The following is a 71,438-nucleotide window of genomic DNA, read 5'->3' as shown; positions in this document are numbered from 1 at the left end:
CCACTCAAGCCCTCACTGGTTCTCTCCATACTATTATTAATATTTGCTAAGGATATTATTCCTCTTGGCCCACCACTCACAGTCAGCCAGAGTTATTTTCTGGTTTTATTTATACCATTTCCCTGTTTAAGCCAGTCTATCATTCCCAAATGATGACACATCAGTGACCACACTTCTTACCCAAGGATTCAATGGTGCTTATAACCAAGTTTCTTTGTCTCTCCAGACTCCTTTCCCACCACATCCTTTTACATACCCCACCCTTGAATCACGGGGCTCACTTCCCCATTTTATAAGCATATTTAGGCTTCTGCCCTTGTATGATACTGATAAGGCTCTCCCTTTAATATGAAATACCCTGCCATCATGTTCCTCTATTGCTTCTCTACTTATCTTTCAAGGACAACCTCATAATTGGATTGGATTTCACTTTACTTTTCTTGAACACATTTTATCTGTATTTCAACTTTTCTTTTATTACAATCTACTACTTATGAATCAGTCTCACCCACTAGCTGCAACCTCTTTGAGAGCGGATACTGTTATTGTATTCATCTTTATTCCTTCATAGTACTGACCACAGTGTCTGGTACATGACGTAGTTTATGCACTGAATATGCTAAAGGCAATCATCTTTTTTATGTAGCCAGATAAAATGTTCTCATTGACCCTGAAAACTTCTATTTTATTTCATGCTTAGCTACAGTTTGCTAACAAAAAAAGCAGAATAAAGCTAAGCAAGTCATAGAGAAGTTATAAAGGTCACATATTTACAGATCTCACTATCCTTCATACCTATCCTATACTTCTTGACTTCTTGCTGAATTAGAAAATGGCAGTCCTACTCCATCTTCTCTTTATCATAAGTCTGTGCTCATGAAGTTCCCTTGTGACTGCGCAATTAGATGACACCAAAGATAATAGTAGAAAAACTGTGAAAAGAAATATTGTCTATGTGCTTATTTTTGAGAGAACCTAGAAAGATGGGATTTGTGGAAATTCTATCTGATGCAAAGCTAGTTTGGGGCAGGAGAGAGAACTCAAGGAAATTTGGAGCTGTGGAACACAAAGAGGAAATGATACACGGAGCAATTCTGGATTTGGGAAGGAGCCTAGGCCTTCTAGTAGATGAGCTCATATTAGCACCCTTAACGCATGCTCTTGTTACTCTGCAGCCTCAGGAAGGCCCAGGCCAGACCAGGTGGTCCTGCAAGATCATTGTTGAAGTATTGCAATCTAGTCACAATAGTATGGTCTTATCCAAGGACCTAGAGAGGCAACCCCATTCCTTTTGCTGGGCAAGCTGACCCTCAGTTTCTAGAGTGCAAAGAGCAGGACAAGTCAGGACCATATGCTGGCCTGAGCTGAAAGATAGGCGTGGACCAAAAAGCAGTGATTTTCAAAACTGTTTGCATGTGTTGCATGCTCTGAGAAGCTCTTCAATCTCCACACATTTCCTTTTGGTCCCTGCTCTACTTTCCCCACTTTCATGACATAAAAGCAAATGGTCCCATTATCTTGTAAACACAAAATAGCTAATTTTTTCTCAGAAGTTTCAGTGTCTATGCCTTCCTACTTGAGAACGCTTACTTATCTCTAAGACATACTGTGAGAGCAGAGTAGGGAGGAGGTGTGGTGAGGAAGATGCTCACCTTTCCTCTCCTCACCTTCTCTTACATCCACCCCAACCTCAGGCATGGATTGGGCTTCAAGTCTGGAGAATGTATATCTTCCTTAGTAGATTTCCAACTGTGGGCCAGTCTGAGGCAGATCCTGACTCTCGCAGTCCTACCTAGGGAGGGAGTGGTCTGGCTGGGCTCCAAAGCCTTGCCACATCCATTGTGGCATCTATGAAGTGGCAGGTTCAAGGGAGGCTTCTAGATAAATGGGCCTGAGGGAGGGCACATCAAAAATGCAGGACTTCCAGGGCTGCTGCAGGTGCCCAGAAACGATGAAAAGACCCTGGCAGAGGCCTGGGGCTTGGATGAAAAGGCTGCAGATTATGAAAAAGAGATAGTAATAATTTAAAAGATATGGAGAATGTCACAGACATGGGCAGTAGGTGCCAGCAAAATACCTCAGAAAGGCTGGACAGAATTAGCCACACCTCAGCAGACCGCAGTCCAGGGTGTCCCAAACACCAAAGACACCAATGAGGAAACTCACTGCTCATAGGCCTGGCTCCATTACCTTCAGGAGAATAAGTGCCTTCTATGCCTCCTCCCCTACTCCCAGCCTGTGCCTCCCTCCTCTACTTTCACCTGCCATCTTCAGAAGGAAAACAAAGGAGTCTTTTTGTGAAAGGAACAAAACAACTATTTGGGGAGTTTAAATTTGAAATTCACTGACTACGTATCCAAAAGAGGTTGAATTAGGAAAGAAGCCACTTAAAATTAGCCAAGTCTGAGATATATTTAATTAGCATAAGTTTTTAAATATATGAATTTAATTGGCATACATTTTCTTATGAGCAAGGGTGAGAACTCAAAAATAAGATGTGGTTGGCTATAGATAAAAATGAAAGTTTAATATTTTTGCACATCTGCACTGCAGTATGTAAGATTTTACTCTCTCTTTCACATATGTCTGACATTAAGACTATCTTTGTACTATATCCCATATCAGACCATAGGCGTTTACAAAACACATGTTTATTAGCCTAGAGTTTTTATCTTGAATGGGAGTCACATTATCACCACCATGTCCTTTGCTCCTCTGTAACCTGGATGGTGGCTGTTCCCACACAGCCAAGCTTGATGGAACACTCATCTCTTTTTCTCATTCCCAAAAGAAGCTTCCTCCCCACAGAGCATTGCTGACTAAACAGGCAAAGTTCAGTCCATTACATTATTTGGTAGGGTGCAAACACAAAGTAATTTTATTATCAGTCAGTAACTTACCTGTGAACTTACTTTGTTGAGTGTTTTTAAATTTTCCACTACCAGAGGAAATCTCAAGCAAACCTTGTAAGATTTCCAATCACTTTCAGTTATTAATTAAGTAGTCTTCTCTTCAGATAGGAATGAAAGCAAGAAAGAGAGGAATGAGAGAGACAAAAAGAGAAAGAGAGAAGGAGGGAGGGAGGAAGAGAAAGAGAAATCAAGCAAGCAAAAAGCAAATCTGGTTCTTTTTATAGGGCGACTTCCTCATAAGACAGCCTCTTTCTTGCTTCTGTCTCAGCACAGGGCTGACTTCTGCTTGGAAGCTTGCAGCAGAGAAAGAGGAGATCCTATTAGTTTTCTCTCTCTTTTGCTTCACTTCCTTCCCAACCCATTAGCTGCTATTTTGGGTCCCTAAAGAAGGAGCAGGGGCAGAACAAGAGGGTTAACCATGAAGGATAAAGTCTTTTTAAGAAGACAGCTACAGTGGGGCTGGTATCCCTTGAGTGAGTGCCCTGTCACCTGCTGCCTCTCTAGCAATCCTTCTGTAGTTTTTTCAGAGACTCATCCACCTGCTGTTCCCTGATGCTATGATGCCTATGGCCAACTACTTATAATGCCCCTACTGCTCCTGGATCTTCCTCACACAATTCCTCTTGGGGGGGTCACCTCACTCTCCCAGCCATGCTCTGTGTAGCGTCACCTTCAAGATGATCCTGTCTGGTCCACATAAAATCCTAGAAAACATGTTTCTTTCTTGCATGAAATTTGACCAGCCTGGGCAACATGGCAAAACCTCACCTCTACAAAAATATACAGAAAATTTAGCCAGTTGTGGTGGCGTTCACCCGTGGTCCCAGCTACTCAAGAGGCTGAGGTAGGAAAATCACTTGAGCCTGGGAGATCAAGCCTGAAGTGAGCTGTGATTGCACCACAGCACTCCAGCCTGGGTGACAGAGACAGACACTGTCTCAAATTTAAAAAAATAATAATAAAATAAATAAATAAATAAATAAATAAATTCATTCGAGTGCACAGGAGATTCCTGACACAGCTCCAGCCAGCTGGTCACCTTCAGATGCTTACAGATATGAGCCAGCTACCAGACCAGGTCCCTCTAAACTTCAGTGGACCTGAGCAGAAATTTCTCATGGATTTTCCAAGTCCCTCTCTTGGTTCGTTTAGGGGAAGGCAGAAGAAAGTACACAGTACACTGAAAACTTTATTTAAGAAAATTCCTTGTTATACATATTTCTTATTAATGAATGAATTCTTGGCATTGTTGAATAAAGCCCAGATGGGCAAGATGGGCTAATGATGGCAGTGACCAGTTTTATAAAATTTGAACATGTCTTGAACAAATGATCTAGCACTTATTTTTCCAGGCCTTGGGGCTTCTGCCAGAACTGAGACCATTATTTTTGATGTTTAATTTTTAATATTATAATTAATTATTAAATATGGATTGATTAGAATATTTATTTATTATTATACTTTAAGTTCTAGGGTACATGTGCACAACGTGCAGGCTTGTTGCATATGTATACATGTGCCGTGTTGGTGTGCTGCACCCATTAACTCATCATTTACATTAGGTATATCTCCTAATGCTATCCCTCCCCCCAACCCCCTCCTCACAATAGGCCCCGGTGTGTGATGTTCCCCTTCCAGAGTCCAAGTGATCTCATTGTTCAATTCCTACCTATGAGTGAGAACATGCAGTGCTTGGTTTTCTGTTCTTGTGATAGTTTGCCGGGAACGATGGTTTCCAGCTGCATCCATGTCCCTACAAAGGACATGAACTCATCCCTTTTTATGGCTGCATAGTATTCCAAGGTGTATATGTGCCACATTTTCTTAATCCAGTCTGTCACTGATGGACATTTGGGTTGATTCCAAGTCTTTGCTACTGTGAATAGTGCAGCAATAAACATACGTGTGCATGTGTCTTTATAGCAGCATGATTTATAATCCCTTGGGTAGGTACCTAGTAATGGGATGGCTGGGTCAAATGGTATTTCTAGTTCTAAATCCTTGAGGAGTTGCCACACTGTTTTCCACAATGGTTGAACCAGTTTACAGTCCCACCAACAGTGTAAGACTGTTCCTATTTCTCCACATCCTCTCCAGCACCTGTTGTTTCCTGACTTTTTAATGATTGCCATTCTAACTGGTGTGAGATGCTATCTCATTGTGGTTTTGATTTGCATTTCTCTGATGGCAAGTGATGATGAGCATTTTTTCATGTGTCTGTTGGCTGTATGAATGTCTTCTTTTGAGAAGTGTCTGCTCATAACCTTTGCCCACTTTTTTATGGGGTTGTTTGCTTTTTTCTCATAAATTTGTTTGAGTTCTTTGTAGGTTCTGGATATTAGCCCTTTGTCAGATGAGTAGATTGCAAAAATTTTCTCCCATTCTGTAAGTTGCCTGTTCACTCTGATGGTAGTTTCTTTTGCTGTGCAGAAACTCTTTAGTTCAATTAGATCCCATTTGTCAATTTTGGCTTTTGTTGCCATTGCTTTTGGTGTTTTAGACATGAAGTCTTTGCCCATGCCTATGTCCTGAATGGTATTCCCTAGGTTTTCTTCTAGGGTTTTTATGGTTTTAGGTCTAACATTTAAGTCTCTAATCCATCTTGAATTAATTTTCGTATAAGGAGTAAGGAAAGGATCCAGTTTCAGCTTTCTACTTATGGCTAGCCAATTTTCCCAGCACCATTTATTAAATAGTGAATCTTTCCCCATTTCTTGTTTTTGTCAGGTTTGTCAAAGATCAGATGGCTGTAGATGTGTGGTATTATTTCTGAGGGCTCTGTTCTTTCCATTGGTCTATATCTCTGTTTTGGTACCCATACCATGCTGTTTTGGTTACTGTAGCTTTGTAGTATAGTTTGAAGTCAGGTAGCGTGATGCCTCCAGCTTTGTTCTTTTGGCTTAGGATTGTCTTGGCAATGTGGGCTCTTTTTTGGTTCCATATGAACTTTAAAGCAGTTTTTCCCAATTCTGTGAAGAAAGTCATTGGTAGCTTGATGGAAATGGCATTGAATCTATGAATTACCTTGGGCAGTATGGCCATTTTCATGATGTTGATTATTCCTATCCATGAGCATGGTATGTTCTTCCATTTGCTTGTGTCCTCTTTTATTTCACTGAGCAGTGATTTGTAGTTCTCCTTGAAGAGGTCCTTTACATCCCTTGTAAGTTGGATTCCAAGGTATTTTATTCTCTTTGAAGCTATTGTGAATGGAAGTTCATTCATGATTCGACTCTCTGTTTGTCTGTTACTGGTGTATAAGAATGTTTGTGATTTTTGCACATTAATTTTGTATCCTGAGACTTTGCTGAAGTTGCTTATCAGCTTAAAGAGATTTTGGGCTGAGACGATGGGGTTTTCTAAATACACAATCATGTCATCTGCAAACAGGGACAATTTGACGACTTCTTTTCCTAACTGAATACCCTTTCTTTCTTTCTCTTGCCTGATTGTCCTAGCCAGAACTTCCAACAGTATGTTGAATAGGAGTGGTGAGAGAGGGCATCCCTGTCTTGTGCCAGTTTTCAAAGGGAATGCTTCCAGGTTTTGCCCATTCAGTGTGATATTGGCTGTGGGTTTGTCATAAATAACTCTTTTTATTTTGAGATACATTCCATCAATACCGAATTTATTGAGAGTTTTTAGCATGAAGGGCTGTTGAATTTTGTCAAAGGCCTTTTCTGCATCTATTGAGATAATCATGTGGTTTTTGTCTTTGGTTCTGTTTATATGCTGGATTACGTTAATTGATTTGCATAAGTTGAACCAGTCTTGCATCCCAGGGATGAAGCCCACTTGATCATGGTGGATAAGCTTTTTGATGTGCTGCTGGATTCGGTTTGCCAGTATTTTATTGAGGATTTTTACATCGATGTTCATCAGGGATGTTGGTCTAAAATTCTCTTTTTTTATTGTGTCTCTGTCAGGCTTTGGTATCAGGATGATGTTGGCCTCATAAAATGAGTTTGGAGGGATTCCCTCTGTTTCTATTGATTGGAATAGTTTCAGAAGGAATGGTACCTACCTCTGGTAGAATTTGGCTGTGAATCCGTCTGGTCCTGGACTTTATTTAGTTGGTAGGCTATTAATTATTGCCTCAATTTCAGAGGCTGCTATTGGTCTATTCAGGGATTCAGCTTCTTCCTTGTTTAGTCTGGGGGGAGTGTAAATGTCCAGGAAATTATCCGTTTCTTCTAGGTTTTCTAGATTATTTGCGTAGAGGTGATTATAGTATTCTCTGATGGTAGTTCGTATTTCTGTGGGGTCGGTGGTGACATCCCCTTTATCATTTTTTATTGCGTCTATTTGATTCTTCTCTCTTTTCTTCTTTATTAGTCTTGCTAGCAGTCTATCAATTTTGTTGATCTTTTCAAAAAAGCAGCTTCTGGATTCATTGATTTTTTTGGAGGGTTTTTTGTGTCTCTATCTCCTTCAGTTCTGCTCTGATCTTATTTATTTCTTGCCTTCTGCTAGGTTTTGAATGTGTTTGCTCTTGCTTCTCTAGTTCTTTTTTTTTTTTTTTTTTTTTTTTTTGTGACGGAGTCTCGCTCTATCGCCCAGGCTGGAGTGCATTGGCCGAATCTCGGCTCACTGCGAGCTCCGCCTCTTGGGTTTATGCCATTCTCCTGCCTCAGCCTCCCGAGTAGCTGGGACTACAGGTGCCCGCCACCTCGCCCGGCTAGTTTTTTGTATTTTTTAGTAGAGATGGGGTTTCACCTGGTTAGTCAGGATGGTCTCGATCTCCTGACCTCGTGATCCGCCCATCTCAGCCTCCCAAAGTGCTGGGATTACAGGTTTGAACCACCGCACCTGGCCCTCTAGTTCTTTTAATTTTGATGTTAGGGTGTCAGTTTTAGATCTTTCCAGCATTCTCTTGTGGGCATTTAGTGCTATAAATTTCCCTCTACACACTGCTTTAAATGTGTCCCAGAGATTCTGGTGTGTTGTATCTTGGTTCTCATTGGTTTCAAAGAACATCTTTATTTCTGCCTTCATTTTGTTATGTACCCAGTAGTCATTCAGGAGCAGGTTGTTCAGTTTCCATGTAGTTGAGTGGTTTTTACTGATTTTCTTAGTCCTGAGTTCTAGTTTGATTGCACTGTGGTCTGAGAGACAGTTTGTTATAATTTCTGTTCTTTTACATTTGCTGAGGAGTGCTTTATTTCCAACTATGTGGTCAATTTTGGAATAAGTACAATGTGGTGCTGAGAAGAATGTATATTCTGTTGAATTGGGGTGGAGAATTCTGTAGATGTCTATTAGGTCTGCTTGGTGCAGAGTTGAGTTAAATTCCTGGATATCCTTGTTAACTTTCTGCCTCGTTGATCTGTCTAATGTTGACAGTGGGGTGCTGAAGTCTCCCATTATTATTGTATGGGAATCTAAGTCTCTTTGTAAGTCTCTAAGGACTTGCTTTATGAATCTGGGTGCTCCTGTATTGGGTGCATATATATTTAGGATAGTTAGCTCTTCCGGTTGAATTGATCCCTTTACCATTATGTAATGGCCTTCTTTGTCTCTTTTGATCTTTGATGGTTTAAAGTCGGTTTTATCAGAGACTAGGATTGCATCCCCTGCTTTTTTTTGTTTTCCAATTACTTGTTAGATCTTCCTCCATCCCTTTATTTTGAGCCTATGTGTGTCTCTGCATGTGAGATGGGTCTCCTGAATACAGAAAACTGATGGGTCTTGACTCTTTATCCAATTTGCCAGTCTGTGTCTTTTAATTGGACCATTTAGTTCATTTACATTTAAAATTAATATTGTTATGTGTGAACTTGATCCTGTCATTGTGATATTAGTAGGTTATTTTGCTCATTAGTTGATGCAGTTTCTTCCTAGCATTAATGGTCTTTACATTTTGGCATGTTTTTGCAATGGCTGGTACCGGTTGTTCCTTTCCATGTTTAGTGCTTCCTTCAGGATGTCTCGTAAGGCAGGTCTGGTGGTGACAAAATCTCTAAGCATTTGCTTGTCTGTAAAGGATTTTATTTCTCCTTCACTGATGAAACTTAGTTTGGCTGGATATGAAATTCTGGGTTGAAAATTCTTTTTTTCAAGAATGTTGAATATTGGCCCGCACTCTTTTCTGGCTTATAGAGTTTCTGCTGAGAGATCTGCTGTTAGTCTGATGGGCTTCCCTTTGTGGTAACCCGACCTTTCTCCCTGGCTGCCTTTAACATTTTTTCGTTCATTTCAACTTTGGCAAATGTGACAATTGTATGTCTTGGAGTTGCTCTTCTCAAGGAGTATCTTTGTGGCGTTCTTTGTATTTCCTGAATTTGAATGTTGGCCTGCCTTACTAGGTTGGGGAAGTTCTCCTGGATGATATCCTGAAGAGTGTTTTCCAACCTGGTTCCATTTTCCCCCTGACTTTCAGGCACACCAATGAGATGTAGATTTCATCTTTTCACATAACCTCATATTTCTTGGAGGCTTTGTTCATGTCTTTTTACTCTTTTTTCTCTACACTTCTCTTCTCGCTTCATTTCATTCATTTGATCTTCAATCATTGATACTCTTTCTTCCAGTTGATCGAGTCGGTTACTGAAGCTTGTGCATTTGTCATGTATTTCTCATGTCATGGTTTTTATCTCTGTCAGTTCGTTTATGGTCTTCTCTGCATTGATTATTCTTGCGATCCATTCTTCCATGCTTTTTTCTAGATTTTTAGTTTCTTTGTGCTGGGTATGTAGTTCCTCCTTTAGCTCTGAGAAGTTTGATTGACTGAAGCCTTCTCCTCTCAACTCATCAAAGTCATTCTCCGTCCAGCTTTGATCTGTTGCTGGCGATGAGCTGCGTTCCTTTGGAGGGCGAAATGCCCTCTGACTTTTTAAATTTCCAGCTTTTCTGCCCTGCTTTTTCCCCATCTTTGTGGTTTTATCTGCCTTTGGTTTTTGATGCTGGTGATGTACTGATGGGGTTTTGGTGTGGGTGTCCTTTCTGTTTGTTAGTTTTCCTTCCAACAGTTGTAGGTCTGTTGGAGATTGCTTGAGGTCCACTCCAGACCCTGTTTGCCTGGGTGTCAGCAGCAGAGGCTGCAGAAGATAGAATATTGCTGAACAGCGAGTGTTGCTGTCTGATTCTTGCTCTGGAAGCTTCGTTTCTGGGGTGTACCCAGCCGTGTGAGGTGTGAGGTGTGGGTCTGCACCTAGTGGGGGATGTCTCCCAGTTAGGCTACTCAGGGGTCAGGGACCCACTTGAGCCGGCAGTCTGTCCATTCTCAGATCTTGACCTCCATGCTGGGAGATCCACTGCTCTCTTCAAAGCTGTCAGATAGCTGTCACACTCCACCCAGAGGTGGAGTCTACAGAGTCAGGCAGGCCTCCTTTAGCTGTGGTGGGTTCCACTCAGTTCGAGCCACCTGGTGGCTTTGTTTACCTATTTAAGCCACAGCAATAGTGGGCGCCCCTCCCCCAGCCTCCCTGCTCCCTTGCAGTTAGATCTCAGAGTGCTGTGCTAGCAATGAGGGAGGCTTCGTGGGTGTGGGACCCTCTGGATCAGGTGTGGGATATAATCTCCTGGTGTGCCCTTTGCTAAGACCCTTGGTAAGTGCAGTAGTAGGGTGGGAGTGACCTGATTTTCCAGGTGTTGTGTGTCTCAGTTTCCCTTGGCTAGGAAAAGGGATTCCCTTCCCCTCTGTGCTTCCCAGGAGAGATGATGCCTCACCCGGCTTCAGCTCTCGGTGGTCAGGCTGCACCAGCTGACCAGCACCGATTGTCCGGCACTCCCCGGTGAGATGAACCCGTACCTCAGTTGAAAATGCAGAGATCACCCGTCTTCTGTGTTGCTCGTGCTGGGAGCTGGAGGCTGGAGCTGTTCCTATTCGGCCATCTTGCTCCCAACCTCCTTGATTGAGTTTCTTAGTCCTGAGTTCTAGTTTGATTGCACTGTGGTCTGAGAGACAGTTTGTTAAAATTTCTGTTCTTTTACATTTGCTGAGGAGTGCTTTACTTCCAATTATGCGGGCAATTTTGGAATAAGTGCAATGTGGTGCTGAGAAGAATGTATATTCTGTTGATTTGGGGTGGAGAATTCTGTAGATGTCTATTAGGTCTGCTTGGTGCAGAGTTGAGTTCAATTCCTGGATATCCTTTTAACTTTCTCCCTCGTTGATCTGTCTAATGTTGACAGTGGGGTGTTAAAGTCTCCCATTATTATTGTATGGAAGTCTAAGTCTCTTTGTAAGTCTCTAAGGACTTGCTTTATGAATCTGGGGGCTCCTGTATTGGATGTGTATATATTTAAAATAGTTAGCTCTTCTGATGAATTGATCCCTTAACCATTATGTAGTGGCCTTCTTTGTCTCTTTTGATCTTTGATGGTTTAAAGTCGGTTTTATCAGAGACTAGGATTGTAACCCCTGCTTTTTTTTTGTTTTCCATTTGCTTGTTAGATCTTCCTCCATCCCTTTATTTTGAGCCTATGTGTGTCTCTGCATGTGAGATGGGTCTCCTGAATACAGAAAACTGATGGGTCTTGACTCTTTATCCAATTTGCCAGTCTGTGTCTTTTAATTGGGCCATTTAGTTCATTTACATTTAAAGTTACTATTGTTATATGTGAACTTGATCCTGTCATTGTGATATTAGTAGGTTATTTTGCTCATTAGTTGATGCAGTTTCTTCCTAGCATTGATGGTCTTTACATTTTGGCATATTTTTGTAATGGCTGGTACTGGTTGTTCCTTTCCATGTTTAGTGTTTCCTTCAGGATCTCTCGTAGGGCAGGTCTGGTGGTGACAAAATCTCTAAGCATTTGCTTGTCTGTAAAGGATTTTATTTCTCCTTCACTGATGAAACTTAGTTTGGCTGGATATGAAATGCTGGGTTGAAAATTCTTTTCTTTAAGAATGTTGAATATTGGCCTCCACTCTTTTCTGGCTTGTAGAGTTTCTGCCAAGAGATCTGCTGTTAGTCTGCTGGGCTTCCCTTTGTGGGTAATCCGACCTTTCTCTCTGGCTGCCCTTAACATTTTTCCCTTCATTTCAACTTTGGTGAATCTGACAATTATGTGTCTTGGAGTTGCTCTTCTCAAGGAGTATCTTTGTGGTGTTCTCTGTATTTCCTTAATTTGAATGTTGGCCTACCTTACCAGGTTGGGGAAATTCTCCTGGATGATATCCTGCAGAGTGTTTTCCAACTTGGTTCCATTTTCCCCGTCACTTTCAGGCATGCCAATCAGATGTAGATTTGGTCTTTTCACATAATCCCATATTTCTTGGAGGCTTTGTTCATTTTCTTTTACTCTTTTTTCTCTACACTTCTCTTCTTGCCTTTCATTCATTTGATCTTCAATCACTGATACTCTTTCTTCTAGTTGATCGAGTCGGTTACTGAAGCTTGTGCATTTGTCATGTATTTCTCGTGTCATGGTTTTTATCTCTGTCAGTTCGTTTATGGTCTTCTCTGCATTGATTATTCTTGCGATCCATTCTTTTTTCAAGATTTTTAGTTTCTTTGTGCTGGGTATGTAGTTCCTCCTTTAGCTTTGAGAAGTTTGATGGACTGAAGCCTTCTTCTCTCAACTCATCAATGTCATTCTCAGCCCAGTTTTGTTCCATTGCTGGCGATGAGCTGTGTTCCTTTGGAGGAGGAGATGCACTCTGATTTTTTTAATTTCCAGCTTTTCTGCCCTGCTTTTTCCCCATCTTTGTGGTTTTATCTGCCTTTGGTTTTTGATGCTGGTGATGTACTGATGGGGTTTTGGTGTGGGTGTCCTTTCTGTTTGTTAGTTTTCCTTCCAACAGTTGTAGGTCTGTTGGAGATTGCTTGAGGTCCACTCCAGACCCTGTTTGCCTGGGTGTCAGCAGCAGAGGCTGCAGAAGATAGAATATTGCTGAACAGCGAGTGCTGCTGTCTGATTCTTGCTCTGGAAGCTTCGTCTCAGGGGTGTACCCAGCCGTGTGAGGTGTGGGTCTGCACCTAGTGGGGGATGTCTCCCAGTTAGGCTACTCAGGGGTCAGGGACCCACTTGAGCCGGCAGTCTGTCCATTCTCAGATCTCGACCTCCATACTGGGAGAACCACTGCTCTCTTCAAAGCTGTCAGACAGGGACATTTACATCTGCAGATATTTCTTCTACTTTTTGTTTAGCTATGCCCTGTCCCCAGAGGTGGAATCTACAGAGGCAGGCAGGCCTCCTTGAGCTGTGGTGGGTTCCACCCAGTTCAAGCTACCTGGTGGCTTTGTTTACCTACTTAAGCCTCAGCAATGGCGGGCGCCCCTCCCCCAGCCTTGCTGCCACCTTGCGGTTAGATATCAGACTGCTGTGCTAGCAATGAGGGAGCCTCCGTGGGCGTGGGACCCTCTGGGCCAGGTGTGGGATATAATCTCCTGGTGTGCCATTTGCTAAGACCCTTGTTAGAGCACAGTATTAGGGTGGGAGTTACCCGATTTTCCAGGTGTTGTGTTTCTCAATTTTCTTTGGCTAGGAAAAGGAATTCTCTTCCCCCTTGCACTTCCCATGGAGGTGATGCCTCACCCTGCTTCAGCTCTCACTGGTCAGGCTGCACCTGCTGACCAGCACCGACTGTCCGACACAACCCAGTGAGATAAGCCCAGTACCTCAGTTGAAAATGCAGAAATCACCCATCTTCTGTGTCGCTCATGCTGGGAGCTGGAGGCTGGAGCTGTTCCTATTTGGCCATCTTGGGTGCGCCCTGATTAGAATATTTATTAATCATATATTAAGGATAGATACTGTACTAATAGTTGCAAGAATACAATAGGGACTATGAATAAATAATTATCCCAAGTTTCTTTTTTTTTTTTTTTTTTTAGATTGAGTCTTGCTCTGTCACCCAGGCTGGAGTGCAGTGGTGCTATCTCCGTTCACTGCAGCCTCCGCCTCCTGGGTTCAATCAATTCTCCTGCCTCAGCCTCCTGAGTAGCTGGGACTATAGGCGCTGCTGCCACACCCAACTAATTTTTGTATTTTTAGTAGAGATAGTGTTTCACCATGCTGGTCAGAATGGTCTTGATCTCTTGACCTTGTGATCTGCCCACCTCGGCCTCTCAAAATGCTGGAATTACAGGTGTGAGCCACCGCACCCATCCCATCCCACGTTTCTTACCTTTATATTGAAGCATTCAAAATTACTGCCTTTTAATTCAATTAATTACTGCCTTTTAATTTAATTACTGCTTGTGTGTTAAAGACTATGTTTAAACCAACTCTAGTTCTTGTCCTCCTCTTTTCCAGAGCCTAGGACAGTGCTTGGTTCACAAGAGATAATCACTAAATATTTGTGGTTAAATTAGTAATATTCAATAAAAATTGTATTACCATCTTTGAGAGGACTGAAATAAGGGGTGATGGAGGATAACCCCCATCTGCTCTTCCTTTCCCCCCTCCTCCTAAATGCATTTAGCCATTTCCTATATCATTATTATCTCTTTATTCCATTTCCAACTTGTTTTCAAGAGTAGGTGGTGAACACCAGTTAATAAAAGAGGAGTCAGGAGCTTAAAATAGGAAACTACACCCCCACCCCCGGTTCCCGAGAGCACATGTGACAGAAATGATGTGGACACACAGAGAGGATTGGCAGACCCTCAAGAAGAGAAATTGGTGTGGGGGATCTAGGTAGAACAGATGGTTCTCTCAATCACATGGATTAAGGAAAATCATGATCTGCTTGGTAAAGAAGGATTGGAATTTCACAGTACAATATTATCAAGGCTAAGTAGGGAATGCTCATGAGAAAACTGTTCATGTAACTCTTTTACAAAACTCAAATTTTGCACTGGTGTAATGTTCTCCATGCAGGGGCAGCAAAGTGCAGTGATGTCTAGTGACCCTCATGATACTTCCCATGCCAGACCAGTTCCTTGGATAGCTCCTCTTTCCTCTTTCTTCATGAGTCCTGTACTGAACCATTTATTCTGACATGAGAATGTGGGCTTTCAGCATGAATATGTGTCCAGTGAACCGACTTTGGGGCACAATGGTGCCTGGACAAGGCTAATTAGCCTTTGGAAGTGAGCTGACCTCTTTGCAGGGTGCTTTCACAGTGCTTCTGAGGTGTGACCCTGTAAGTTATTTGCTTTCCTGTCACTTATGATTTCCCATTTAAAAGAGGAACATGAATGTGGATTAAGCAAGATTAAATTAATTAAACGTTCAGTTTTTAAAAGGAAGAAATGAAAACTGATCATCCTAGCAAAAAAATGAAAACTGATCATCCTAGCAAAAAAAAAAAAAAAAAAAAAAAAAAAAAAAAGCATAGATCTTGTCAACAAAGCTACCAAGAAAGGACCCATCTATCTTGTACAGGGTCCCACAGCTAGTAAGTTACTGAGTGAGAACTGGAAGCCAAGTCTGCCTGCACCCAAAACCCATGCTCATAGCCTCTGCACTGTAATGTTGCTTTTTGAAGATGGTTCCAGGAAAGTCCAGAAAAGCACAGGTAGAAGTTCCAGGGCAGAGCACACCCAGGACACAAGGACAGATAGGGCCGATTTTGCTGCTAGCAGGATGTGGGCAGGCAGTCTAGGTTCAACCAGGGCACCCAGGACAGGGAGGCTCCCTGAGTTCCCTCCCTGTGGACTCCAGCTTTTGGGCTGCTATCATCTGTTCTCTGTCCTCTTGGATCCCTCATTGCAGATACCTGAAGAATGAAAAGCCATTGCAATTTTGTCATGACCCTGAGGGAGGCCACAGTGCAGGTGTCCTGTCTGCCTTGCAGCATCCACAAGGGCCCAAGCTGACAGGGTTGGTGCTGGAGTTTTAACTCCTAAGTCCTTAGGGCCTCTTTTCTGTGAGTGATTGGATTTTTCTTTGCCATAAACAATCTTAAGATTAGTGATATAAAAAAAGTATTAATAATAACCAACCATAAATAATGGATCTATTAACAGGCAATGTGACTCAATGTGTATAATTATAGAGAGCTTATGGTCTCTAGGGAAACCTATTCTGTCTTTTTTTTTTTCTTATGATGGGTTTTAAATTTTTTTATATATAGTTGTTCCTTATTATGCACAGATACTCAGTTCTTGCATGTGTGAAAAATCTGCCCTCTGTATTTTGTTGAAAAAAATCTGTGTATTAGTGGATGGACCAGCCACGTTCAAACCTGTGTCAACTGTAGTTTCCATACGTACATGGTGTTTACTCCTCACAAATCCCACAGAACAATTTTATTTTAAGTGCCTGAAGACAGTGCTTATGTTCCCTGAACCCCAAGTCCTAGATCTATTTCTCATGTGACATAATGTTGAGCTTCTCCTCCATTTTGGTCACTGCTGGGGAGGGAGAAGGGACACAGTGAGAACAACAGAAGAGAATCAAAGCGATTATTTAGAGGTGTTTGCAGATGTACACAGGAAAGAGCGACCAAACCCATCAGAACCCTGTGTTCTAGATCAATTGCCTATAAAACATTGGCCTGGGAGAGTCTCAGAATGTCAGTCCCAGCCACCAGAAAGCACAATGTGGACAAGGAATAGAGCCAAGAGATGGCATTTCTGGTGAGTCTAAAGGCTCGGTGATGTTCCGTCTCACAATACAATCATTCCTGCATGCATTTGTTGATTCAGCAATCATTTATTGCATGTTAAGCACTTGATGTGTAAGGGGGAGCAATTTGGATGGTTTTCTACTCTCACGGAGCCACAATTGACATACTCAACTATTTATCCGAGGGGTTTCACCTTGATGCCAAACCTGCAGGACAGGAAGCTTGCCCTCCCTGAGAGGGCCCCTCAGAGTGTCTTCTAGCTTTTGTTGTGTGTCATGTATTGATGTCCTCCAGATAGGTATCTACTTCCGCATAGCTTTGGGCTTCCCCAACCTGTGCCTCCCATTCCACCTCCCTCTTCTTGGCGGTCCTCTTCTTGATAACCACTTCTCAATTCCCTAAACCCCTCAGCTTCTGAAACTTCTTCCTTCACTCTCTTCTCATACACTGGCTTGTGCCTGGTCTTGCCCAGAACAGCTTCTCTGAAACTTCAAGCACTTCTCTCCAAATCTCTGAACAACTTCCTATACTTTGAACTTTCTAACACTCTCCTTTTCCCCAGCACTTCCCTCACTTAGGTTCCCTTTCCCAGAACTTATTTCTGTTTTCACTTTTCATCAGCCCATGTCCTGGTCTTCTTTAAGCCTCATGCACCAGTTGGGCGGGTCCCTCAGCTTGAACTCTGGCTTTATGGGCTTCTCACATCAGCCTTCTGACTGCAGCCTGAGAAGATCCCACAACTGGGCACATGGATGTTGCTTACAAACGCAAGTTTTTCTACCCAATGCTGAAAACAGATAGTTTAGTTGTCTTTTTTCAGACTCCCTTTCCTTTTAGTGATTATTTCAGACCTTTACCACTTTTTAGAAGCTTCCAGCCAATACACCCTCCTTGCTCATATTAAGTAACTTTTATCTTCCAAACACAGTAGGTTTCAGGTACGTTCTTCTACCTCCTACTGAAGTCCTCCTCTGCTCTCTCTGGCACAGTAATCTCTTAATGGATCTTAATGTTCCATTACTGGTCTCCTCCATCCCATATCCTCCTCAGTGCTGCAGCCAAAATACATACCTCAAATGTGTAACACCCTTTGGTGACTTCCTGTGTCCTGTGGGATAATGTCCTTCCTGGCTAAAAAGCTTCCTTTTCCTTTCTTCATGTTCTCATGCCTCTTCATAAAATACTATATTGGGAGGAAAAGTTTTCTTTTTCTTTTCTCCTCTTCCTTCACTCAATTTTCCACATGGAATGGGGAAAATATATTTTTGAATTATGAAACCTGTGTTTGCTAATAGGTTTGTCTTCCCTCAAGCTACACAAAGTCTTTTTTTTTTTTCCAAGGGTAAACTCAGTTGTGCACATCTGGCTCCTGAAGAATGAAGGTAAATGCATAGAACCTTAGATCCCAGTGGCAGTCTAATGTAGCTTCATCAACAGTAAATATGATATTTTGAAGCTTCTCTGAATTCTGTCCCTATTACTGTGTCACTTCAGAATCTAGAGAGGGAAGGATATGAATAGTTAGCATTTATAAACCCATTCATAATAGACCCTTAATTATCTGGCTCTTATTGCTGCTTGCATATCATCTAGTGTCTTTACTTTCAACATCAGTAACCCCTGGCCCCTGATCACTAAGCAGGCTATAATCCAGGCTTTCCAAATTACCTGTGATTCCTTAAATAAGTAATGTTATTTCACTTGTCTGCGTATGCATGGCAAAATATTTTCCTATTCAGATTCTCCACTTAACTCATCCTAAACCCCTGCTCAAGTATCATCATTACTGTGAAGTCTTCTCCACTTAACTCATCCTAAACCCCTGCTCAAGTATCATCATTACTGTGAAGTCTTCTCTGATTAGCTCCAAACAGAGTAACCATTTCCTCCAAAGTTTCATTTCATTTCTTTCTTTCTTTCTTTTTTTTTTTTTTTCCGGAGATGGGGTCTCATTCTATCACTCAGGCTGAAGTGCAGTGGCCTGATCATAGCTCACTGCAGCCTCAAACTCCTGGGCTCAAGCAATCCTCCCACTTCTGCCTCCCAAAGTGCTGGGATTACAAATATGAACCACCTTGCCTGGCCTCCAAAGTTTCTTATACTTTTCTCTCTTAACAGCAGTTTCCACATGCTATCACAACTACTAGACCATATACTTTTACAGTGCAAAACTATCCCTTGTTCCTTCACGTACTGCCTGGCATTCATGAGTGCTAAAAACGTTTCCTTGAATACAACATTAAGTAAGTGAAGAAACACAGGAATAAAAATGAATGCTACAATGAACCAAGATTTCCGCTGAGTGACCTGAATGTTACAAAGAAGCAAAAATGTCTCACTGTAGAGGAACAATTACCCTGCTTGGAATGTAGGGATTATGTTAGCATACAAAATTGATTGCTTGATCAATCTGGAGTAGAATAGCTCATGAAGCATAGTTATACTTAATAATATAAAAGGCAGAGGGGCCTGAGGGGGTCTTACTGCTTAATCTCTGTCCGTAATGTCTTCGACTTACAGACAACTTGAGTTCAATGATTATGATGCCCCTCGCCTCAGGGATCTGTTTCCATCCAGCTTCCAAAGATGGGCATACACCAGCACAAGCATAGAAAAATAACAAATCTGTATATTGGACCCTCTGCTTAGTACTGAGACAGCTGGTTTGAAGCCAATAAAGTCAGGCCTATATGTGGAAATTGGCACCATGGATTATGGTTTATGGGGTATGCCTCCAAGGGCAACTCTGCACTTATCCTGTGGCTTCTGGCTTCCAAATTTTCTAGACACTTCCCTCTTGGGTAAAGGAATAACAATTGGCTTACTTCCCTTGCAAACCATCCTTGGAGACTAAGTACTGCCTTGTCTTCTACTGAGAGATGACCATATTTTTGGTACCTGCCTTTCCTTGTGGGAGATGTTTCCTCTGTTTACATAACAAAGGGGCTGTAGCAGAGATGGATGGAGCTGGACTTACAGCAGAACCAAGTCATGACAGCCTGTTTCTGCTTTGTTTTCAGCAATTTTCTGCCAGTTCTGGCCACCTCCCTTCCTCTGGAACATGCTGATTTCAGCAAGTCCAGCTCTGTCAGTTCTCCCTCCCGAGTCTATTGGTTTCTGATCATCTGATAATGCTTTGACCACGCTCAGGACCCGTCTTTGTCCCTCCTCTTAACATACTTGCAGCTCAAACTAAATATTGCTGCCTGGGGGCCTCCTTCCAGCCTTAAATTTCAGCTCATCATCTTCAGCTGCCTTGGTCATGGCTCTGCTATTCTCCTTGATCCTTGGTGAGTATCTCTGCACCTGCTGGTTTAGGCTTCAGAGTTTTCTGGAACTTTGATTAGGAGAACTTTCTCCCTGCAAACCTGGAACAGATTTGGATGTTTTTCAAGGGTGAGCTTCTCCTTCCTTTCTACATTTGGTAACTAGTCTAATCCTTAAAAGCCACTTAATCCATACACATTTGTAATTCACTTTATCAGATTTTTTTCTATTTTCCTATATTTGTAATGACAAAGTAATGATAGTTTATCCCATTTCTCTTTTTACATAAATGTTCCTAAATGTACTATTAGTAAGAAGACAAATGAATGGGCACTGGGTAGCAGCAAGTAGAGCCAGGAAAGGAAGTAGAACTGCAAGACAATCACCTTTCATTGATCATATTGTCTGGTTTCCTCTGAAAAGTGTTCCATATAATGTTTTTTTTAAATATAATTTTCTGCAGTTTCTCATTGCTTAGAGTAATCTAGAGATCAACCTAGTTAATCTGGTGATTGTGGAGCCAAGGACACCTGGTTTTCAATCCTGCCTTTTTGATTTCTTAGCTTTATGAATTCGTAGGTTACCACACCTCTCTGAAGTCTTGCTCTCTCATCTATGAAGTGAGGATAAGATTACATTCCTCAGAGGTTTTTAGCAGTATTTTTTATAAGATAACTAATATAAAGCATCTAACAAGGCCTGGTAAGTCCCTACACTAATCAATCACATCCACTTTTATGTCTTGACCTAGTGCATCACCAAAGCCCACGCAAGCCTCTCAACTGGACACTTTTGTGTTCAATGTAAGGGACTGACCACATCTTAAACATCCATACAGCCGCCACACCACTCAACGGCTAGTCCTGCCCCTCATGGATATACTACTGGGTCTTCCAGGCTCATCTGCACTTCCACCTGCTTCATGAAGCCTTTCTGGTCCATGCCTTCTGCAGTTACCCACCCTACTGCAGAGCTTCCAAGTCACTTACTGGCGATATCACGTTTGCACCTGCATATCAGGCTTGCCATGCTCACGTTCCTTCACATGTACACATGCTGGGGTGGGGGTTATGCAATTTTTCCCATTATGTATAATATAACCTTGAGTTTTGGACAGTTGCAGAGAAGGCCTCCTTGAGTCTGAGAGTGGCCACATTCTGAAGATTAAGGGAATGAGGGTCATGAGAAGTTACTTGGAAACCAAAAAAAGAAAATATTCCAGGGTAAACCACTGAACTACTTGAATCTTCCTGAAAAACTGTAGGCTGGAGGTCCAAAGATATTTGCTCCTTCCGAAAAATCCTATAAGATGGGGGAGGTGGGTGTTTTGCAGTTGAAAATGCATAGGCCTCAGGGACTCCTGAAGGTTACAGGGTTCAGGACTCTCTGCAGCATTAGGAGGGCCCTTATGGAGAAAGGAGTCCAAATATACAGAGATCCTGTAGGAAGAAACTCCCATGTGTTAAAGATAGGCTGGTGCTGGAATCTGGAGGTTTGGAACTACATATAGAGCTACTTTCTGAGCTATTCATCTAAATCAACTAAAACAGCCTGCAAACTGATAATGAGGTTTATAATTTTAAATGGTAGGAAAAAAACAAAAGAAAAATAATATTTTATGGTGCATGAAAATGACAAGAAATTTAAATTTCAGTGTCTAATAAATAAAGGTTTAATGTAGCATAGCCATCCTTATTTGCATACATATATGTGACTGTCCTCAGGCTACAATGGCAGAGCTGACTGGTTGCAACAGACACTATATGGCCCACAAAACTGAAAATATTACTGTCTGGCCTTTTACAGTAAGAGTTTGCTTACCTGGTCTAAATGCTGTGCCAACGAACACAGGCATATCCTGCCCCTTTGCCCTACTTTCTGCACTGCGCACCGTGGCATCTTTATCTTCCCCAGCCAGTGCATCTTCCCACTGGCCTCCAGCACTCTTTCTTATTGAGTCAAGAGGCTGCATCACCACACTTTTACTTCAGGCAGTAATAACCAATCAATCTAATTGACTAGAATAGGAAACCAATCTATCCACCACTGTGTGTGAAGGAAACAGGCCGAACCAGTTAGCTGTGGTAGAATTGGTCTCTGTGATTTCTAGCCAGTGTCCCTGTGTCCTTGGAGGATGGTCATCCCAGAAGAAGGTCCCAACAGGACTGACATTGGAGGTGCTGCATCCACCACTCTTGTCTCACACGGTTCTGTGAAGGCTTTCTAGAGAGTCGTGTTCTTTGAATAAAGTCTTGGAAATTGACCTCACTCATTTCCTTCTTTCTTCACCAGCCATTTGCACCAGACCTGGATTCCTAGGTAAGATTTTTGGGGGTTTCTGAGAGGGAGGCTTCAAGCTCAGGAGAGGGGAAATTTTGAAGTTTCTTGAGCCACAGAGAAAGACTGGTTCAAAACAGGCCCAGCGTACTTCCTTTCTGGCTTCCTACCTCACCCACTCAGTCTTGTGTGGGCAGATTTCCACCTCCAGAATTTAGAAGGGTTTGGGTGGTTTATTCTGGCAGGGCACCTCTCCCCACTTGGTTTCTGTGGCCACTTGGCCAGCATCCAAGTAAGAGCTAGGTTCATTTCAGGTCTAGAATGCACTTCACTGCCTTATGGGCATACCTGAAAAATGAACTTTCTTTCTGTGTCTTCCTGTTTGGTTTCCAGCATATCCAGGTCCCCCTGCCAGGCTTAATGGTATCTTTGTTTGAATTAGAAATGTGTTGTTGCTTGCAGCACATAGCTTGACCAGCAGAGTATAGGCTGGATTTCCTGCTCAGGCAGTCTTTGGGTAATGCACTAATTATAAACCCAAGGAAAGGGTGCACAGAGAGAGTGAGTTTATAGAAGGGGAGGTTACGGGTTGTGGATTAGCAGTTTCTTGTATATTATCCCTCCAGTCTCCCTTTCTGCTTAATCACAGAGACTTTACCAGAGAGGGGCAGCCAGAAACATTGCTATTGGTATGAAGAATTCTATACCCTGATGGATGCAACCTTCCTGGGTTCTCATCTGGACATTCAGATTATTCTTTTCTCGGTCCTTCTGTTTCATCAAGCTGAATTTCTTGTTTTAAAAAAAATTTGTTTTTTAATTTATTTCTTCTTTCCCTGAATTTCTTGTTTATTTATTTTTTGTTTTTTGGTTTTTTAAATTTATTTCTTCTTTCCCTTGGCTATTCTAGTCTTCTACCCCATAGAAAATGAAAACTGATTAAAAATTGAGAATTTTGTAATCAGCAAGGAAAGAAATTATACTGTTAATCCTGATAGCTAGTATTTCCCGTAGTACGCAAAAATGCCAATCCAAACTCTAATCTCAGATACAATGACCCCAAAATTATTTATGGTTCATGCTACTCATGAAGATAAAAAACATTTTTGGGTAACTGCTCTTAAATTATATTTTTATCCAGATCTATGAGCCTTAAACTCAGTTGTGTGGAAATGAAAACTTTTCTTAGTTTTTTATGGTTTATATAAAAGTCTTATTTTTTTATGGTTAACTTTTAATTGCTATCTATAGCCTCCATTTTTATATATTTTCTTCCCAAAAAAATTTAAGGAAGAAAAGGAAAGAAACAAAAAAACAAATGCATGAACTAAACATAAGCTTCCTGGTGTAGTTTAAAATTAGCCAGATTAGAGTTTTCTCACTGAACTACTTCTCTTAGATTGATTCTAAACTCTGGGGAGTTTGTGTGCAGTTGAGACAAGGTAGTCTGTGGGAAATCTGGTCCTCAGCAGTCATGTTCCATCCATGCATGCAATCTGGCTCATCCCGTGTGAACCATGTTGGCCCTTATTAAGCTGTTCATCTTCCAGTAGGCCATAGACTTCCAGTCCAAATGTGACCTCTCCTGGTGCACCAGAACTCTCTCAGCTAACTGTCTCTCTCCATGTAAACATGGAAAATTCAGCCTCTGCCATATTGCTCTGAGGCTGCAAGAGGCTTGGTGGGATTGCCAAGCTTAATATAAGCTTCTTGAGGGCAGCAATGCTATCTCTCTTGTTCATCACTGTTCTCTGAGTTCACTAAAAACAAACAAACAAAACAGAAATATAGTACTCACCTAACAAGTGTTTGCTGTCTAATAGGCTCTTCCCTGGTCTCCCTACACAGCCATCTCTACTCTCCTTGCATGTCTTGGTGGAAGGAAGAGAATTTCTGTTAGTCTTTTCTTTTTTTCTCTTTTTTCAAGATGGAGTGTCACTGTTGCCCAGGCTGGAGTGCAGTGGCATGATCTCGGCTCACTACAACCTCCAACTCCTGGGTTCAAGCAATTTCTGGCTAATTTTTGTATTTATTTATTTATTTATTTATTTATTATTTTTTGGTAGAGACAGGGTTTCACCATGTTGTCCAAGCTGGTTTTAAACTCCTGACCTCAAGTGAGCCACTTGACTCAGCCTCCCAAAGTGCTAGGATTACAGACATGAGCCATCACACCCCACTTCTGTTAGTCTTTTCTACTGCCAGAGTTCTAGTCATGAAACTGAACCAAGTCCTAGATTTCTCACAACTTATCTGGAGATTCCATGGATCCTCCCTTATGCTTCTAGTCCCTAGAATTAGATCAAACTCTTGGGGCTCTGAGACTCTGACTCTTCCCTTTCCCAGTGCTCTGTATTTCTTCTGAGGTGGGCACTCGAACAAGGAACAAATTTCATAGGAAGCAGCAAGGATGGGCATGGATTGGCCACAGAGAGTGAGAGATAGTTAGGTTGTTCAGCCTGAATTATAGACACTCTGCCTCAATCTGGCTGCCATAGAGAGAGACAGAGTCAAGAAGGAGAAAAACACAACAGATATTCTCTTTCCAGCTCTGTTCGGGCCTGGGGCTTCCTCTTTTGGACAATGTAGCCATAAGACCACCACTTTCATGAGGATGATTTTCCTCATCTGTGAAATAATGGGGTGGACTTTATGATCTCTTTAGGTCCTTCTGATTCTGACCTCCAGAGAATCTAAAACTCTGCTGGATCTTCAACCAACCTCTTTTCCTTAATCTTCAATCTGAAAATGCCAGCAGTCATGTCCAAGTATCTTGAAGTAGAGTTTCTTGGCAGGGTACCATTAAGGCTGTAGCAGAACCAGAACTCAGAGATGGAGTTCTGAAGCTCCTCTTCCTCACCTTTTCTTCTGATCCCTCATTTCTAGTTCCTCAACACTCTACACCATTTGAATGGTGGAAGAGTCCCAGATTGACTGAGTACATGCCTAAGGACACTCTGAGCTTCTCTCAGGCCTCTAGCTAACAACCTGTCTCTTTGTAGCATCTCCGTCTGGAGTGCGGTTGGTGGGGGGCCTCCACCGCTGTGAAGGGCGGGTGGAGGTGAAACAGAATGGCCAGTGGGGCACCGTGTGTGATGACGGCTGGGACATTAAGGATGTGGCTGTGGTGTGCCGGGAGCTGGGTTGTGGAGCTGCCAACGGAACCCCCAGTGGTATTTTATATGAGCCACCAGCAGAAAACGAGCAAAAGGTCTTCATCCAAGAGGTCAATTGCACAGGAACAGAAGATACACTGGCTCAATGTCAGCAAGAAGAAGCTTACAATTGTTTACATGATGAAGATGCTGGGGCATTGTGTGAGAGTGAGTATGGCAGGGGCCCCGGACCACTTGCCAGCTGCCATACCCCTCATGGCCACTCTTGTTTGTCTTCACTCCCCACCATAGACTTTCATACAATGGCTAATTGGCCCCTCACCCCCCACATTTCATACTTTCCCAATTGTCAGTGCTGGAGATAAACAATATCTTCACCTAGAACTGCTATTTCTACTTGATTGACCAAATACTTTTATCTTAGTTTCAATCTATACGAGAACTTGTTTCTCTTGTTTACACACATGCCAACATACACACCACTAAACATTTGTTGAATAGAGTATCCTGTATCTGGAGCTGGGCATGGAGTTATGGGGAAAGAAATGAGCTCACAAAGTACAATGTATGCTTTTTAAAAAATAGTCTCAATTTTCCAGGAGTTTATCTTCTAGTCAGGTAGATAGGAAATACTCATAGGAAACTAACACAATCTAATAGACAGGTGGATAGATGATAGAGAGATATATAGACAAACAGGTCTGTGTTCCTTTACTTCCCCCCGTATACTTGCTTTCTATGTATGAATAGTCTCTTCTCTTTTGTTCATTAGACAGTGATGTGACTGAGGAGCTAGTCCATGACTCCTCTTTCTTTGTCTCCCCACATAATTTGTTTCTAGAGAAACAGTCACCTTTTGCCTTGACATTGAAGACTCAGTCCTATTTTTTAGAAAGATTGAGGGTTGGGAGCACTAATCTGATATATTTAGTTTGCAACGCCAACAGTGAACCAAAAGGCATTTGGTGTTGGACATATCTTGTATGTTATTGAATTTATTTTTAAAAGTCTATACAAGATCTCTTGTGAGGATCAAATGACAAGTTGAATGTGAAAACAATTTGAAAAGCTAAAATGCTACAGAAATGATAATGATTCAACTTGGAATTTGGAAATTACATTTTCTTCATTAATTCCCTTATTCATTCTTTCAGCAGGCATCTATGAGGCAGTGTTAAGCACTTTAGCATGCCTTGTACTGAACATCAAGAACTGAGAGATGTGTCCATTGGGCCCCCTTTACTGAGAAGACCATGTTCTGGCAGGGAACAGACACACTCTCTTTCTTTCCCTTCAGACCCAGAGAGCCCTTTATCCCCAGTCCCAGAGAATGTCAGGCTGGCTGATGGCCCTGGGCATTGCAAGGGACGCGTGGAAGTGAAGCACCAGAACCGGTGGTATAGTGTGTGCCAGACTGGCTGGAGCCTCCGGGCCGCAAAGGTGGTGTGCCGGCAGCTGGGATGTGGGAGGGCTGTACTGACTCAAAAACGCTGCAACAAGCCTGCCCAGGGCCAAAGATCCATCTGGCTGAGCCAGATGTCATGCTCAGGACGAGAAGCAACCCTTCAGGATTGCCCTTCTGGGCCTTGGGGGAAGAGCACCTGCATCCATGATGAAGACACGTGGGTCGAATGTGAAGGTAATGCCTGTGCATCCAGAGACTAGGTTTATTCATGGATTTAATTATGTGGAATCTCATTCAAACAGTATTTACAAAGAGCTACTCATGCACCAAAGGACCATTGCAAACTTATTTAATTGGACAGATAGCTAATTCCTTTGTTTTTGAAATGGATATAATGATACCCAATTTTGTATCTGAAAATGCTATAAATATTAAGCACTATATTAATATGAACTCTTATTATTTTGAATTCTATATTGTAAGAACAAGGTACATCTTTCTATATATCTGTTAAGTTCTTCAATTTTTAAAACTTATTAGAATGTCATTTATAAATATTAGATTTATAAAATAGATGGGGAAGTGAAAAGATCCTTGTGAGGGAAGCCGACCTGGACAACAGGGGTTAGAACCTGATGGAGAGCGAGAGAAGGAGCTCTAATCACAGAAATACAGGTGGAGAGTTTCAAATGTGCTTATGGGGGTGGTGAGGATGTAGATGATCTTCTTGGCCAGTTGCAGTGGCTCACACCTATAATACCAGCACTTTGGGAAGCCAAGGTGGGAGGAGCACTTGAGCCCAAGAGTTTGAGACTAGACTGAGCAACATATGTAGAACTCTGTCTCCTAAAAAATAAAAAGAAAAACTGAGCTTGGTGGCATGCACCTGTAGTCCGAGCTGCTCGGGAGGCTGAGGTGGGAGGATCACTAGGGCCCTCGAGGTTGAGGCTGCAGTGAGCAGTGATCACACCACTACATTCCAGCCTGGGCAACAGAGTGAGATGATATCTCAAAACAAACAAACAAAGAATACAAAATGAAAAAATTTTAAAAATAAATGATTTATTTTTTCTCCTTTCCCTTCCTGTCTCCAACCCCTGACTTCCTCCCCCATCCTGCAGATCCCTTTGACTTGAGACTAGTAGGAGGAGACAAGCTCTGCTCTGGGCGACTGGAGGTGCTGCACAAGGGCGTATGGGGCTCTGTCTGTGATGATAATTGGGGAGAAAAGGAGGACCAGGTGGTATGCAAGCAACTGGACTGTGGGAAGTCCCTCTCCCCGTCCTTCAAAGACCGGAAAAGCTATGGCCCTGGGGTTGGCCGCATCTGGCTGGATAATGTTCGTTGCTTAGGAGAGGAGCAGTCCCTGGAGCAGTGCCAGCACAGATTTTGGGGATATCATGACTGCACCCACCAGGAAGATGTGGCTGTCATCTGCTCAGGTAAGTCCTACAGATGGAGAGTTCACAAGGGCTGGCAAGGAGGATGATAAAGGAAGAGGAAATGATGGGGGTGTACTCTGGGGAAAAGGGGATCTCCACAAGCGCCATGAAGCTGCTCATAGTCATCACCTGCTCTGTAAGTACTTCCAGGGATATGGCTGGAAGTTCAGGTCCTGTGGTAGGTTTTATTCCTGGGGCTGGTGGGTAGAGGTAGGGCTGACACTATGCAGGTATTGATTGTAAGAATATACAGGTATTGAATGTAAAAACAAGAGGTGTTCTGAAAATTATTTGATCAATGTCTTTATATTAAACATAAAGTGAAAGTTGGAGAAACTAAGCAACTCTTCAAAATCATTAAAATTGCTTTCAAATCATATAGCAGAACCATAATAAACAGTCTTTACTCTCAACCCAAGGTTATTCTCTTAGATGACCCTAACCTTGAAACTCTAAGTTAAACTATGAAAGATGGTTCTACCTCATTCTATTTGCCATCACTCCTAGATTTTAAATTGGTCTGTGAGAGTGGAACTATGGTAGGGGGCTTTTTGAGAATGCCCATGAGAGAGTCTTATCAGAGAGACCACAATACCAGCCCTGAACTATAGACTTCTTCAGGGGATTGAAGGAAGAAGCCCTGTCCTAATTTGGTTAAAAAATGCAAGTGCAGCCCCTGGGTGGCTGACTCAAAAGAGCCTCGGGTCTGAAGCCTCATTGTGTAATCCATGTGGGGCTACTTGGTTAAACCACTGACTCTGGAACTAGATAAGAACTGATAGTTGATCAAGGAATATGGGAAGCAGTTAGTGCCCAGAGATGAATAAATTTAGCTGTAGGAGGCTAGGGTTTGACCCTGCTGCTGCTACTTTGAAGCTGTGTAATGTTAATCACTTAACTCCTCTGAACCTAAGTGTTTTCATGGGTAAAATAGAAAGACGCTTGTCCAGTTTACCTCAAAGACTTTGTGATTATTTGAGGATAAGATATGTTAATAGATATCAGTACTGTTTGTGACTCCCATGGAGCTAGCTGAGTAAGTCCCTGGGATACTGCACCAGGTTCTGGCCTGGCTCACATCAGTGTGGGATCTGTACATAGCTTAGCTCTTTTTCCTGTGTTGAGCCCCAGACTTCTCCCTTAGCTAATGTGAGTTTCAAGTGAATAATTCCTTCCTGGCCTTTATACCCATCCTTACTGCATTTTCCCCTTCTCTTTACAGGATAACATCCTGGTGTTCTTGATGCTTGACCTGGCCCCACTAGCCCTGCCTGCCCTCTGCTTGTTCTCCTGAGCCCTGATTATCCTTGTACTCATTCTGGGGCTCAGGCTTGAGCCACTACTCCCTCATCCCCTCAGGAGTCTGAATACTGGGCTTATGCCTTGTTCTCAGGGACAAGCAGCCCCCATTGCTGCCTGTAGATGTGAGCTGTTGAGTTCCCTCTTGCTGGGGAAGATGAGCTTCCACGTGTCCTGTGCTCACTTCTGACCCCTTGACGTTGGTTCTGGCCTTTCATGCCTCTTCCCAAGCTGCCTGGAATCCTCAGACCTGTCACTTTGACCGAATGTGCAGACCATTACTAAGGCAAGATCTATGTCTGCAAACAACATTAAAGAAATGAAACAATGAAAGGAACATTTGAAGGAAAATGTGGGTAGACATTTTCTTGAAACTTGGGGGAAAGCTTAGAATTCTTTTGATTGAACTACTTTTTTTCTCCTAAAGTTTCAGGTGATCATAATAGCAACACTTCACTATTCTGTTACTTCTTAGTGTAAGTACACAATTCTTTCAGGAGCAGAGCAGTGTCCTATAATCCTAGACCTTTTCATGACACTTAAAAAACGATGTTTCATCCTCTGATTGCCCCAGTAAAAATCTTTGTTGTCCATCCCTGTACAACCTGCCAATATGGTTGATGTTTAATGAGAGGGATGTCAAAGATACATTTTACTTTATTCAAATAAAAATAATTGGTTACTGGGAAAAGGTCAAGAAAGAGGCAGAAAGAGGTCAGGGAGGGATAAAGTTGTGTCTTATGCCAAGCAAAGTGAAAAATATCATTTTCACTTTATCAACTGAGTCTTTGGGGCCTGTAAGCTTGAGGCAAGACAGAAATAAGAGAATCAAGATTTGATTGTAAAAATTGACAACTTTAGACTCTGAGGCTAGACTGAGTACTTATTATATGGCTACATTTACACATTGACACTTATCTAATAAATCAGATTTCACAGTCTCAACAGTTGCTTCTCTGTGTGATATGCTCTTTCTGCACATGGAGAAGCAGCTGTGTCAGATTCTCCACGGCAGTCTCCCATACAGGGTTAAGTAGAAGAGAACTTTCCAGCAAATACAACCATATGCGTAAAAAGCTGTCCTCTGGGTGTGGAACTGTCTCCCAGTCTATTTCTGCTCCAGCCTGTGTTCCCAAAGTCAGTTCTGCTGCTCCTGCACTTCAGGCTAACACATCTCTGATAAGCCAACTCTAATGCCATGCCTGTATCTGACATTTTTTTGCTTTTTCTTCTAACCAATGTGTTTATGTTTCTAACCCAGATCACACTGGTCTCTGGCTCCTTACTCAATTAACTCTGTCAAAACAGTTCAACAGTCAAGGAAAGACAGAGAGTAGGAGGAGGGGTGCAGTGGGACGGGAGGAGAATGGGAGGGAGAGAGCCCAACACTTGGCTGGGAGTCCGGAGGCAAAACTGTGATTCCCTAAGTCACTACCTGTCCTAGAGGATTCATTCTTAAGGCACTAGATTTTAATGAAGGATGAAAAAACACTGAAGAGAGAATGAATTTCTGACATTGTAAAGCTGAAATGGTGGAATAACTGGGTCCTCTGAAAAAAAAGTCCCTAAGGAAATACATGGAACTGATATTATTTGCTGACAGACTTGTCCATTCTTTAGGTTCAGGGCATGCTTGTCATGTTTACTCTGCATTATTCAGATAGGAAATGTAAGACAGATTGCCTACAGAGAGAGCTAGACTCTTGAATACTGGCTATGGGATCCCATGACTGCTAATGACACTGGAGTGTGTTTCTGTATTCTAACCCATGGTTCCATTGTAGTTCAATTTATTTAATAAATATTTAAAAGCTAGCAGAGGAAAATAGGTAGAGAAACCTAGCTTCAGAGAAGGGAAGAAAATGCTCTACCACATGGATCAGAGAATCAGAGGAAGCCCTTCCACAGAGATATATGAGTAAGAATGAAACAGATGATCAGAGGGGAACATAGATGAAACACACAGAAAACCCAGAAAGTATTTTTGATTTCTCATTTTTGTCTCTTCCTGGGGTCAAATGGCATTCTGGCCTTGGGTTCTGTGACAAACTTCTGTATTGTACATAATAATTTTTTTGAAGTTTTTGGTTGACTTATGTTGGTTTTTGTACTTCCAACCAAAAGAACCCCAGATAATATATTTATTTTAAATTCATAAAATGATAATTCATTAATTTTTTGTAAGGCTGAGTAGCTAAACCTAGTTATTACTAATGAATAGACTCTCATTGCATTTGTAAAATCATGTTTATGGATCTGAAAAGATAAGGACCAGGGGCTATAAACACAGGCCTATTTCTATTTCTATTACTCCAAGATATTACTTTTGTGTGGACCTGGTTGTATAAATGCCCAATAATTCTTTTACAAAGGTGATATTTAAAGCTCATGGCCTCCGCATTAAAACACAGATCAATTAAAGGTCTAGTGAAGGTGGTTTATAGAAGATAGGCAAATCAGAACTGATAGCGATTCATGCTTCCTGTTTCCTCTGTTGGAAAAGCCCTCTTCGACTTTGTTACCTGATGAACTTTCAATTATTCTCAATGTCTCATTTCTCTGTTAAAACGTAATTTAAATCAGGTTATAACCCTGCTAAAGGGCCTTTGAGAGCTTCTCATTGCACACGAGTTAAATGTAAACTTCTTACTTTGACTTAAATGCCTGTGCGTGATCTGGTCCTTGCCTACTCCTCCAACCTCATCTCATGCTACTCTTGTCCTCTAACAACACATTCCCTCCACATGGGCTTTCTCTCCTTTCCTCTAATGCATCAGATTTACTCAATTGTGGTAAATCTTCCAGAGGAGCAGAGTTTTTGGAGAGGAGCTATCAGAAGCTCTGTTTAGACATGTTAAGTCTGATACCTATTAGATCTCCATGTGGAGATAAAAGTTTAGAGGAGTGGTCTGGGCTTGGATACATAATCTGGGAAACCATTGCACATACGTAGTATTCAAAGCCATTAGACTAAAGGATTTCAGTCCCAAGAAAATCAGTGAGACAGAAAAGGAGAGGAGATCCAAGAACAGAGCCTCAGAGAACCAACATTTAATCCAACATTTAGCTTGGATTGCCTTGAAACGAGGATTTAGGTGCAGATTTTTTATTAGGTCATAATTTCAGGAAACACTTGTGAGAGACTGAGGAAGGTTAGTAGGAAAGAAATAAAATCCCATAAAGTGAGCATTAATAAGTTGGTTACTGCTAGGGGCAACTGAGTCTCCATCTCACTGGGGGTCTTCTGAGGCACTGTGTAAAAATTATTTCAAAATATTCTCATCAAGGAATGAGTAAGCTGAAGTATTTATCTACCAAATCTCATATCCCATTGATTGAGAGTTGCTCCTGCTGGTGTTAAACCTTGTGTATGGGCTGAGTGAACTCCTGAGTAACACTGAAAATTACAGGTAGAAAAGCTAAGACACACGGACACTTGAGTAGGGAAGCTGTCAGCATGCATAAGACCTGTCCATCACAGGTGTAGAAGACAGTGAAGTAGGAGTAAGCATGAGACTGGTATATTTAAACCAAATGAAGAAAGTGTTTCAACAAGGAGATATGTATTGACTGCGTTGTTGGACCAAGTAAGATGAATTGACTATTGGGTTTGACACCATGGAGTCTACATTTTCTAGATGCACCCTAGAGGTACTCCCCTCTGAGGTCCCACTGTCTTCCTAGGGCATTGCAAGGAAATGAGACTTAAGTTGTTGCTCCACATAGAACCCAGAACCACTCAATCACTCCTCCTCCACTTACTCTTCATTTTTTCCCTTCCTCCATCAAAGGTTAATTTGAGTTATACTGTGAAATGGTTGAGGCAGAAGCCAAATATAAACCTTCTTCTGGGTTCTAGAAAAAAATGGAACATGAGGAAGAGCTAATAAAGTTGCAATGATAATAAACTAGAAGTGATAATGGCACTTTTAACTATTCTACTATGGGAATTTGCAACTAAGTTATGCTTGCCTCTGGACCCCACCTTATGCTGCCTACCCAGATACCTCTGGTTGGGCTCTGTCTTGGTTATTTTTCTCCTCCTTAATACTTTCCCTGAAACTACCTGTGATGATTAATTCTGTACGTTCATTTCACGGAGTCATGGGGTGTCCATATATTTGGTTAAACATTATTTTTAGGTGTGTCTGTGAAGATGTTTCCAGATGAGTTAGTATTTGTATCAGTAGATTGTGTAAAGCATGTTGCATTTACTAGTGTAGGTCAGCATCATTTAATCTGCTGAGTGCCTGAATAGAAGAAAAACACAGAAGAAGGGAGCATTTACTGTCTACATGACTGCATGAGATGAACATTGATCTTATTCTGCCCTTGGACTGGGGCTTATACTTGGTGCCCCTGATTCTCAGGCCTTCACAGTTGGATCAGAACTTACATCAGGTCTAGTTCTCAGGCCATCAGACATAGTCTGGAACTACACCACCACCTTTCTTGTGTCTCCACATTACACACAGCAGATTCCCAGCCTCCATAATTGTATGTACCAATGTTAAATAAATTGTAACACACACATACACACACACACACACACACCCCCCATTTGTTCTGTTTCTGTGAAGAACTCTGACAAAATACAGATTTTGGTACTGAAAGAGATTCTAGAGGAATGGAATTTTAAGGATAAATTTTCTGAATTGGTTATGGGGTTTCTAAAATTGGCTCTATAATCTGATTAGATATAAAAATCCTGGTAACTTTATTTACAATAATAAAGATAGCACTGTTTGTTCATGGCTTGAATTGGTAATAAAGATACAAAAATATACACATTAGATATTCCTAATCAACCACTCATAAGAAGCAAGAAGCTGAGTGACTATGTTTATGATACTTTCAAACATTTTTGGAAAACTAACAAATGCAATGACATTAGCTGGTTACTCTTAATACTACTGGACAAAGTGGTGAAAGAAAAAGATGAGCTCAGGGATTTGAATTCACAGCTCAATTACCACATTAGTCACCTGAAAACTTTTATATGCGCTCTGAAGGGAGACCCTTATCTCCTGTAGCTACAGAGTTGAGATTACTGAAAATCAAATGCTGGATTTTAATTGTGCAACTGGCTAAACTACAAAACAATTTAACCCCCTGGAACTTCAGCATATCTACCATTAAAGTGCAGGCATTGATTGGGAAATAATGAGATCCTGTAAGTTAGGATGGGGATGTGTGAGAAAACTCTAAGGGAGCCTAACCACACCTGGCAGAGTGGCATCCACACCCAGAGGTACTGGCCTCTCTGTTCCATCTGAGGGACTAAACTTGCATTGCCTGAGGAAACTGTATGGCCTCCCCAGAGTCATAAAAGACAATGTTGATTCTCCTCAGGACCCACTCCTTCCCTCCTACCACTTTTCTTTGATTGTAGATCTATAACTATACTCACATTGCAACAGGCCTCTAAAGGTGAATATAAATTTTGACCCATGAGGAAGTCACACTACACTCCAAAAGAACTGCTTGAGTTTTTCTAATTCAAACAGACAGAAATCTAGGGAACACATGTGGGAATGAATACTAAAGGTATAAGATAATGATGAAAGGAACCTAAGTTTGATTAGGCATAATTTATTGATATGGGCTTACAAAGTATATATTCATTCTTTAATCTTGCAGCTCAGGAAGGTGAAAAGGGCTCTCGCAGTTTGTTTGGTTAGTAGGACAAAACATGGAACAAAAGGTGGCCCACAAAGAGTGAGGCAGCACACACTGCCTTGGTTTAATGTAGAAGAAGAGATTCAATGACTTAGGGAAAGTGGACTGTTAAAGAGGTTTTATCATTTAAGACCTACTTACACATACTAGAATGGTTCGGAAGACATACATTTTATCATTAGCTGTGAGAAATAAATTTCCGAGGGGAGCCCTGGCATCTGAAAAATGGTCATCACACTTCTCTGTAGGTTGGCCTTGCAGTGGAAATTGCAGTCACTGAATTGGGAATCAAAATGCAATAGGAGCAATTGGATCCCAGGATGGCAGGGGCCAAGTGATAGCATTCAACTGCCAAAGGCTATGTAGGTGTGGTTACCAAAGTGGACAACAAAGTCAAAGCAACCATCAGAATAATCTGACTCACAGAGACCTATGACACTGACTAGATCATCATGTGTTTCTGGAATTGAAATAGACAGGAAGCCTACTAATTTCTTACTTGATCTATATAAACAGAAACATTTTAGGTCAAGCAAACAACAGTCTAACCTAAATCATAGAAACAGAGAGTCACAGTCCTCAATCAATTTCTAGAGTCGAGCCAATTTACAAAGCTAGAACCTCCTGAACGAAGGAAAGGGCAGGTCCCTTTGAGGAAGAACACCAGTACAATACCAAAAATTTGTTAGTAATCTTTCTCTAAAGCCTCTCCAAAGGGACCTATAGCCTTTTTCCAGGATAATTGTGCACCGGGGAAAAGAGAATAATCAGACTTCTTGGGGACTATTGGATTCTGGCCCTAATTCATTCTGAATAAAGAAGACCCAAAACATAATTGTGCTCCAGAAGTCAGAGTAGGAGCTTATGAAGTTCAGGTGATCAATGGAATTTTAGCTGAGGTCTGCCTCACATTGGGTCCAATGGGTCCCTGAACCCATCCTGTGGTTATAAGCCCAGTTCCGGAATACATAATTGGAATAGGTATACTCAGCAGCTGACAAAGACCCTACATTGTTTCTCTGACCTGTGAAATGAGGCTACTGTGATGGTAAAGTCCAAGTAGAATCCAATAGTACTGCCTCCACCTAGAAAAATAGTAAGCTAAAAACAAGACTGCATCCTTGGAAGAATTGCAGAGATTAGTGACACCATTAAGGATGCAGGGGTAGTGATTCCTACAACAATTCTGTTTAACTCACCTATTTGGCCTGTGCAGAAGACAGATGGGTCCTAGAGAATGCCAGTGGATTATCATAAGCTTAACCATGAGGTGACATGAATTGCAGCTGTTGTACCAGATACGGTTTCGTTGCTTAAGCAAATTAACACATCCCCTCATACCTGGCATATAGCTACTGATCTGGAAAATGCCCCTTTCTCCATCTCTGTCAATAGGGCTCACCAGAAGCATTTTGCTTCCAGCTGGTAAGGCTAGCACTACATTTTCACTGTCCTACCTCAGGAGCATTTCAATTTTCCAGCCCTATATCATGACATACTTCACAGAGATTTTGAGTGTCTGCCTCTTCCACAAGATATAACACTGGTCCATTACATTGATGACATTATGCTGATTGAATCTAATGTGTGAGAAGTAGCAGCTGCTCTAGACTTATTGGTAAGACATTTTTGTTTCAGAGGGTGGGAAATAAATCTGAAAATAATTTAGGGGCCTTGTACCTCAGTGATATTACATGAATAAGTGGTTAAAATATCCACAATCTCCACTCCTGTTACACTGCCTTCTTTCTCCCAGCCTGTACCTGTGGCTTCATGGGGAGTTCCCTCCAATCAGTTGACAGAGGAAGAGAAGACTCTCTGGCCTGATTTATAGATGGTTCTACATAATATGCAGTCACCATGTGAAAGTGGACAGCTGTAGCACATTCCTGAGACATTCCTAAAAGATAGTGGTGAAAAAAAAAATCTTCAGTCAGCAAAACTTAAAGCAGTGCACCTGGTTGTGTACTTTACTTGGAAGGAGAGATGACCTGAAGTGCAACGCTACAGAAATTCATGGGCTGTGGGCAAGTTTGGCTGGATGGTCAGAGACTTGAAAGAAAGATGACTGGAAATTTGGTGAATAAGGAAATTTGGAGATGGGATATGTAGATAGACCTCTTTGAATGAACAAAATAAATGTGAAGATATTTGGGTTGCATGTAAATGCTCACCAAAGGGTGACCTCAGCAGAGGAGGACTTTAATCATCAAGTGGATAAAATGATGCATTCTGTGGAAGTGGGTCAGCCCCCTTCCCCAGCCAACCCTGTTGTGGCCCAATGGCTCATGAACAAAGTGGCCATGGTGGAAAGATGGAGTTAATGCAGGGGCTCAGCATCATGAGCTTGCACTGTCCAAGGGCAACCTGGCTACAGCCACCTTGGAGTGCTTAATATGCCAGCAGTGGAGACCACGCTGAGTCCCTAATATGGCACTACTTCCCGGAGTAATCAGCCAGTTACCAGGTGGCAGGTTGACTACATGGGACCACTTCCATCATGGAAGGGGTAGTGTTTTGTCCTTACTGGAATAGACACTTACTCTGGATATAGACTTGTCTTTACTACACACAATGTTGTCTCTATTAAAGATAATAATTAAAAAATTAGTTGGGTATGATAGTGCGCTCCTGTAGTCCAAGCCACTCAGAAGGCTAAGGCGGGAGGATCACTTGAGCCTGGCAGGTTGAGGCTGTAGTGAGACATGATCATACCACTGCACTCCAGCCTGGGTCACAAAGTGAGACCCTGTCTCAAAAAAAAAAAAAAAAAAAAAAAAAAAAGCATTAGCCATATGAGAAAAAAATGATTAATTGGGCTTTACCAAAATTAGATAATTCTGATCTTTTTTCTGTTTTTGTTTTTTGACAAAAATTGGAGAAGCAGCCTTATGAATAAATAGGAGAATAATATGAACAGACATTTCAAGGAAGAAAATATACAAAGGGCTAATAAACATATGAGAAATGTTTAGCTTTATTGGCCGCCAAAAGATGCAAATTAAACTCATAAGATATCTCTACACATGCATTGAATTGGCTTTAAAAAAGAAGTTGGAGAGGATATGGGGAAACTGGAATTCAGACTGCTGGTGGGAATGTAAAATAGCAAAAATCACATAAGGAAGTAATTTAAGTTTATTGAAAAGATAAGCATATTCTCACTCAATAATTCCACACTGGAATATTTACCCAAAATTTTGTACATGAGTGTTTATAGCAGCTTTATTCATACTACATGGATGAATCTCAAAAATATTATGCCAAAGGAAAGAACTTAGAAACAAAAGAGTAAATATTATATGTTTCAATTTATAGGAAATTCTAGAAAAGGCAAATCAAATCTATAGAAAGCAGATGGAGAGTTACCTAGTTCTGGGAGGTTTGGGGTGACTGGGAAGGCACACAAGGAAACCTGTTGCGATGATGGAAATGTTCTAGATCATAACAGTGACTGCATTTACATCAGTGTGTATGTTTGTCAAAAATCATTGAATTATATGCTTATGATGGGTTCATTTCCATGTGTATTAATTATAATTCAATAAGCTGATTTTTAAGAAAGAGAACTATAAACAAAATATTGAGAGTGGTAGTTACTTCTGGAGAGTACACAAGGAGTGGATTAGAAAAGTCACACTGAAATAGATGCAATACTATCATATTAGTTATGTTCAGGTTCTTAAACAGTCTGGGGATAGGCTCATGGTTTTTCATTTCATCATAGTATTTCACAATTTATATTCATGTTACTTTTTTGTGTGCATGCATGAACTATCACATTATAAAAACAGAAGTGTGAGAGAGCTTAACAAATAATGTTACAGCCTTTACATCTGTGGAGGAGGAAACACATTTTAATCTGAACAGCTTGTGAAGGCACTGGAGCAGGACACACAGGAAGAGATGTGATGTGAATCAACCTAAGGCCCCAACAACAGATGAATCCATAAAGAAAATGTGGTGTGTGTATATGCAACGGAATACCATTCAGCCATACAAAATGAAATCCTGTCATTTGTGACAACATGAATGAACCTGGAGGACATCATATTAAGCGAACTAAGCCAGACACAGAAAGACAAATACCACATGACCTTACTTATATGTGGAATCTGAAAAAAATAAGAAGTTGATATTACGGAGGTATAGCATAGAATAACATTTATCAGACACTGAGGAGGGAATGGGGAGGGAAGAGAGAGAAAGATTGGTCAACGGGTACAAGGTGACAATTCGATAGGAGGAATAACGTTTGGTGTTTTATTGCACAGCAGGGTGACTATGGTTAATAGTAAGATATTATATATTACAAAATAGCTAGGAAAGAGGCTTTGAATGTTTTTACCACATAGAAATGAAAACTGCACAAGCCAATGGATATGCCAACCACCCTGATTTGATCATCACTGTGCAACATATATATGTATTATACTACAGCGTCAAATTGTGCCCCATAAATACGTACAATTACAATGTGTCAATTAAAACATTAAAAACCCAACAGATTAAAAGAAAAAGAGAGAGATGAAACAGCACGGTGTATGCAAAAACAACTTTACACCCTGGATTTAGAGGGCTCTACATTCTCTTTCAGGAGAATTTTTTGCATTGATCCTGAAACTTTACACTAAGCAAGCGTATCCCCACACAGGCTTTCCCAAGCCAATAAATAAATCTATGGGATACCTATTTGTTTTTAGCAATTTTGCTGTTAGCCTGGTTACCAACATTGCTCCCTTTTCCCTCTAGTTTTGCGTATCACTGACTAGTTTCTTTTCTCAGTCATACCCGTTGAACTGGGTACCTGGACTTAGACATCATTGCCTGATAGCATCTTTCCCCTAATAGGTTACTTTCCACGTGTTCTAGTTATTCTTAATCCTAGACACTCACGGATTTAAGAAATGTTGAAAATTAAGATAGTTTGTTCTCCTCCAATCCCTAATCTAGGCTTCACTTGCCTAGAACTGGTAGTCCTAATGTGCTAAAGGTAGCAATGGGAGAGATTACAGGTAGTACCCTGATTTTGAGGGAAAAGAGGGGCAATTTTACAAATCCCAGAGTTAGTACTAACGGTGAACCCTTCTCAAGTGCCCTGAAGCTAATTTGCATATGTTTATTTTCTGTGTTTCATTTTCAAACATCCCCCAGATTGTAATTTGCCATGATTTTATTTTTCAGTGACTTCATGCTCATTTACTGGTACACTGAAAGTTTAAATATCAAAGCATATATCTGTATGAATAGGTCGACCCTGTACACAAGTCATCATATGCAGCAAGGGTCAGACACTGCACACAGCCTGGGTGACAGCCCCATCAGTCCCTGGCTTAATGACGTGTTTGCATAATATGACTATACTAGAGAAAGTTGGCATAGTGGGACCACATTGCTGAACAAGAAGAATGTGCTGATTAGAAACAATCCAGGAGACATCCCTATCAAAGGTGAAAAGTGTTGTAGATGTATCAAAGATGAAATTCAGCAGGACCATAACCCGATGAGACTCATCAAAGTAGGAACCTGCCTTTAGAAAACTTCCTTTGAAATACCCGAATTCTTGAAAAAGTCCCTCAAATATTGATGTGTACTATTATCTGCAACTTGTGGAATTGAATCAAACTGTATTTAAAAAGGAGCATCTTTAATTTTCTCAGCCTTCATAGAAGAGGAAATGGAGACTGGTCATTGGAGGGCTCTTCTTCCTTCTACTTCTGCTGAAGGGTAACTTCTGATCTCAACTTCCTCAAACCTCTGATGAGCTGCTGCTGCTCGACTCTGAGGTGCATTGTTTTTTTGATGAGAGGCATCTCTAGGTACCATCCCTGACCTGGTCCTCATGCTGCCGAGGCTGTTGCTGTTGATCTGTGGTGAGTTGGACGACTCAGAGCAGGGTATGGGATGCATTCACGCTTGGGCTCTGCTTCCTGAAGGGCTGTAAGGACTTCTTAGGATGAAGGTTCTGTCAGATAATGCTCAGGGATGCTCAGATCTCCACTTCCATTGAGGGCTCAGAGTCAGGCAAAAAGTTGTAGATACTTCAAAAAGCCAGAATTTTCAAAAAAACTATCATTTCAGTTTTTATGTCATAGGAAGTGTTCCCTGTCTGTCTTCCTGTCCATCAATAATTGTCTTTGTTCTTAGTGTTTTCAACAGCTGCCAAAAAAAAAAAAAAATCTACATAATAAATTGACCTCTGAATTCCTTGTCCTTCTTACTACCAACATTATTTCCTTTTATCCCTCTCTGACTCCCCATTCCCACAGTCAAACCTTAGAACTTATCATCCTATGATCCTTTGTTTTCAGTATACATCCCCCGCCGTCCCCAGTAAGTTGTGTTTCTAGCTCACTTTCTTCTGCACTCTATTTCCAACAATTACCCCAGGACTACTTTTCCATTATCAGTGACTACACTTCATGTGCTCACTTCTCATGGTACTCAGCTCAGATTCTGCAGCTCACCACACAACACTCCCTCGAGTACACCTTCATCTCTTTTCCCCCATAGCACTCTCAGGTTTACACGCCTTTATGCATGCTTCACTCCCAGGCATAAACAGCTGAATGGGATTTTCTTTTTAAACGCACAACCCTGCTGACTTATCCCCTTTTAAGTGTAGGACCCCTGAATCTCAGGTAGCCAGCAGCAATGCCAGGCAATTATCCTACATGTTCATAATCCATGTTGCTCCATGATCACTATTGCATACCTTATCCTGTCACCTCAAACTTCTCTGTTCACTCTCATTGTATAATCTTGCTTCATATTTCATTGAGAAAATAAAAGCAGTCAAAAGAAAACTCTCTCATCTTTCTGTTGCTGTCAACCTACTCAACTCTGCATTCACATACACTGCCTTCTCTTCCCCTACCACGAATATATTGCCCCTCATCCTGTTGATGACAAGACTCTCCACTTGTGCATTGGGCCCAAGACCCTCTTACTTTCTCAAAAACTTTGCTCCATCATCAATATGTTTCTTCAATCTAAATTATTCTCATAAGTATACAAACATGCTACAATACCTTTTATTTTAAAAATATGTGAAATATTATTCACATATAACACAATTCACCATTTAAGCTATACAATCCAGTGGTTTTTAATTACAATCACCGAGTGGTGCAACTATTACCACAATCATTTTCGGAAAGTTTTCATCACCAAGAAATAACTCCATACCCACTAGCAGGCATCCCCAATTTTTTTTCCAACCCCCTCACCTATACTCACCGCTCTATCCAGTGGCCACAAGCAATATTGTCTACTCTCTGTCTCTCTATATTTGTCTATTCTGGACACCCCCCCCCATATCTAACTGTAATTATATACCCATTGAGCAACATTTTCCTCATTCCTCCTTCCCCACTATTACCCAAGCTTCTCGTAACCACCATTCTGCCCTGTCCTTCTATGAAATCAACGTTTTTAGATTCCACATGAGTGAGAGAGTGCAGTACTTGTCTTCCTGTGCCTACCTCATTTCATTTAACATAATATCCTTCAGGCTAACCCATGTTGTTGTAAATGATAGGATTTCATTATTTTTATGGCTGAATAGTATTCCATCATGTATATATACTGCATTGTGTTTATCCATTAATTTTTTGATGAACATCTACATTGATGCTGTCTTGGCTATTGTGAATAGTGCTGCAATAAATGTGGGACTGCGGATGTCTCTTTAACATGCTGCTTTAATTTCCTCTGGATACGTGTCCAGTAGTGGGATGGCTGAACCATATGGCAGTTCCATTTTTTATATTTTAAGAGCCTTCATACTGTTTTCCATAATAGCTGTTCTAATTTACAGTCCCACCAACAGCACATGAAGATTCTCTTTTCTACACATCTTTGACAATACTAGTTATCTTTGGTCTTTTTGATTATAGTCATTCTCACAGGTATGGGGTAATATTTCATTGTGGTTTTGATTTGCATTTTTCTGATGATTAGTGATGTTGGGCATTTTTTAATACACTTGTTGGCCACTTGCATGTCTTCTTTTGAGAATTAGACCATTGTTAATAGGGTTGTTAGTATTGTTTGAGTTTTTATGTATTTTGGATATTAATTTTTCTCAGATTTTTTGACTGCAAGTACTTTTTCCTATTTTGTAGGTTGTCTGTTCACTCTGTTGATTATTTCCTCTACTATGCTGAAGCCTTTTGGTTGTGTGTAATCCCGTTTGTCTATTTTTGTTTTTATTGCTTTTGCTTTTGAGGTCCTAGCCAAAAAATCACCGCCAAAAACAGCGACATAGAGCTTTCCCCCATGTTTTCTCCTAGTAGTTTCAGTTCAGGGTCATACATTTAAGTCTTTCATCCATTTGGAGTTGATTTTTGTCTATGGTGAGAGATAAGAATCTAATTTCATTCTTCTGTAGGTGGATATCCAGTTTTCTTAACACTATTTAGTGATGTCACTGTCCTTTCCACATTATGCATTCTTAAAACCTTTGTTGAAAATCAGTGAGCTATAAATGTGTGGACTTATTTCTAGGCTCTCTATTCTGTTCTATTGGTCTGTGTGTCTGTTTTTATGCCTGTACCATGCTGTTTTGACTATTATAGGTTTGTAGATTATTAGAGTTTTGAAGTCAGGTTGTGTAATATCTCCAGCTTTTCTTTTCTTCAAGGTTGTTTGGCTATTCAGGGTTTTTTATTTGTTTGTTTGTTAGTTCCATACAAATTTTAGGATTGCTTTTTCTATTTCTGAAAACAATGTCATTGGTATTTTGATAGAGATTGCATTGAATCTGTAGATGATTCTGGGTAGTATTGATATTTTAACAATATTTATTCTTCCAATCCGTGAACATGTTATATCTTTCAATTTATTTGCATCTTCTTTAATTTCTTCATTAATGTTTTATAGTTTTCGCTATAGAGATATTTCATCTCCTTGGTTAAATTTATTCCTAAGTATTTTATTATTTTATAACTATTGTGAATGGGATTGTTTTCTTGATTTCTTTTGCAGGTAGTTCACTATTAGTATATAGAAACACTACTGATTTATATGTTTTGTCTGTCTATCTATCTATCTATCTATCTATCTATCTATCTATCTATCTATCTATTATCCAGCAACTTCATCGGTGAAGTTGATGCCCAAATCAGTGACATAGAGCTTTATCATTTATTAGATGAAATTTTGTTGGTGAAGTCTTTAGAGTTTTCTACATATAAGATTATGTCATCTGCCAACAGGGACAATTTAACTTCTTCCTTCTCAATTTGGATGTCCTTTCTTTCTTTCTCTTGCCTAATACTTTGGGTAGGACTTCCATTATTATGTTAAATAGTAGTGGCCAAAGTGGACATCTTTGTCTTTTCTAGATTTTAGAGAAATGCTTTCAACTTTTCCCCATTCAGTATGATATTAGCTATAGACTTGTCATATATGACCTTTATTATGTTGAGGTACATTTCTTCTATACCTAATTTTCTGAGAGTTTTTAGCATAAATGGATGTTGAATTTTGTCAAATGCTTTTTGTGCATGTGTTGAGCATGTGATTTTTATTCTTGATTTTGTTAATGTGATGTATCATGTTTATTGATTTGCATGTTGAACCATTCTTTCATCCCTGAAATGAATCCCATTGATCATGGTAAATGAATTTTTTAAATGTTCTGTTGAATTTGGTTTGCTAGCATTTTGTTGAGAATTTGCACATCTATGTCCATCAGAAATATCAGCCTGTTCTTTTTGTTGTGTTTTTGTCTGGTTTTGGCATCAAAGTAATATTGGCCTCTACCTAGAATGAGTATGGAAGTGTTTTCTTCTTTTAATTTCTTTGAAATCGTTTGAGAGTAATTGGTATTAGTTCTTTAAATGTTTGGTAGAATTCAGCAATAAGCTATCAGGTCCTAGGTTCCTTTTTGATGGAAGACTTTTTATTACTGATTGAATTCCCTTAGTTGTTATTGGTCTGTTCAGATTTTTTATTTCTTCATAATTCAATCTTGAAGTTACACGTGTGCAGGAATTTATCTATTTCTTCTAAGGTACCAATTTCTTTGCATATAATTGTTCACAATAGTCTCTTATAATCCTTTACCCTTTATAATCTGTGATGTCAGCTGTGATGCCCCCTTTTTATCTCTGATTTTATTATTTGAATTTTATCTCCTTTTTCTTATTTAGTCTGACTAGTTTGTCAATTTTGTTTATCTTTTTTAAAAAACTGACTCATTTCATTGATCTTTTGTATTGTTTTTCTAGTCTCTATTTCATTTATTTCTGCCATAGTCTTTATGATTTCCTTCCTTCTACTAATTTTGGGCTGAATTTGTTCTTGTTTTTCTAGCTCCTTGAGGTGAAACGTTAGGTTACCTATTTTAGATCTTTCTTCTATTTTCGATGTAGGCATTCATTGCCATAAACTTCCCTTTTAGAATTGTTTTTGCTATATTTCATAGATTTTTGTATGTTGTGGTTCCATTTTTATTTGCCTCAAGAAATTTTAAAATTTCTTTTTAAATTATTTTTCATTGACTCATTGGTTCTTTGGGAGCATGATGTTCAATTTTCATGTATTTGTGAAGTTTCTGAAGTACCTTGTGTTATTGATTTCAAGTTTTATACCATTGTGGTCAGAAGATACTTCATATAATTTCAATCTTTTTAAATTTGTTAAGACATTTTGTTTCCTAAAATACAATCTATCCTTGAGAATGTTCCATGTGCAGATGAGAAAAATGTGAATTCTGCAGCTATTGGGTGAAATGTTCTATAAATGTCCATTAGATCTATTTTGTCTACAGTGTAGTTTAAATTTGATATTTATGTGTTGATTTTCTTTCTGGATGATTTTCCATTGCTGAAAGTGGAGTGTTAAAGTCCCTTACTATTATTATATTGCAGTCTATATCTCCTTTTAGATCTAATAAAATTGCTTTGCATATTTGGGTGCTCTAGTGTTGGATGTATATATGTTTAAAATCGTTTATATCTTGTTGATGAATTCACCCCTTTGTCATTATACAATGGCCTTCTTTGCATCTTTTTATAGTTTTTGACTTAAATTCTATTATATCCGATATAAGCATAGCTATTCCTGTTCTCCATTTTCATGGTATTTCTTTTTCATCCTTTTACTTTCTGTCTATGTACGTCCTTACAGGTAGAGTTTCTTGCAGGCAGAATATAGTTGGGTTTTGTTTTTTAAAATCCATTCAGCCACTCTATATTTTTTAATTGAATAATTTAATCTATTTACATTCAAGGTTACTATAGATATGTACGGACTTACTCCTGACATTTTGTTGAGTGCTTTCTAATTGTTTTGTAGATCTTTCATTCCTTTGTTTCTCTCTTGTTATTTATCTTTGTGTTTTGGTGGATTTTTTGAAGCACTAGGCTTTGATTCTTTTCTCTCTCCCATTTATGTGTCTGCTGTCAATTTTTTCTTTGCAGTTACCATGAGGCTTATATAAAAAATATTATAGTTATAATAGACTACTTTAAGCTGATAATAACTTAACTTTGGTCTAGACATTTTCCATTGCCCCCATAATTTATATTTTTGTTGCCTTATGTTACATATTTTATATTGTATACTTCTTAACAACTTATCACAGCTGTAGTTATTATTGACCATTTTCACTTTTAACCATCATACTAGAGATTTGAAATATTTACAAATCACCATTACAATAATGAGATTTTCTGAATTTAATGATCAATTTACCTCTATCAGTTAATTGTATACCTTCACATGTTTTCATGGAGTAATTATTGTCCTTTCACTTCTGGTTGGAACACTCTCTTATGCAGTTACTTTAAGGCTTGTCTAATGGTCTTGAATTCCATCAGCTTTTGCTTGTGTGGGTGAGACTTTATTTCTCCTTCATTTCTGAAAGACATCTTTTCTGCGTATAGTATTCTTGCTGAAAGTTTTCTTCTTTCAGCACTTTAAATATATCATCTTATTCTTTCCTGGCCTGCATGATTTCTGGTGATAGATCTGATGATACTCTTACAGAAATTCTCTTACGTGTGACTTGATGTTTCTTCTGTGTTTAGAATTCTATTTCTACCTGACCTTTAACAATTTGTCTATAATGTACCTGGAGAGGACCTCTTTGGGTTAAATCTATTTGGGGATTTTTGAACTTCATGGATCTGGTTGTTCATATTCATCCCAAGACTTGAGTAGTTTACAACTACTAGTTTATCAAATATGCTTTCCATCACTTCCTCTATATCTTTTTCTTCTACTACTCTAATAATACAAATATTTGCTCACTTAATGGTGTCCCAAAAGTCCTGTAGGCTTTTTTCATTTAAAAAAAAATTTTCTTCAGCTATCTGAGGTACTTCAAAAGATCTGTATTCAAGTTTAGAAATTCTTCTTCTTGCCAGGCACGGTGGCTCAAGCCTGTAATCCCAGCACTTTGGGAGGCCAAGACGGGCGGATCATGAGGTCAGGAGATCGAGACCATCCTGGCTAACACGGTGAAACCCCGTCTCTACTAAAAAATACAAAAAACTAGCCGGGTGAGGTGGCGGGCACCTGTAGTCCCAGCTATTCGGGAGGCTGAGGCAGGAGAATGGCGGGAACCCGGGAGGCGGAGCTTGTAGTGAGCTGAGATCCAGCCACAGCACTCCAGCCTGGGTGACAGAGCGAGACTCCGTAAAAAAAAAAAAAAAAAAAAAAAAAAAAAGAAATTCTTCTTCTTTATCTGGTTTACTGTTGAAACTCTCAATTGTAATTTTTATTTCATGCGTTTAATTTTTTAGCTCTATGACTTCTGTTTGGATTATTTTCATGATAGCTATCTATTTTCAAATTTCCTCTTTAGGTCATAAATTGTTTTCCAGATTTTATTGAACTTTTCATCTGTATTCTCTTATAAGTCAGTGAGTTCCCTTAAGATTATAATTTTGAATTTTTTAGGCAATTAATAAATCTCCAGTTAGTTATTGGAAAATTATTTTGTTCTTTTAGTGGTGTCATGTTTCCTTACTTTTTCATGTTTGTTGTGTTCCTGCTTTGACATTTGTGCATCTGGTGGAAGAGTCTCCTCTTTCAATTTTAGAGTAGCTTTTGTAAGAAAAGACTTTCACCTGCAGATTGATCCTAGGGCACCAATGGATCCTTAGTTGAGGAAGGTGCATTGGTTTGGTTCCAGGTGAGCATAGTAGTGTGGTCTCTGTGTAATTTCTTCAGCAGTAATCAATGTCAGCAATGCTTGTGTGTGCCTCAGTGTCCTAGACTGTAGGAGTTTCTGGGGGTAGTGGTTGGCAGGATAGATTGTTACAGTTCTCAGTGGCAAGAGCTTTAGGGATCTTCTTGTTCTTTTCCTCATAGACCCTCATACCTGAGAGGGTCTCTTTTGGTGTTCGTTCCCAGCATGGGTCACAGGCAGGCACGGTAGTACTGTGTTCCAGGGCACAGATGCTTGAGGTGGTTGTGGTCCTGCACTCATTGTCCTGCACACAGTGCCACTGCTGTGGCATCTGTGCCTGGATGTAGGTTCATTGTCTTAGGCATAGATGGACACAGCTCTTTCACCAAGGCAAAGAATGTGACTCTGAAGCACTCTCCAGTATCTCAGGCCCAGTGGGGAAGTCAAGGGGCAAGGTTGTAGCTGTGATTTGATCCTGGGGGGTCAAGATACAGCACTGTTATGGCTCTAAGGATAAAGGGCTTTCCAAAGGCTCAGACACTGGGAAGCATATCACAAGTACAAATCAAATCCCAGAGTCAATGGACACAGTGGCAACTCAGGCACCAGGAGAGAGTGTATTACATAGTGGTGACTCTGGACCCTGGAGTGGTGGGACACAGTAGTGGCCCTGGCTCTATGATGCCAGGTGTAGTGACAGCAAAAATCCTGGAATGGTGATAGGATGCAGTTGTGGCTTCAGCTCTGGAGAGCAGGGAACAGGACAATATTGGGCTCACTCCCCCATATCACACCATCACACCAAGGAAATGGTGTGCGTCAGCAGCTCAGGCTTCAGAGGGCTAGTCCAGATCCAGGCAGGACACTTAGGTTGTTTGACCAGGAAGGCCAGAGTAATACAGATTGGCAGGTGCTGTGTTTCCCCAGGGGTGAGGTGCCAGGCTGGTTTTCACACCAAGGGGGCATGCAATTGGTCTGCTGGCTCAGCTGTGGCTTCCCTAGGGGCAGGATGCCCGACTGGGTCATTTGCCAAGGAGGCAAGCACATGGCTGGTTTTCTGGATAAGGCTTGACTTCCCCACTGGGCAAGACAGCCTGTTCCTTGGCAGGGCAGAGTGTCATGTGGACTCAAGTGACAGGATCACAGCTGTCTCCCTGAGCCTAGATTTTGAGTCCCTGGGGTTGGGGCACTGAAGCCACTAGGATGGAGAAAATGGAATGCTTCCTAGACAGCTTGTTCCCATGGGTTAGGATGCAGGGCAGCTTGGCTAGCAGATGGTGTACTACTGTGTGTAAGCATGATGCAATGATGGTGAAGCCTCAAGGATGAATAGACGCAGTGACTACTGCCCCCAAGAACAGAACACACTCTAGTAGTTGCTCTAGTTTCAAGATGGTGCTGTGCAGTAGTAGCTTGGGTTATGGAAGGGAGGAGCCACAATATGGGCTCTTACTCTAGCATAATGCAGCCACATGAACTCCAGGCAGATTCCAAAACTGGACTTAGGGCCTGTGAGAACTGCAGGATACTCCAGCAACAAAGACTGCCAGTGTCCACAGATATAATGGGGGCTTCTGGGGTCTTCTTTACCTTTTGTTTTCGGGAAAAACCCCTTGTAGGCCTGAATCCCAGCCTGCATTCCAAGCTGATCCTGACTGAGGAGACAGGGTTGCAGAGGCAGGGTGTTCCTTTGCCTTCTTTATGTAGCCATCCTGAGTTTCTGTGCTCCGCAAGGTTTCTGCCACTCCCCTGCTATACTTCAGTGCTCTCCTTTAGACACTCCAGTCAAAATGTAGTTGTTTCCTTATTGTTTCAGTGTATTTTAGGAGGCAAGGGGACGAGTAATAGACACCTCTAGTCAGCCATCTTGCCAACATCACCGACAATGTCTTTTCCCTTAAAATACTACAAATATGGCTTCCATTTACTACACCATTTTTCTGTCTCCCTTTATAAAGTTTTCAGTGCACCAGGTGTGGTGGCTCATGCCTGTAATCCCAGCACTTTGGGAGGCTGAGGCAGGAGGATCGCTTGACACCAGGTGTTTGAGACCAGCCTGGACAACATAGCAAGATCTCGTCTCTACGAAAGATAAAAAATAAAGATAAAAAATAAACAGTGTAGCATGGTGGCACATGCTTGTAGTCACAGCTACTTGTGAGGCTGAGGTAAGAGGATCACTTGAGCCCAGGAGGTTAAGTCTGCAGTGATCTGACCTCCAGCCTGAGTGACGGAGCAAGATCCTGTCTCAAAAAAATAAAATAAAGCAAAACATAAAGTTTTCAGTGAGTTGCTGTCTTTGCTTCACTTTCTTTCATTCTTTATTTAATATTTATTTTTAATTTACATTACATTAAGGTTTACTTTTTTGAAACACTGTCTATAATTTTTGACAAAGATTTAGAGCGACATAACCACCAGCAGAATCAAAATACAGGACATTTTTATCCCTTCAAAAATTTCCTGGCTGGACGCAGTGGCTCAAGCCTGTAATACCAGCACATGGGGAGGCCTAGGCAGGTGGATCACCTGAGGTCAGGAGTTCGAGACCAGCGTGGTCAACATGGTGAAATTCCATCTCTACTAAAAATACAAAAATTAGCCAGGTGTGGTGGTCCATGCCTGTAGTCCTAGCTACTCGGGAGGCTGAGGCAGGAGAATTGCACGAACCTGGGAGGTAGAGGTTACAAATGAGCTGAGATCATGCCACTGCATTCCAGCCTGGGTGACAGAGTGAGACTCTGTCTCAATAAATAAATAAATAAATAAATAAAAGAAAAAAATTTTCTTATGCCCTCAATCCCTTTTATAGTCAAATCTTCCCCCATTCCTAACCCCTGGTAAACTCGTCTAAGTCCTTGTAATTCTTCCTCACTCTTCCTTGTACCCACTTAAATCAGTCTTTCATTCTTACCATTCCATTGAATTGTTCTTGCACATAGCATCAACCATCTTTTTGTTGCTGCATCCAGGGGTCAATTTTAATTTTTTAATTTACTCAATTTCTCAGGGGCATTTGATCACTCTTTTTTTGGAACTACTTTTCACTTGGCTTCTGGAATATCATATTCTGCTGGTTTTCTTTCTAATTCAGTATCTGTTGCTTTTCAGGTTCTTTGCTAAATTATTTAATTTTTTTAGAGTTAGGGTCTGACCCTGTTGCCCCAACTGAAGTGCAGTGGTATGGTCATGGCTCATTGCAGCCTTGAATTCCTGGTCTCAAGTGATGCACCTGCCTCAGCTCCATGAGTAGCTGGAACCAGAGACACATGCAACCACACTCAGCTAATTAAAACATTTTTTTGACTGGGTGTGGTGGCTCACATCTGTAATCCCAGCACTTTAGGAGGCCAAGGCAGGTGGATCACGTGAGGTCAGCAGTTCAGACCAAGCTGACCAACATGATGAAACCCAGTCTCTACTAAATTAAAAAAAAAAAAAATTAGCTGGTTGTGGTGGCACATGCCTGTAATCCCAGCTACTTAGGAGGCTGAGGCAGAAGAATCCCTTGAACCCGAGAGGTGGAGGATGCAGTGAGCCGAGATTGTGCCATTGCACTCTAGCTTGGGCAAGAAGAGTGAAACTCCATCCCCCTCAACAAACTTTTTTTTTTTTTTTTAATAAATTTATTTTTTGCCGCCCAGGCTGGTCTCAAACTTCTGGCCTCAATCAATCCTCTCACCTCAGCCTTCCAAAGTGTTGGGATTACAGTCATAAGCCATGGCGTCTGGCTTGGATCCTTTGCTGACCTCAAAATGTTGGATATCCTCAAAGTTGATACCTAGACTTCATCCATACTCACTTCCCCAAATTATATAATTATGTCACCTCATGTGCCACTTAAAGCTTAAATGCAAGCTTATTTCTCTAGCTTTGGCCTCTCTTTTAAATACCTCTTACATTCTGGTATCTAATAGACATCTTAATAAACATCTTAAACTTAACATCAGGTGTTTAACAGGCATCTTAAACTCAAACAGATCTCTTGATCTTCCACCGTACTACCACCACCCCAAAACTTAACCTATTTTCCCCCACAACTTCTCCAATTCAGGAAATGTCAGAACCATTCTTCCAGTTTCTGTGGCCAAAAATCTAAGAGTCATACTTAATTCTCCTCTCTCTCCTTTTGCACTTTCTATTTAATCCATAGCAATTCCTATTAATTCTACTTTTAGAATTTATACTAAAGTCTGACCATTTCATATCACCAGCACTGTCTAATCTGAACCACTATCTTTACTCCCCTACACTAAATTCCCACTAATGTTCTCCTTGCTTTTCTTGCACTTCTATACTGTTTTCCTCACGGTGTCAGAGTGATATTGTAAATTAAGCAAGAACTGTCCATAGTTCCCCATCACACCTAGAATGAAATCCAAAACTATTGCCAAGTCCATAAAGTGCCCATGACTGGATCCTTCCTATTTCTCAGACACCGATAACGACCCCCTGCCCCCTTACTTGGTCAGCTCCAGCCGCCCTTGCCTTCTCATTCCTCCTTGTACAAGCGTATTTCCTCCTCAGGATACTTGCATTTGATGTTTTCTCTGCCACAGATGCTCTTTCCCAAATATTCAGAAGACTTGTTTCCTGATTTCATTTAGGTTTTTACTGAGTCTATCTAAATCTATCTAAACAGTTAAGACCATCTAAAGATGCTCTGTATCTTATTTCTCTGCTTTATTTTTCTTAGAGCACCAATCACTCTCTGAAAGAATATTATATACTTATTTTTAAATTGGCTCTCTCCCACTGTACTATAAATTTCTTGACATCAAAGATCATCATTCATGTTCACTCCCATCACTCCAGGGCCATGCACAATGTCTGGCATACAGTGAGCACTTCAAATTATTTGTTGAATGGATAAATGTATAAAATATGATTTTATAGTACCTCCTATTGATTATTTTCTCTTACCTAAGGAACTAATTATTCAAGTAAACATTTAGCCTAAGAAAAAGTAAGTGTCTCAAACCAAGCTTGGCTAAAATAGATGATAGTAATGACACAATATTTACTGAATAAGTAAATTCCAGGCACTAGTCTAAGCTCCTTAAGAATATCAGTTTATTTAAGCTTCACAAAAACTCTGTGAGGTAGGTGCTACTATTATCTACACTTTACAGACAAGGAAACTAAAGCACAGAGAGGTGAAACATTTCTCCCACAGTCACACAGCTTGTAAGAGGAAGAGCCAGTACTCAAATCTGTGTCATCCAGCTACAAAGCCTGCATTTTCCCCAGAATTATTTTTTCTTCATCATTGAGCCATAATATTATGGTCAAATCCTTTGGATAGAAGAGAATTTTTGGAGAAATTTGAATTCCTTTTCTGTACCTAAGCCTCCTTTGATCTGAAATTGGTAAACAAAGGGTCTCTATGCATTGAGTATGAGGCTTTGCACTCTCCTTGCCTGACTCTGTTGTTCCCACGAAACAGTCAATACAAAGCTGGACCCTCAAGACTTTTGAGAGGAGGAGGTGGGAGTGGGAATAAGGAACTTGAGGAGGGAGCTGCTAAGTAATTAGTAAAGACGCCACCTCCTAATCACAGACAACACAAGTCATTGGCAATTACTTTCTGATCATAAAAAAGAGCCATGTGTTGTTCTGTGGGTAGGTGCTCTGTGGGTGATGCAGAATATGGGGAAAGGAGCAGAGAGAAAGAAGAAAAGAAGCGGCGGTAAGATAAGGAGGGAGGAAGAGAAGATGAGAGAAGGAAGGGGAGAAGAGAGAACGAGGGAAGGAGGGAGGAAGAGAGAGATGCAGGGAAGGTACAAGGGATGGAGGGTGTGGTGCTGGGGAAGCTCTCGGAGGATTTAAACTTTGGAGATGTGTGGGATTTGCTGCTCTGTACTGATCTCTGCTGAATTCTCTCCCAGCTCCACTCTGTGAACCCGCCGGTGAGTTGCACTTCCTTTTCTTCTTCAAGGTCTGTGGGTATTTTGTTACTTAGGTCAGCACAGGAGGCCTGCGGATTGCTGTCTTAGTAGCCCCTTCCTGCCCAAAACATATCAGGGTGACAACTACTGAGGTGTACAAACATCAGTGACTCCCTTGGGCCTGGGCTGCTCTGTCTTCACATCAGTCTCTGCACCTGACACATGTCTGCTCAGTGGGGTGAATAGGTCTTGCTCTGACCTTCTCAAGAACACAGTCTTATTTCTGGGAAGTCCCAGCACAGGGAGGGAGACACTGTTTGCACAAGGAAGGCAAAGGGTGCTGAAGATTCATGCTAGAAGCATCTCTGTCCTCCCAGCCTCAGGAGTTCCAATTCCCAGTTGTGCTCCTCGGCTGGGTGTATCACCATGGGTGATGAAGGAAATGCTGAAATCACGCATCCACGGAGAACATTAGAGTGAATCCTCCAGCCATGTGTGGAATGAAGTAGTACTGCTGCCTCCTTCCTATTTTTAGCTCTCCTCTGCAGCCACACCTGTTACCCCAACTCATTTTCTCTTTCGGACTCTGGTTTATGCAAACTTACTTCATTGCTCTGATCCTGACTCAAAGTCTTACCTTTACCAGAGGAGGAGAGTAGAGACTTCCTTTCCCCACCAAGGACTCTTCATTAGATCATGCTTCATGTTAAAAATGTAAAAATTGCTATCTTGTGCAGAAAATACTAGCCACAGAGTTAAAAGAGATTGTCCTGCCACCTCAAGAACATCGGCTGCAAGTGCAACTAGGGAACACAAGTTCTCAAGTACCCTAGCAATTCCTGTGACCAGAAAGATTCAGAGTCAGTCTAGCCGTCTAGGTTCCTTATCTAATGTTTGTCCAAGTCTAACTCACGACTTGTGTTAATACCATGCATGCCTTTTGTCTGGTCTCATCTTTACCCCTAAGCCCAAGTGCCCAGTCCTAGCCTAAGCAGAAATCCAAAGCCATATCAAAGATGAGGAAACCAAGTTTCTCTCACCAGGTATTTTCCAGATAGTCTCTGCTATCTAAGAATTATCTGAAACAAGTTCTGAGCTGTAAGACTGAGTTCCAGACCCTTGCAATCCGTCCTGTCCAGTTTCCCACTTCATCACCACTCTAGCCTCATTGAGAATAGTGGGTTACAGATGCCCAAATACTAAATGCCCCCCCGCTTTTTCTTTCTGAGACAGAGTCTCACTCTATTGCCCAGGCTGAAGTGCAGTGGTGTGATCTCAGCTCACTGCTACCTCTGTCTCCTGGGTTCAAGTGATTCTCCTGCCTCAGCCTTGGGAGTAGCTGGAACTACAAACGCACGCCACCATGCCTGGCTAATTTTTGTATTTTTAGTAGAGACAAGGTTTTGCTGTGTTGGCCAGGCTGGTTTTGAACTCCTGACCTCAGGTGATCCACCAGCCTCAGCCTCCCAAAGTAGTGGGACCACAGCCATGAGCCACCACGCCTGGCCTAAATACCTTTTTATTTATTGCCCTGCTGAGCTCCAAGAGCTGTGCTACTGGTCAGTCTTCTGGGGACCACAGTTTTCCAAGGAAAGACAGTGACTCTAAGATATTCCATGCCTTAGGACAAAGCGAATATTCTGGTACTATGGATGGAACTGATGTTTAAAAGTTTCCAAAAAAAAAAAAATTTCAGCAGAAAAGAACTTAGAGATTACAGATATTGAACTAGGAATCACCCCTTACTAATCCAAAGCACTTGTCATTTTCTTCTGGTGAGGAAAGAAAGAAGTTTTGTCTTAGGGAAAGTATAATATTTTTCAAGAGGCAGAGGCTCTGAGGATTGGATAAACAAATGTCCACACAACCCATATCTATTAGGTGTTGTGACATTTCTACGGGCTGCTGCAAACTGGGGAGATGAGGAGAGAGCAGAGCACAACTTTATCATCTTATCACCAGAAAAGAGCCCCAGGCCAGGAGCGGTGGCTCACCCCTGTACTTAGTACTTTGGGAGGCCAAGGCGGTAGGATCACTTCAGCCCAGGAGTTTGAGACTAGCCTGAGCAACAGAATAAGACCTTGTCTCTAAAAAAAAAAATAAATAAAATGAGCTGGGCTTGGTGGCATGTGTCTCTAGTCCCAGTTACTTGAGAGGCTGAGGTGAGATAACTGCTTGAGCCCAGGAAGTTGAGGTTGCAGTGAGCTGAGATAGCATCACTGAACTCTAGCCTGAGAGTCAGAACATGATCCTGTCTCAAAAAAAAAAAAAAAAAAAAAAAAAAAAAAAAGAAAAAGAAAAAGAAAAGAGCCCCTAATATCCCAAAGGATTAAATTAGCTCTTTAGATCATGGTTTCTACAGAGGTTTGTAGAGAAGCTGTGTGGATGGTGGGTACTGGGCATTTCCAAGCAAATACACCCCATTGCTTCTAATGGAAACAGCAATAATAGGGGCAGGACAGAGTCAGCGATGAGGGGATTGGATTCTCCTATGTCTTTCCTGGACAGATCAACCCTGCAGGTCCCATATTCTGTTTTTGAAAAAGATAGTGTGGTTCTGAGATGCCAGGGGAAAGGGAACAGAAGAAGATAATGAATATGGCTTACAAGGATAAAAGAAGCATATTCACTTTGAATAAAACTTCAAGCTTCACCATCTCCAATGCCAACTCCAGTGACAGTCTTCAATATTATTGTACTGGCTTCAAGAAAGGTACTTTTGGTTTATGGATAGGAACTTCAAAAAATAATAAGATCCAAGTCAAAGGTAAGGGTTGCCTTCTGCAAGATAACACTGCACAGGGGCAGGATGTACCAGGCGTGAGCAGGGTGAGTTCATGGAAGACCCATGGGCCAGTGCGGGGAGGTGGAGGCTTGTGGAGTGGCCTGTGTGTCCAACTGGCTGTTTCTTTGAGTCTTGTTGGCAAGTGCTGTGACACAAAGTGCCTCTTACCAGAAACTCTGAACTCCATTAATCATTTGTGTTTAATTCCTCTCTCTAGGGCTGTTGTTGATAGTCAGCCCCTCCCATCCCACAGAGGGGAGCCCAGTGAACCTGACCTGTAAGATGCCCTCTCTACAGAGTTCAGATGCCCAGTTCCAGTTCTGCTTCTTCAGAGATGCCCAGGCCTTGGGCCCGGGCTGGAGCAGCTCTCCCAAGCTCCAGATCGCCAACATGTGGAAAGAAGACTCAGGGTCCTACTGGTGCGAGGCACAGACAATGGCATCCAAAGTCTTGAGGAGCTGGAGATCCCAGATAAATGTGCACCGTGAGTGTCAGTGGGGTCAGTCTGCCAGGATAGATAGGCTGAGAAGGACAGTGGCAAGAGGCTAATCCTCACTGTTATGGGTTATATCTCTGCAAGAGTAGGAGCTGTTTGAAAGATATTCCTGAGTTTCTCTCATTATTAGGATCCTTAAGGGATCTTCCCTTATTCAGTCTGTTTCCATTCAGGCAAACAGAGAGTATTTAGGAAACCTTTACTGTGTGTCTTCACTGTGCTGGAAGGTGTGGGGAGAAGAGCTGCATAATGTTTGGTCCCTGACTACACGAAGTTGATGCTCAGCCAGCACTCTGAATGACTAGGGTTAAATATGTGATGCTGCATTGTGTAGGACTGGCTGTTGACTACAGACAAGGGGGATAAAGGACTGAGGTACTCAGAGAAGGCTTTGCCGAAGGAATATGTAGAATAGGTTACCGGAGCAGGGTTTATGGAAGGGCAGTTGGAGCTTGATTTCCAAAAAATAGAAAGAAAAGAGTGCTTTGTAATTCATCTTGTTATTCCACGTCAGCGTTGACAATTCCAACATCCTCTGCCATTCTATCGTGCCATGAAGCAAATGTCTAATACTTCCAAAAGGCTGTGCTCTCCCACGCTTGCTAAAAACTCAATACTGGTGAAACTGGACCACCACCACCACAATAATCATTGAGCAGTTTATACATGGCAGTCCCTATCCTAGTGCTTCACAGATATTGTGTAATTGTGAACCCTCCAACTGCAGGAGATAACTGTCATTACCAGCAATCTTTTACATATGGGAAATTGTATCTCAGAGAAGTTGAGTAATTTGATCAAGCACACACAGCGAGTAAAAGAGTTGGAACCACTCTTCAAACAAGGCAGTTCGATTTACAATTTGGACTTATAATCACTTTACTATACTATTGTGCCTTGAAAAAATGAAAGTTTGAGAGATTAGGGTAGTGGAAGTCACACTGTTCTAAGGAGAGAGCTGATGCTACACCTTCTATAGTAATACTATGGTGTCTTTCTTATCCTATCACCATCACCCAATCAATCAGCAGACCCTTCCCCCTCACCCAAATTAAGCTATATATGTCATTGACTTCACTCATGCTCTTTGCTTTCAGGACTATCACATCTACTTACTGTCTTTGAAACTCTCCCTACTCAGGGTCTTCCTATGTCATCTTGTGTTCACACAGGGGTCCCTGTTGCTGATGTGAGCTTGGAGACTCAGCCCCCAGGAGGACAGGTGATGGAGGGAGACAGACTGGTCCTCATCTGCTCAGTTGCTATGGGGACAGGAGACATCACCTTCCTTTGGTACAAAGGGGCTATAGGTTTAAACCTTCAGACAAAGACCCAGCGTTCACTGACAGCAGAGTATGAGATTCCTACAGCAAGGGAGAGTGATGCTGAGCAATACTACTGTGTAGCTGAAAATGGCTATGGTCCCAGACCCAGTGGGCTGGTGAGCATCACTGTCAGAAGTAAGTTCCACTACCCTCCATTCAGCCAGCCAGTCACAAACTGGGCTCCACGTTTCCCTGGGGCACACAAAGTTTCCCTGGGGCATGCTGAGGAAGTTCAATGGGGCTGAGCATCGGTGGGCAGGGATTATGGGTTTGCTGCATTGTCAGAGACTGTCTCTTACAGTCTACTATCTCCCTCAGTCCCAGTGTCTCGTCCCATCCTCATGGTCAGGGCTCCCAGGGCCCAGGCTGTGGTGGGGGATGTGCTGAAGCTTCACTGTGAGGCCCTGAGAGGCTCTCATCCAATCCTGTACTGGTTTTATCACGAGGATGTCATCTTGGGGAGCAGCTCAGCCCCCTCTGGAGGAGGAGCCTCTTTCAACCTTTCCCTGACTGCAGAACATTCTGGAAACTACTCCTGTGAGGCCAACAATGGCCTGGGGGCCCAGCGCAGTGAGGAGGTGACACTCAACTTCACAGGTATAGCTCAGGCTATGGAACTGTGTTGGTCAATGTCTCCTTCCCAGCATCCTGGGAGAGTTTTGCTGGTTCCACTATGCTTCCGGGGGTGTGCCACCAATGGTGGGGCCTCTGTGTGAGGTGCTGTCATGAGTGATGTATCGGAGGGGCATAGAGAACTCAAGGTTGGGTGCCTGTCTTCTCTTTTCATAAATGTGATAAGCCACAAGTCCCCAGACAAATAAATAAATCGCCACTTGGAAGAGCAGACCTTGGGTAAAACCCACACCCAAGATGTCTGCTCTCTAAGCCCCAAGCCCTTCCTCTGAGCAGATCATGCACAGGTCTCTCCCTCTAGTGCCTACTGGGGCCAGAAGCAATCATCTTACCTCAGGAGTCATTGAGGGGCTCCTCGGCACCCTTGGTCCTGCCACTGTGGCCTTATTATTTTGCTACGGCCTCAAAAGAAAAATAGGTTAGTATTTAAAAGAGAGTGGCATTTTGTTACTGTGATCTTTGTTTTCACTGAAATTGTGACATGTATACCGCAAAAGATGTATATGCTGTTAACCACCTTGCCTGTGAATCTGCCAAAAACCCCAGCAGGTAGGAACAGTGCCTATTAACATAGTGTAACATTTTTGGTAAAGTTCTCCACCCCTCATGTGCTATCAGTTGAGGTTCGAGTGATATTTTGTGCTTCTGTGATTTAACTTTTATACAAAAATGTAATGATTTGGCCAGGGGCGGTGGCTCACGCCTGTAATCCCGACACTTTGGGAGGCTGAGGTGGGCAAATCACGAGGTCAGGAGATCGAGACCATCCTGGCCAACATGGGGAAACCCCGTCTTTACTAAAAATACAAAAATTAGCTGGGTGTGGTGGTGCATGCCTGTAATCCCAGCTACTTGGGAGACTGAAGCAGAAGAATCACTTGAACCAAGCAGTCGGAGGCTGCAGTGAGCCGAGATCGCACACTGCACTCCAGCCTGGTGAAAGAGCAAGACTCTCTTTCAAACAAACAAACAAACAAACAAACAAACAAACAAATGTAACTATTTAAAATAATTTGCCACAGAAGAGAAATATGGTTAGCAGTTCCAGCTATCCTGACTATGTCCCAGTACTAAAGTCAGTGCATCAATTCTTAGTCACCTTCAAGTATTGTCACATGCTTTTTCTTCTCTCTGAAATGCACGTTCACACGTCCACATGTTCTACTTATTGCTGGAAATTTCTCAACTTTCCTCTGAAATGTCATTTTTTCCAAGAGGCTTTGCCTGGCCTACACAGCCTGCAATTGTCCTCTCCCGTTATGAGTTCCAAGTTATTTAGATTCACATGTTATCACGATTGGTAATTACATATTTATTTATATATTTAACCTTGGTCTCCTCTTCACTGAGGAAGTTGGAGACAGGGCAAGAGAGGACACTACGAGATTCTCATTTAAATTCCAAGCTTTTCTGACATCTTTGGGTACCTCACACCATCTATACCATGGTTATGGCAGCACCTGCCTCCAAGGACTTTTGTCACAATAAGATTGGGTGGTGTGGTTGTAAAACAAAACCAAAACATATAATAAATGTACAAGTTTAGAGACTTGGGTCCCAGGTCCTAGATCTGGTACTAACTGGCTTTGGGAATCTCACTTAATTATTCAGGACTCGAGTCTCCATCTGTGAAATGAAGGCTCTGGAAATGATTGCCAGGATGTCTGCTGGGCACACAGTGGCACCCGCAATGGGCATCTAAGCATGAGGCATATCCCTGTGCAGGGTGTATAAGAGCACTGACAGTGAGGGTTCTTCCATTTATGTGTATGCTCATTTGTTTGTTTTGCAGGAAGACGTTCAACCAGGGATCCACTCAGGTGAGGCCTGTTTTCGCTGTATGTGCCAATAATGCAGAAAAATCTATTTTAAAAATAGTTTTAGATTTGTTCTCTCCTGAACTTTTTTCTGTTTTATTATACCCAGAACTCACTCCTGAGTTCTCCTACTGGCAGCTTTGAACAATTCATCGTCACTTCCCTTCTTTTAGATTTCGTACATTAACGATTTTAAATCTTTTTGTCATTTTTCCTATTGTTCCCTTTCAATACCACTGCAGAATATTAAAATCACATTGCAGCTGGGCACGGTGGCTTGCACCTGTAATTCTAGCACTTTGGGAGGCTGAGGTGGGTGGATCACCTGAGCTCAGGACTCCAGACCACCCTGGGCAACATGGTGAAACCCCATCTGTACCAAAATACAAAAAATTAGCTGGGCATGGTGGTGCATGCCTGTAGTCTTAGCTACTCAGGAAGCTGAGGCAAGAGAATCCCTTGAGTTTGAGAGGTGGAGGTTGCAGTGAGCCAAGATGGCACCACTGCACTTTAGCCTGGGTGACAGAGCAAGACTCTGTCCCATAAATAAATAAATAAAAATAAAATCACATAGCTTTCACCAGGATCATGCATTCATTCAATCAGTCAACCAATATTTGAGGATCTGTAAGCCATTCCGTTGAGTGCTGAGAGGTGTGAAAATATAAAAAGCTCTTGAAAGTTTTAAAGTATTTTAGGGTAGGTAAGATACGTGTACATTTCTGGAATGTAAGACAGACAGGAATAAACATACCGAACAGTTATTGGTGAAATTCTTTAGATGTTTAGAGGAGGAAAATATTTTTTTAAATACTCCCATCTAGAGATACCAATGTTTAGTTGTCTTTTTAATATAATGTATTATCATTTATGCCAACAATAAACAGATTTTTTTTTTCAAATGAGAGTAGCACTCTTTCACTGGTATCTGCACAAGAAGGAGCATTTTCTTTTGCCCCTTCCTCAAGTTGCTTGTTCTGCCAAGCAAAGTGTTTTGCATCTGGAGTGAGTCAATATTTATTCGTTTAATATTTAGGGAGCACTCATGATGCAAACGACACTATTCTGGGAATGGGCAATACCATGCCTTACGCTCATGTGCTTGGTCTGCAGTGCCCCACAGCCTGTGCAGAGGGCCATGGCTCGTGCCACACCGCTGTGCCTTCTAGCTGCTCATTTCCCCATAACTCGGTATTCTGCTCAGGACCATTTGTCATAGGCTTCTCTCCTTCAGTGTGATATCTGCATTATCTGGGATGTAATTTCAGATAAGTAACATGTGTCTCTGTGTTTGCAGGAGCCTTCCCAGCCCTGTACCCCAAGAGTTCCCCTACCTCAACTCACCTACCCCAGGACAGCTACAGCCTACATATGAAAATGGTGAGCCTTTCCAAATGACCCAGGCCAAAGTTGGTACAGCAAGCTTGGGAAGTGACAATGGGATAACATCTGCTAGCCAGACCTGACTTTGCTGTGCCCCAGCCTCTACTGCAAACAAATGACTTACCTGTCTTCATGGCTGTGACAGGTGGAAGGTATGGAGTAATTTTAAACACAGGAATCAGGAGCTGTGTCATGAAGTCTCCTTCCTTCTCTTGCAGTGAATGTTGTAAGTGGGCGTGATGTTTATTCGTTGGTGTACTATAACCAGCCGGAGCAGGAATCAGCAGCAGGTGAGACACAGGGGAGTAAATTCCTCTCTAACTTTTGTCTTTCCTAGAACCAAGAGAACAATCAGTGGCTGTGCATGGCAGACAACAGCATTCCTCAGAGCAGAAGGCTGTGAGCATCACTGTGTATACTTAATGGCTGTCCTTGGGTCTGGAGCTACCTTGAGTAGAACCCAGAGCTAATGCTAAGGTTCTTTCTTTCCTCTAGGGCTGGGCTCTCAAATTTCTTAAATTATAGTCACTTAGAAAGAGCAAAAATCCCATTATGGCCTACCTCTTCCCAACCTCCCAACACAATGGAGGTAAAAACATGTAGTTAACAATAAGGTGTCATTGTAAGGCTTACATTTTATGCCTCACTCCCCAGTCATGTGGCAGCATCAGAGGTGATGGCTTCTGCCTGCCCTCTTTGAGTAGCCTGACACGCTCCTCATAACCCCAGCACAGCTGCCTAGCTGTTGCTTTTGTCCCATCCTACACATGGTCTGCCCAGAATAGCTGAGACGTATAAAGGCCCCTCCTGGCATAGGGGCTCTACTTACCTTCCCACCCCCAGGCTGCCAATTTTCCTCTGGCTACTAAGGGAATCATACTTGTGATAAACAGAAAAGCAAGACAGAAAATATTAATGGAAATCAATTAATGGGAAATAGATGGGAGAGGAAGAAGCTTTTCTTAACACAAGTTTAATGAAGGACTTTAAATGTAAGTGGAATGTCATAGCACTTGCCTTTTCTCCGCAGCAGAAACCCTGGGGACACATATGGAGGACCAGGTAAGAGTCTCTATTGTTCTCTTCTCCATGTTCTTTCTTTCTTCTGGGGACTGGTTCTCAAACTTCTTAAATTGTAGCCACTTAGAGCAAAAATCCCATGGTCTACCTCTTCTCTATCTCCCAATGCAATGGAGGTAAAAACATGTAGTTACAACAATAAAGGGTCATTGTACAAGGAAATTTTGGAGGCTTACAAATTCACTTACTTTAGCAATGCACACATGAATGATTTTTAGTTAAACTAGGGTGCATACCTAGTCTCAAAATTCTATTTATTGGAAAATCTTTATCCTAAAATATTATTGAGCCATACATCCATCACTTTGTATTATAAGGTTAACCAAACAATCTACAGCAACTAAATTAATATTGAACAAACCTAAGTTAATAGTAATTTGTGTCACTAAAAATTAGCATTTGGTAAACTTTGAATAATTCAAGATATCGCTGATACAAAAATACTTCCTTAAAACTGCAGAAATTCCAACTCTGTGCATGTGTGCAAAAACAGTAGGTGCTTTGCAGTTTTGTCTAGTGTAGTGTGGCAGCCAAATATCTCAGGACAAAATTCAAATCCTTGGTAAACTCCAGTGACATGCTAAATTTAATTTATGAACATAAAATTCTGACAACCTTTTAAAAGATGACAGCCCATGGGGCTGCCTAACAATGGCCCATAAGAATGAGGAAAGGCATTGTATGTTTGCATCAGTTTGCAGCTTATCAGGATCATCTCTGTAGTCTGCCAGTGGGATACAGGCACTCTGAAAATGCTGGCCTTGGACCACAGTTTTTCAAGAGGCCCTGATTTTTGCATTGTGTGATGAGCCATGATAAGATGCATCCAAGCTGACTGGGGAAGAGGACCAGCGGAGGCATATTCTGCTTGTCTTCCCTGTTATAGTCCTAACCTTTGCTTCCAGGTTTCCTTAGACATCTATTCCAGGCTGAGGAAAGCAAACATTACGGATGTGGACTATGAAGACGCTATGTAAGGTTATGGAGGATTCTGCCCTTTGAAAACCATCCATGACCCCAAGCCTCAGACCTGATATGTTCTTCAGAGATCCTGGGGCATTAGCTTTCCAGTATACCTCTTCTGGATGCTATTCTCCGTGGCACTATTCCTTCATCTACTGATCTACTGTGAAGTGAAGTTGGCGCAGCCCTGAAGAAACTACCTAGGAGAACCAATAGACACAGGAGTGACAGGAACTTTGTTATCAGAACCAGATTCCTGCTGGCTCTTTTGAGAAAGGTCAACTTGTGCTCTTCTATTTACAAGAGAAAACAGGATGGAATAAAATAAATTAGGATCTTGGGGTGGAGGGACAGTGAAGCTTAGAGCACATGAACTCAAGGTCAGTGATTCTGCAGGACTTCACAGAGAGAGCTGTGACCATCATCATTCAGTCCAAGTGCTTTCTCTGCCCAGACAGCACAGAACTCCAGCCCTGCCACTTACATGGGTCATCGAGTTTCCACCTAAAATATGATTCTATTTATTTTGAGTCACTGTTACCAAATTAGAATTAAAACAAAGTTACATAAAAAGTTATTGTGATTACAGTTAATTTTAGTCACATATTCTGTATATATAGGCCAACCTATACCACATCCAAAATTATGTATCTACTACAGCCCCTAGAAGCTTTATGAATACAGTGTGTCTTTTTTATTCACAAAATTTTTGAAATCTTGGTAATATGGTTTGAAGTCTGTATCTTATTTTTTCTTTTTTAAATTTGAGACAGGGTCTCGCTCTGTCACCCAATTTGGAATGCAGTGGCACAATCTCACCTCACTGCAACCTCTGCCTCTCAGGCTCAAGCAAACCTCTGACCTCAGCCTCCTAAGTGGCTGGGACTACAGGCACATGCCACCAAACCTGGCTGATTTTCGTCTTATGTACAGACCAGATGTCACCATTTTGCCCAGACTGGTCTCAAACTCCTGGGCTCAAGCAATGTATTTTAATTTTAAAACAACCAGACACTCATTCTTATGAATGAATAAACATTTGGAGGTATATAAAGTAAAAAGTTAAAGTCTTTCCTGTAAGTTAACACAAATGTTTACTATTGCTAAAACCTTTACAGGTAGCTCTCTAGATAATTTTCGATTTTTGTGTACATACTTATACATACATGTAAGTATATAAACATTTAGAAGTATACCTATCTAACAAACCATCATGAAATATTTTCAAATAGATCTATTATACTATTTTAAAAGTCTCAATAGTAGTGTGTTATATAGATAAATCATAACTTTTTTCTTTTTTATTGTAGCAAAGATACATAACATAAAATTGATCATTTTAACCATGTTTAAGTGTACAGTTCAGTGGCATTAAGTACTATCATAATATATTTTAATCCTTCTCACCACTGGTGGACATTAAGGAGGTTCCAAAAAAATTCATATTATAAAAACAAAGTTCAAACAAATGTCTTTGTACAAGCATATTATGCACTCCTGCTGAACTATCTGAAGGATAAATTTGTAAATCTAGTATTGCTAGATTATGCATATTAAATATTCTTGTTAAATAGTCTTCAATGTTTCTAAGGTAAGGCTGTATCAATTTATACCTCCACCCATAACATCTGGGAAATCAGTTTGTGGGGTGTGTCCGTTAGTTCTCACATTGCTAACAAAGACATACCCAAGACTGGGCAATTTATAAAGGAAAGAGGTTTAATTGACACACAGTTCCAAATGGCTAGAGAGGCCTCCGGACACTTACAATCATGGCAGAAGAGGAAGCAAACATGTCCTTCTTCACATGGCAGCAGGAGAGAGAAAGAGTCCTGTGTTCAGCCTTTGCCCATTTTCTATGTCATTTGTGTTTTTCTTACAGTTTTTATAGGAACTATTTATTAAGACATAATTTATAACAGTGAAATACACAGATTTTATGTGCATAGTTCCATCAGTTTGACAAATGTATGCATTCAAGTAATCCAAACCCTTATCATGATTTAAAGTATTTTCATCACTCTAGAAAGTTCCCTCATACTCATGTCCAGTCTATTTATGCCACTGTGAAAACAACTACTGAACATTATGCTTTTGACCATTTCTCCATTGTATGTGATGCCAATATTTTTGTACAATCTTTCACTTCACTTTTTGTTTACAGTGAATTTTAAAATATGGAAGGTTAGTTTTTGCACAGCTGAACTCAATTTTTTTAAATCTTGACTTCTAAGTTTCCTATATTTCTGTCATTTTCTATCAGACCATGTTGCCATGTTATAAAACATTCTAATATTTTCTTACAATGCCTCCATAGTTTTATTATATATTCACTCAATACATTATGTGTATATGTGGTATGAGGTAGGAATCTAACTTTTACTGTTTTTATCTTTATGTATTTTTTTTAATTTAAAATGAGGGGTAGGGATTTAACTTTTTTTCAAACACATATAAATTGTTCACTACTGTTTATTTAAATAGTCTGTTCTTTTCCCTTTTATTATTATTCTATTTTATCTCACTTAAATTCAACCTAAGCCTGTTTTGGACTACAACTAATACTACAGATCTTCCTACCACTCTTCCCCTTGCATAATTCACTTCAAACACATTAGTCTCAGGTTTCCTCAGGCACATCAAATTTAGTCCCAGCTCAGAACTCTGTACTTTCTATTTCCATGCTTTCATGTTCTTTCTCTTGATATCCTTGCTTTCTTATTTTCTTCATTTACATTTTCTGTTTTGATTTTCTGTTTCTGGTCCATGGAAATTTTCATTTTCTTTTTATAAAACTAACACAGCTTTTTTACATTTTATATTTTGCCTGCCAGTGCCATGTGCCTGGAGCTCATGGAGGGCCTCAAAGGATGAAATTGGAGTATCATGTGATCAGGAGTTTGAACTTGTTTGTATTGTATGATCATCCCTTCTTTACCTTAATACTCACATTAAACATTATCTATGGCTTCTTACATTCCACTTCTTCTTAATCAATTTCTTTCTTTAAGAACTTAAACTTTCCCATCATTTCTGATAGGGTCTGTGAGTTTATTTGTCCAAAAAGTCCAAAAGCAGAATTTAAGATCAATAGCATAGCTTTCTGCACAACAGTTGTCATATTGTATTCTATGGTCTTCTAGCTTCTACTACTTTCTTTGAGAAATCTATTTAATTGTTGTTTCTTTATAATTAATCTATCTTTTCTCTCCAGTTGCCTTTAAGACTTTTATATTTGATATTATGCAATTTCACTATGATTTGTCTAAATGTGGATTTATTTTGCTAGAGATTCATAACTCAAGTCGAAGGTATCATGCCTTTTTTCAAGTTTAGAAAATATCCGGTTATTATCTCTTTATTATTATGCTGCTGCAGCATTATTTGAATTCTTTCCCTCAGAAATTTATGTTAGAAGTTTCCTAGACTTCATTCTATTCTCATGACTCTTAATTAGTCTTGCCAAATTTTCATTTCATTATCTCATTGCATTTTAGGTAATTTCTTAATCTCTATCTTCCAGTTTGCTAGTTCTTTCTTCAACTGTTTATCTATTTTATTGTTTAACCTATTTATTTTCTATTTCAGTGATTACATTTTTTGAGATTTTATTAGCAAAATGGTTAAAAGGATGGTTTCGGAGGATTGTCTGGATTTACATTTTGCCTCCATTATTTACTAGCTCTCCAGTTTTGGTTAAATTAATTAACCTTTTGTGCTTCTTGATGTGTAAAATTGAAATAACAATTGTATATAAATAAATATAGTGTTGTTTTGGTAATTCAGTAAAATTATTTGTGTAAAATGCTTAAGACAGTGCCTGAAATGACATTGAGTCCTCAAAAAATAAATTATTATTAGCATTATTATCATTCCTTCACAGAGTTTTTTGTTATTTGTTGTGTTTTACTATTATTGGCTTAACACTTGATTTTATGATTTTTAACAAGCTTAAAGTTTAAATACACTGTAATTCTCAGATAAATCTACTACTTGAAGTTTTAGACATTTAATCCTGAGTTAATCACTTATTTTATTTATATTTATTTATTTAATGTATTTATATTTATTATAATATTTTTAGAGACAGAATCTCACTCTATCACCCAGGCTGTAGCACAGTGGCATGATCATAGTTTTGCTGCAACCTCAAACTCCTGGACTCAAGCAATCCTCCCACCTCAACCCCCCAAGTAGCTGGAACTAGTGGTGCACCGCCATGCCCAGCTAAGTTTTAATTTTCTTTTTCTAGAGATGGGGTCTTACTATGTTGCTCAGACTGGTCTTGAACTCTAGCCTCTACCAATCTTTCTTCCTCGCATGTATTTAAACCTTGTTTATGGTAGTTTGGTAGATTTTGTGATTTTACATTGAGAAGTGTCCTGTACAATGTGGGGATTCCATGTGGCCTGGGTTCCTTTATTTTTTGCGTGTGTGTGAAGGCTATTATGGTATTATTGGCAAATAAACATTGTATATATTTATGGTACACAATGTGATGTTTTGATATATGTATACATTGCGAAATGATTAGATTTGGCTAATTAACATATACATCACTTTGCATACTTACCATTTTTTATAGTGGGAACATTTACAAGGTAATCTTTTAGCAGTCTTCAAATATAGAATACATTACTATTAACTATAACACCATGCTGTATAATAGATCTCCAAAACTTTCTAACTGAAATGTTACATCCTTTGTCCAATAACTCCCCATTGCCCCGCAATCCCTGGCAACCACCATTGTACTCTTTGGTTCTATGAATTGGAGTTATTTAGATACCACAGGTAAGTGAGATCATGTGGTATTTGTCTTTCCATGCCTGACTTACTTCACTCAACATAGTGCTCTTCAGATTCATCTACATTGTCATAAATGATATAAGTTCCTTCTTTTTGAAGGCTGAATAGTATTACATTGTGTATACATACCACATTTTAAAAATCCATTCTTTCGTTGATGGACAGGGAAGTTGATTCCATATCTTGGTTATTGTAATGCTGCAGTGAACATGGGAGTGCAGATATCTTTTTGACATACTGATTTCATTTCCTTTGTATGTAAACCCAGTAGTGAGATTGCTGGGTCATATGGTAACTCTATTATTATGCTGTTTTCTATAATGAATGTTTTAATTTACATTCCCACAGACAATTCCCTTTTCTCTACAACCTTGGCAACACTTGTAATCTTTTGTCTATTTGATAGTAGACATTCTAACAGGTATGAGGTGCTATTCCACTGTGGTTTTAATTTGCACTTCTCTGATGATTAGTAATGTTTAATATATACCTGTTTTATATACCTGCTGGCCATTTGTGTGTCTTCTTTTGAGTAATATCTATTCAGGTTCTTTGCCAACTTTTTAACTGAATTATTTGTTTCCTTGTTGTTTACATGAGGTTCTTATATATTTGGCATACTAACTCTTGTCAGATATATGGTTCACAAATACTGTCTTTGGTTTTTTTTGTTTTTTGTTTTTTGGTTTTGCCGATAATTTTGGGAACAGATCCAAAAAAATCTTTGTCAAGATTGAAGTCAAGAAGTTTTTCCTTATGTTTTCTCCAGTATTTTACAGTTTCAAGTTTTAACATTTAAGTCTTTAAGTTGATTTTTGTGTACAGTGTAGGATAAGCATCCAATTTTATTATTCAGCATGTAGATACCCAGTTTTCCCAACACCATTTATTGAAAACACTGTCCTTTCCCCATTGTGTGTTCTTGTTCCTGTTCTTGTGTGTACTTTGCCAAAGATCAATTGAGCATAAATTTGTGAAATTATTTATGGGCTTTCTACTCAGTTCTATTGGTCTATATTTCTGCGTTTATGCCATTGCCATGCTTGTTTGATTATTAAGCTTTGAGTACATTTTGAAATCAGGTAATGCAATACCTCTAGCTTTGTTCTTTCTGCTCAAGAATAAATTTCACCATGTCAAATTAAATGGCATTAAATTTTAGCAGAATTAGTTTGCTAAATTGTTTTTTGTATTGGGGCCTTTTGTGGTTCCATACAAATTTTAGGATTTTTTTCTGTTTGTTAAAAATTTTATTCAAAATTTAATAGGGATTACATTAAATCTGTAATCTCTTTGGGTAGTATGGACATTTTAACAGTACTAATTCTTTCAATCCATTTATTTGTATCTTCTTCAATGTCTTTCACCAACATTTTATAGTTTTTGGTATAGAGACTTTTCATTTACCTGGTTAAATTTATTCCTAAGTATGTTATTCCATTTTATATGGGATTGTCTTCTTGATTTCCTTTTTCAGATAGTTTGTTGTTAGTGTATAGAAATGCTACTGATTTTGTATGTTAAAGTTATATCTTTTATACTACTGTATAGCGGTTTTTTGGTGGAGTCTTTATGGTTCCCTGTGTGTAAGATCATGTCATCTTCAAGCAGAGACAACTGTACTTCTTCCTTTTCCATTTTGATGCCTTTGGGATTTTTTTCTTGCTTTCTTGCTCTGGTTTGAACTTCCAGAACTATGTTGAAAAGAAGTGGTGATAGTGGACATCCTTGCCTTGTTCCTGAGCTTAGAAAAAGAGCTTTAAGTTTTCACCGTTGAGTATGATGTTAGCTGTGGGCTGTGATATATGGCCTATATCATGTTGAGGTACATTCCTTCTATCCTAATGTGTTGAGAGTTTTTATTATAAAAGGATGCTAAATGTTTTACAATGCTTTTTATGCATGTATTTGCATTTGCATTTATTGAGATGATTATATAGTTTTTGTACTTCATTTTGTTAATGTGATGTATCAATTTATTGATTTGCTTATGTTGAATCATCCTTGCATGCCAGGGATAAATTCCACTTGATATTACGGTGAATGATTCTTTGAATGTGCAGTTGAATTTGGTTTGCTAGAATTTTGTTGAGGATTTCTGCACCTATGTTCATCAGGGATTTTGGCCTGTAGTTCCTTTTCTTGTAGTGTCCTTGTCTTGTTTGGGTATTAGAGTAATGCTCACCTTGTAAAATGACTGTAGAAGTATTCTGTCTTCAAATGTTTTGCAATAGTTTGAGAAGGATTGGTGTTAGT

The 71,438-nt window shown here is 40.6% G+C and overlaps 2 protein-coding genes across 5 annotated transcripts; both read left to right on the top strand.

The window, feature by feature from the left end:
- The first annotated feature begins 19,399 nt into the window (after positions 1-19,399).
- CD5L (CD5 molecule like) lies at positions 19,400-29,788 on the top strand. The gene is made up of 6 exons (XM_050779743.1): positions 19,400-19,664; positions 21,934-21,960; positions 24,921-25,241; positions 26,332-26,673; positions 27,561-27,881; positions 29,104-29,788. The coding sequence occupies exons 1-6, from the start codon at positions 19,637-19,639 to the stop codon at positions 29,106-29,108; spliced, it is 1,044 nt and encodes a 347-aa protein (XP_050635700.1). The 5' UTR covers positions 19,400-19,636; the 3' UTR covers positions 29,109-29,788.
- A 10,805-nt stretch (positions 29,789-40,593) lies between these two features.
- Positions 40,594-68,253, top strand: FCRL1 (Fc receptor like 1). Of its 4 annotated transcripts, none has more exons than XM_050779674.1 (11): positions 40,594-40,732; positions 53,892-53,912; positions 56,894-57,160; positions 58,345-58,632; positions 58,816-59,094; positions 59,432-59,548; positions 60,923-60,950; positions 62,245-62,327; positions 62,549-62,620; positions 63,364-63,392; positions 64,316-68,253. In XM_050779674.1, the coding sequence occupies exons 1-11, from the start codon at positions 40,702-40,704 to the stop codon at positions 64,385-64,387; spliced, it is 1,287 nt and encodes a 428-aa protein (XP_050635631.1). In that variant the 5' UTR covers positions 40,594-40,701; the 3' UTR covers positions 64,388-68,253. The 4 variants fall into 4 exon arrangements, with proteins under 4 accessions (XP_050635631.1, XP_050635623.1, XP_050635635.1 ...); XM_050779666.1 differs by having other exon boundaries at positions 63,361-63,392; XM_050779678.1 differs by lacking the exon at positions 53,892-53,912 and having other exon boundaries at positions 63,361-63,392.
- The last annotated feature ends 3,185 nt before the right edge of the window (positions 68,254-71,438 follow it).

The sequence above is a fragment of the Macaca thibetana genome, chromosome 1, assembly GCF_024542745.1.
Source record: "Macaca thibetana thibetana isolate TM-01 chromosome 1, ASM2454274v1, whole genome shotgun sequence".
NCBI lineage: Eukaryota > Metazoa > Chordata > Mammalia > Primates > Cercopithecidae > Macaca > Macaca thibetana.
The sequence above is the reverse complement of the archived record's forward strand: the minus strand, read 5'-3'. Positions and strand labels throughout refer to the sequence as shown.

What these genes read in the sequence shown, in the direction of transcription:
- CD5L (XM_050779743.1), top strand. Translation starts at nt 19,637, where the DNA reads ATGGCTCTGCTATTCTCCTTGATCCTTG. An exon ending in TGCTGGGGCATTGTGTGAGA is followed by an intron (nt 25,242 to 26,331) that starts GTGAGTATGGCA and finishes CTTTCCCTTCAG; the next exon opens with ACCCAGAGAGCCCTTTATCC. An exon ending in CACGTGGGTCGAATGTGAAG is followed by an intron (nt 26,674 to 27,560) that starts GTAATGCCTGTG and finishes CCCATCCTGCAG; the next exon opens with ATCCCTTTGACTTGAGACTA.
- FCRL1 (XM_050779666.1), top strand. Translation starts at nt 40,702, where the DNA reads ATGCTGCCGAGGCTGTTGCTGTTGATCTGTG. An exon ending in GCTGTTGCTGTTGATCTGTG is followed by an intron (nt 40,733 to 53,891) that starts GTGAGTTGGACG and finishes ATTCTCTCCCAG; the next exon opens with CTCCACTCTGTGAACCCGCC. An exon ending in TCAACCAGGGATCCACTCAG is followed by an intron (nt 60,951 to 62,244) that starts GTGAGGCCTGTT and finishes CTGTGTTTGCAG; the next exon opens with GAGCCTTCCCAGCCCTGTAC.